Below are 72,089 nucleotides of genomic sequence, written 5' to 3'. Positions count from 1 at the left end.
AACTAACCAGATGTGTTGGCACCCATTCTTAAGGCGTGATCCACTTCATCCTCTTGAAAAAAAAAAAAAAAAAAAACACAATAATATTTTATAGATTGAGGGTGAAAAAGAAGTGGAAATAAGGGAACTGGGGATAGCAACTCATCCAACAACCACTGGCAACCCATATGATGAGCCCTACAACACTCAAGAAAGCTTTCTATTCAAGGTCAACCACAAAGTCAGGGAGACAGAGAGACAAAAGGAGCAAGGAAAAGACAAAGGTAACTTAGCACAGCAGTCTAGAGAATTATAGCATTTTTCTGATCCCTGGCATGTGAAAAGGGTAGTACAACACCGACAGATAAGAAATTAATTTACCACCCATCATAAAAGCACAGCAGTGGCCGCTTAGATATACATTTATAACCCCTTAATTTCAGAGAACTTCGCAGCAGGAGACAACAGGTCCACTCTGTCAAAGAAAGGGAAGATGGAGGGGATTTGTTTCATTTCTTCTAGGGCACCTGAAGTAAAAGAAGAAAGAGAAAAGAGGCTTTAGGACACTTGAGAAACACAAATGAAAGAAAGTCCAATGACCTTCACTGAAGGTGTGAGGTCCTCCTAAGCCTCAGGCCTTCATAACTCTAGACAGCCCAGGACAAGGCTTCATGAGAAAAGAACCAGGGTAAACTGGTGGATAATTGGGCCTAAGACAAATCCCTTTGCCTCAACTGGTTGTGAATCCCTTTGCTCAAATAATGTTCACTGTTCCTCACTGACTTAAGAACTTTTAGAATTTTATATAAGCACCTTACAAAAAGAAAACAATACTTTTCTAGGGAAAAGTTGGGATTTGTCAGCAAAGGGCATTATTAAGTAAATGGTTCATTCTAGGATGCAAGAGAGTATTCTGAACACCTTGAAAAGAGAAAATGTAACTCACAGAGAAAACAAGATTACTTTCAGAGGGAAAAACTCTTCTTTCCCCACTATCAACCCCCATAGCTTTAAGATGTAATTAGCATATAACATTGTATACATTTAAAATACACAATGACATACATATATGTTGTGAAATGGTTACTACAATAGGGTTACAACTCTATCACCTCACATAATTACCTTGTAGGGGTGTGGGAGGTGGGGGATAAACAACATTTCAGATCTACATACACTCTTAGAAACTTTCAAGCATATGATAAAGTATTGTTAACTATCACCACCATGCTATACATTAGATCCCCCAAACTTACTCATCTTATAACTGGCAGGTTATAGTCTTTGACCCACATCTTCCCATTTCCCCCATTCCCCAGTCCCCAGCAACCATCGTTCTATACTTTGTTTATATGGGTTTGACTTTTTTAGGTGGAATACTGTTCTTAAATTCCATTCCAATTCACAAATTGCTAGCAATGCAGTAGAAACATATGAGAAGAAAAAATAATTTTTAAACATTTTCTAAACACAGTAAGTTTATAATCAAGAAAAAAAAAACCTAAGAGTCCTGTGTATTGTATACAGCTAATGATTAATTTATAGATTTCAATCTATTAAAGATAGTTTAGGGATTATCTCTTAATCTTAATCTTCAATCTTAATAGATCAAAATCTATAAGTATAAATATATGCACAGAATATTTGAAAATGGGGGCATCTGGGTGGCTCAGTGGTTGAGTGTCTGCCTCTGGCTCAGGTTGTGATCCCAGGATCCTGGGATTAAGTCCCCACATCAGACTCCTCACAGAGAGCCTGCTTCTCCCTCTGGCTATGTCTCTGCCTCTCTCTGTGTGTGTCTCTCATGTATAAATAAATAAAATCTTTGAAAAAAATAATATTTGAAAATGGGATTTTCTCCCTAGTTCCAAATATATCTGTTTAATAAATTTTCATAAATTCCTGCTATGTGGTTAGCAGTGTGCTGGGCACAGGGTTGCAAATATGACTGATATACAGTCAAATAAGAGAGAGAGATAGGTGCTTATAATTACAAAATAGTGAGCTCTTTGGGGTGATGGCAAGAACAAGACAGCATGACTGACAAACGGGATGAATAAATTCTCTGGCTGATGGAGAAGGTGCGGTGGAAGGATGGAGTGGTGGTAGAGGGATAGGAGAGGCAGTCAAAAAGTCAATGGTCACTCTTTAGTTATGACCTATAACTGGCTTGATATAGGAGAAGGAACTGTGTAGGTGGGAACTTGGTGCCTGACTGGTTCTTGTTGAACAAATTCCCAAATAATGATTATAGTTATTTCCCCGGTATTCCCTGGCTCTATCTAATTTACTTCCCTAAAACATAAAAGCAACATTAGAATGACTTCTTCCATGGGACTTGCTTGATGATACTTCTGGTGAATTTTCCACTATAATTTTCCCCTTCAAGCTTCTCTAACATAATATTTATCTAAAAGCAACTGCAAAGAAAAGATGTAATCACCTTGACTCAAGGTGTGATACTCTTATTTCCTGGCCTTTTATCTCTTTCCTATAACTTTGGTACCTACCATAAATACAAGTGACACTGAAGCAGACATACATGGAGATAGTTGTGGGACATGCTTTTCTTACAAGGTCTAAACTCAACTTCCTATTTATGGTCTGCAACATGATCCTTACTCTGTTTACTTCCTCTTGTATTTCCCATGACAACAGAGATAGGATACCGGTTTGATTTTAGATTAAGCTACATTAGACCATCTACAATGGGGAGTTCATACTAGAAACAAGGGGAGTCTTCCTGTAGCCAGAATCCCATTCAGTTTAGAGTGAGGCAAGTGTAAAATCAGAGCCACCAGTTAAAAGCCCCAAGCCCACAATTTTCTCCTTTATTCCCATTTTCTATTATGCACTTGGAGGCATGCCCATGCACTGATGAACAATTGTATTCTGCATTTTGCATTCTGCTTTGTTTGTGAAAACCTGGAGAGATCTGTGGACACTGGGATAAATTATGTGAGGTGATGTGACTATTCTTTACTGTTCCGGGTGATGAGAGCTGGAAGCCCATGGACACCGAGAGAAATTATTTTCAGAAAATGAGCAGTAGTGGCTGATCATGTGATGAACTCTGGGCACAGAAATAAATTATGATCTGAAACAGCCTGGACATTCGTTATTCCTGATGGAGCTAGGCCCTCATTTGGGTTTGGAGATTGTTGTGATGTATGTACCTCAAGCACAAAATTCCTCAACCCTTTGTTACAAAATGAACTCATGAGCTGAAGGTAAGGTATGAGCCACGGAACTTCCAAAATTTGAGAGTTTTTTCCTTGCTCTTATTTCCATATTTACTATATATTGAGAAGGGTTTTGAAAGTTAACCCCTTCATCAAGACATTAAGCCATAGGAAACTGTTTTAGACTGGGTTATAGGAATTTGAAAGTCCTTCTTCTAAACTCATGAAGCCACTTAGGCACAAAACTTTCTCACACGGATAATTTGACAGGCTTTTCTGTTAAAGGACATAATAAAAACAATAGAACTTATTTTTCATTGGATAAAGCCATTAAAAATTGAGCATTTCATTCGGGGCCACTGTAGATGGCATAATGAACCAATTAGAAGATGTCCTGTCTTGATTACATGATAAAAGCCTAGGTAATTCTCTGATGTTGATTTTCCATGAATCATGGCTTCCATCACAGAATAAGCTATTTAAAATAGCCAAAATGGAAAGTTTCTGTTTTCTGGCACAGAACAGCATCCTTTTCTTCCTTCCTTTCCTGATTACAACAATCTCAGGGCATAGCACATTTCATTTCTATCAGTTTGGATCCCATTTCTGGCCTCATGCCCATTGCACCCAGTTATGTTCAAGGGCATTCTGGAAAGTGTTAAGTGGCAGGTGTAATCACTTGCACTTTTATACCTCTGAGCATAGTTGAGAAGGGATCGCCAGCATCAATCTTCTGGATCCTTAGCCCCAGGTTGTGGTATGGCAGGATGTGACTGCCTTGCTCAATAAAGGTCACCTAGCTCTGTGTAACTTTGTCAGGAGATTCTGAGATGCCCATTTTGACTCAAGAATTTAGCTTTAGGAAATGAGTTGATTTTGTTTTCTGCTGTTCTGCTAAAGCTGCCATCCTAAGTCTCTGATCATATCTTAAAGCAGTGCCTATTGTTCAACAGAAGGACCACTGTCAGCATCCAACTATTGTGTGTACTAAGGAAAGCAGGACACTCTGCATGTGGAATCTGTGTCACTTGGGAGGCTTGCCTGACTGCTTCCCCTCTGACTCAAACGTGCACCCTATAACATTTTCCTTGGGAGCCAAAAAGAATAGTGAATAATCAAATCCTCTGCTGGGGCTAAATAAGTGGCAAACCTCATAAAGAAAAAGAGGCTATGGACCTTCTACAGAATACCTCACTCAACTGGCTGCTAGCATATTGGGGTATGTGCTTTCTCGAAGCATCTTCCCCTGGTTTATCTGGGAGCAAAGATGACCTGGGGCTGGCTTACCAATCAGTCCTCCTGTGGCCTCACAGAGATCACTGATTGATAATGTTAATATTGAGGTGGTACCCTTGGCATTTTGGCCTTACCAAGCAAGTACTCAACTTGGTGATAGGATTCACTACCTAAGCTTATGGCAGTGAGCTTATTAGGAAGCAGCTAAAATGATAGGGAGAGTGCACAACAGAGTGGGGAAAGAACATTAGAGCTAGCTATACAGGATTTGGACTTGGACTGTAGCATTTACTATCTGGGTAACCTAAGGCAAACCTCATTAATTCTTGATTTCTCCCATCCATCCAATCACTTATGTGACAAGTGCATATTAAGCAACTACTATGTGTGAGGTGCTATACTAGGGACTGGGAAGCAATGAACAAAGTAGCACGGAGCCTGCAGTCTGCTTGGGAGATGACAACAAACAAAATAAATAGCAAAACGAAGTATGTTAGATGGTAAGAATAGTCTTAGAATAAAGTAGCACCTATTTCTGAGAATTGCCATACATATTATATGAAATGATATCTGGTCCTAAATAAGCTCTAATACCGCAAGTGGCATGAATATTAAGAAAGTACTAAAAGGAAACAAATTATTTCTACTTGAAGTCCATCTTCTTCAACAAGTTTATAATCTACTAAATTGGGGGAAGCAACCATCCAAAGGGACTGAACAGATCACACAAAATATAATCCATACATGATCACTACTCTACCCTAGGCCTTCCACAACCTTCCCCTTTTTCCTTCCATGAACCTAAAGATTCAGGTCCTCTCGAGACCTGCCATGCCATACCTAGAACAAGACAAAGATTCCTCTCCTCCAGCACTGACTGCTAGGAAGAATGGAATCTCATCTTACAATATGATGTAAAACAACCTTTGTGACCTTTTTATTTAATCTGTTTTTCCATATTTCTATAGGAAGGCAGTTGTTTAACCATAATTAACAAAAAATAATAAACTTGGGGAACTTACAAAGCCTCCAGCAGCACTGTCCTCAGTCTGTGTTCCTGACCTCAGAGATACTCAGAAACCAAACATCTTCAATCCTATTCTCTTTCCTCAACATGCTGCCCTCTGTCTCCTGCCCTTTTCTGGGTACCTTAGACCTTTATTATTCAAACTGTGGTCTGTGGATCAGGAACACCAGCATCATCTGAGAGCTTGTTAAAAATTCAGAAGCTTAGAAGTTCTAAATAAAAATTGTTTTAACAAAATACTCTGTCATCTGTGAAGAGTGAGAGTTTGATTTCTTGACAATTTGAATGCCTTTTATTTCTTTTTGTTGTCTGATTGCTAAGACTAGGACTTCTAGCACTATGTTGAACAACAGTGGTAAGAGTAGACATTCCTGTCATGTTCCTGACCTTAGGGGGAAAGCTCTCAGTATTTCGCTATTGAGAACCATATTTTCTGTGGACTTTCTATAGATGGCTTTTATGATATTGGGGTGTGTTCCCTCTATTCCTACACTTTGGAGAGTTTTAATCAAGAAAGGGTGCTGTATTTTGTCAAATATTTTCCTCCATCAATTGAGAGGATAATATGGTTCTTGTCCTTTCTTTTATTAATGTGATGTATCACATTGACTGATTTGTGAATGTTGAACCACCGTTGCAGTCCAGAAATAAATCCTAGTTTGTTGTGATGAATAATCTTTTTAATATTTGTATCCTATTAGCTAGTGTCTTGGTGAGTATTTTGGCATCCATGTTCATCAGGGATATTGGTCTGTAATTCTCCTTTTTGACGGGGCCTTTGTCTGGTTTGGGGATCAAGGTAATGTTGGCCTCATAGAATGAGTTTATAAGTTTTCTTTATGTGGAAAATACAAAAGACTCCCCCTTCCAAAATTGCTAGAATTCATTTAGCAATCCAGGAATGTGGCAGGATATGAAATCAATGCACAGAAATCAGTTGCATTTCTATACCCTAACAATGAGACAGAAGGAATAGAAATTAAGGAATCCATCCCATTTACAATTGTACCAAAAACCATAAGATACCTAGGAATAAGCCTAACCAAAGAGGTAAAGGATCTGTACTCTGAAAACTATAGAACACTAATGAAAGAAATTGAGGAAGACCCAAAGAGATGAAAAAACATTCCATGCTCATAAATTAAAAGAATAAATACTGTTAAAATGCCTATGCTACCCAGAACAATATATGCATTCAATGCAATCCCTATCAAAATACCATCAACATTTTTCACGGAGCCAGAACAAATAATCCTAAAATTTGTATGAAAACAGAAAAGACCCCAAGTAGCCAGAGGAATATTTTTTAAAGATTTTATTTATTCATGAGAGACACACAGAGAGAGAGAGAGAGAGAGAGAGAGAGAGACATATTGAGACACAGAGACATAGGCAGAGGGAGAAGCAGGCTCCCTGCAAGGAGCTCTATGTTGGACTTGATCCCAGACTCCAGGATCACACTCAGAGCCAAAGACAGACGCTCAACCATTGAGCCACTCAGATATCCCAAGCCAGAGGAATTTTGAAAAAGAAAGCCAAAGCTGGTAGGTAGCATCACAATGCCTGACTTCAGGCTATATCACAAACCTGTAATCATCAAAACAGCTTGGTACTGGCACAAAAACAAACACACAGATTAATGGAACAGAATAGAGAACTCAGAAAAAGACCTTCAACTCTATGGTCAACTCATCCTTGACAAAGCAGGAAAGAATATCCAATGGAAAAATGACAATCTCTTCAATAAATGATGCTGGGAAAATTGGACAGCCACATGTAGAAGAATGAAACCAGACCACTTTCTTACACCATACACAAAAATAAATTCAAAATGTATTAAAGACCTAAATATGAAACAAAAATCCATCAAAATCATAGAGGACAACACTGGAAGTAACCTCTTTGACCTTGGCCACAGTACTTCTTGTTAGGCATTTCTCCAAAAGCAAGGGAAACAAAAGCAAAAATGAACTACTTGGATTTCATCAAGATAAAGAGCACAGAAAAAAAAAAAAAGATAAAGAGCACAGCAAAGGAAAGAGTCAACAAAATTAAAGGCAGCCTACAGAATGGGAGAAGATATTTGCAAATGACGTATCAGATAAAAGATTAGTATCCAAAATCTATAAAGAACTTATCAAACTCAACATCCAAAAAAACCAAAGAATCCAGTCAAGAAATAGGCAGAAGACATGAACAGATATTTCTCCAAAGAAGACATACACATGGCCAATACACATATGAAAAAAATGTCCACATCACTTGTCATCAGGGAAATACAAAGCAAAACCACAAAGAGACACCACTTTACACCAGGTAGGATGGATAAAATTAACAAGATAGGAAACGACAAATGTTGGTGAAGATGAGGAGAAAGGGGAAGCCTCTTACACTGTTGGTAGGAACACAAACTGGTACAGCCGCTCTGGAAAACAGTTTGGCAGATGACTGAGCCATAAACATGTGGAAGCCAAGGTTGCATGTCACTTCTCATTTGGGTCAGATTATGGTGGTCCAGGTCCTCAGACACACCCTCAAAAGCTATTTCCTGTCTTGCAACCAAAAGTAAGTGAACATGGAAGAACTGAATAGGAAAGTGGACATAGATGAACACAAATGCTCCACAATACTGTTTATGTCCTATCCCGGAGGGCCAGCATATTATCTTCCTCTATGAAAGACCACAGAGTCAGACCATGTTCTCCTTGAAGTCATGGAGTGAATATTCTTTAATCTTGGCAGGACCTGGCACAATGACAAACACATTACGAAATAAGTGATCATTAAGAGGAGAAATAGATTCATTTCTTGCCTAAGCTGGTAAAAGGGTTAACTTTACAATGCTTCAACCTAAGTTTCTTTTTTACTCAAGTTTTTCCCATTATTCCAATAAAGAAAAATGAAGGCCAAATAAGACATTCTCTACCACCTTGGATCTTGAAAGCCTTTTTTCTACTGCTGTTACAGCCCTACTCAATTAACATGAGTATGCTGTATATGTGTCTTAACTCCTGACTATCCCATAAGCTTGTTACAAATAAGGACAAGCCTGATCTTCCTTATATTTCATCAGGTACAGGACAATGTCTAGAACAAAACAGAGACCCAGCAAGTTGTTTCATTGGAAGTTGACTTTGAATCCTGAACCCTCTAACTAGCTTGAACCTAAAGACCAGCTGTGATAAACTTCACTCTATACTACATCTCTTCTCAAGACATTGTCTTCTAGATCATTGATCCCTACTCAAAGATATGAATGGGCTTTAGCAGCATCTGATATCAGAACTGATGCAGAGAGTGAAGCCTACACTCATATGTGGGCTGTCAATCTCTATCTCGTATGCTTAACCTTAACAAGTTATTGATCCTGACTGCCTGGAAATGCACTTGAAAAGGACTAGGTGACATTTCAAAAGAGAGACAAGATACTTTCAAGGCAATTGGAAGCATCAGAGGATTCAGTGTACAGGGGAGGAGCCTACCTCAAAGGAGCAGCCCCCTGAGGATGTGAATTAAGCCCCCTCTGATACCAAGTCCTCCAACAACCTCCAACATCTAAGATATATGTTTCCCTGCCCCATCACCACATGCTACCACCAAGGTGCCGTGGCTTTCTGTAGCAGACCTATAAAATGCATAGTGGTTGTGATTGTCAGGACAAATGCAGAATACTGACTCACGTGGAATCCCAAAGTAAGCACCTAAAATCTCAAGTTTGGAAGATGGTTGCTTTGACCTGATAAATAAAACATAATCCCTTCTAGTTGCAAAGCACTCTGTACTTTTGACAATTTTAGCCTCTCATTTAATCTCAGTGGCACCTACTATAATACCATAAGAAAGACTAGGCTATCATAATTATGCCCAGATGAGAGATGAGGAAATTGGGGTCTAAAAAGATACAATGACTTGGCCAAATTCAGCCAATTAGATAGTGTCTGACTTTCAACTAGAATCAGATTATCCCAGGGATCTTTCCATTTAGTCTCATAGGCTTTAACTACGACTAGGGGAGACGGAGAGGTAAAAGAAGACTTACGAAAGGCAAGATATTCGGGGGATTTTAATTCTGTACAAAACAAGAGATTGAGAGGGTCCATTCATTAGATCGCCTGTGGCTTTAATGCCTGTCTTACAATCAGGCAGACAGAGTCTTACCTTAGAAAAGAGACGAGCTCCCAAGAGCCTGGATTCCCAAAGTCAAACGCTCATGGGCAGATTCAGGATTTTTACCAAGCCTGAACCTTATAAATTTGGGAATTCCTGTTTTAGAAAAGAATACAAAATGACAGACTCGCATGGTGGAGTTGTCTGGCTGGCCAGTCAGTAGTATGCAACTTTTGATCTCGAGATTGTGAGTTCAAGCCCCACACTGTATATAGAGATTACTAAAAAATAAACAACAATAACAAAGAAAAAATGACAAACTCAAAGTTAAGTGAGTGTAAAAGTAAATGTTTAGAATGAGAAATCACAACAAAGTATAAATTTTAAAAAGCTGACAAATACCAACAATTTTTCAAATTTTAAAAAATAACCTAATACTGTTATTAATTGTAATAAATAGAGAAAAATCTCTACATTCTTTTTCCATATATTATTAAATGCATAATCACCTCTTCATATGGCAGTTATAAGTTTCTACAGAGAGAATAGAAAGACAATTTAGTCTTTCTTCTACAGTTGGTGATCATTTCTTATTAATAATTTAGAGAAGTTTCTTTCAGATTCATACTTGTAATTAGCAATATCATGTAAATTTTTAGGATTGTTGGCAAATTCGGGAAAACTGTCAAGTTTCTTTAATATGATCTGAGAGATTTAAAAGATTTTTCCATAGACTAGCTTTTAACTCTGTCCATTTCGAAATTTGTTTATCCTCCACGTACATGGAGTACTAGGCAAAATAGCACATCTTCACATCTTCATGTGATAAGACTTCCAGCCTTACAATTCTGGAGGCTGGTGATGGTACAGAAGGTGGCAAAAATATTCCTGGAAGCCAGTCCTATACCGGGGCAGCTGGCAATAATTAACTATGCAAGGAACCTATTAACATATCCACTAAACACAAACTAAAGGTCTCACCTCAGCCTCTCTTTAGCATTCCAAAATGCCCAGAGACATTCCAGCATTCCCTTTATAAGGGAAGTAAAACAGAGGGGAACTTGGAGTTGAAAAATTCAGCAATCTTAACCAATTATGGTAAAAAAAAAATGTTTTTTAATAAAAATAATTTTAAAAACCTTACTAGCCAAAATGTATAATCATATAATTATATTACTAAAGTGTCTCCCAGGTTCTTAGAACAGGTCTCTGCCAGAGAAGAACTCTGCAAATGTCCCTTTTCCCCTTTGTGTTTTTGCCTATCAATAAGATGAGGCAGCCAATCATTTCTACTCCTCTAAGAGGATATAGAATTGACCTGGATTAGAGAGGACTTCACAGGAACTAAACATGAGTTCCTACAACCTCATCCAGAATGTCTGGCATCTTCCACACCCATCCTCAGCTGGAGATGCAGGATAAAACAGGATCAATTGAATACAGTGTGGGGTATAGAAGGCACTTTGAGCTATCTGAAGAAAGAACAAATTAAACACAAGTCAAACAGAAAAAAATACAAAAAGGTTGTTTTGTAGACTCCCTGGAGTCTGCTATTAAGCCTGCTTCACTCTGGTACTGGAAGGCTGGTCAATTAATCCCAGCGCACCCTGGCATCCTGGTTTCTATGTCCCTCCAGGGTCCAGGCTTTAATGTAGGTCTGGATAATGGCTCTCTCCTCCCTCCAGCCAGGCCAGGCAGCCTCATGGTGCTTTACTCCCAACAAATCTCCTACAGCTCCAGTAACTGCTGCCACTCACTGCTTCTTTAAGGGTCTTAACAAAACTTGCTTAATCCTCCTGGCATGGAATCCAGCTGCAGCAGGGCAGGTTTTATGGAGTGTGTAATCACAGGATTTTGTGCCCATCGTTACACGGCTCCAGCTTCCTTAACACATGTGACACCCTCACTGCCCTGTACACTGCAGGGCTGTCCCTAGCACGGCTCTGCTCTGCTCCTCTCCCCATCACTGTCATGCCAGGTGGACTGAGTTTTGTGTGATTCTGCTCACAGTGCAGAAAGGGGGCGGGGAGGATGGGAACGGTAACAGAAAGGGAAGACAGATGTAGAAGAGACAGAGGCAGAGACAGAGAAAGAAAAAGTTAGAACTGTACCGAGTCCCTAAGGAAATCAGATGGAGATGTTCTTTTAGCTCAGCCAAAGGAAAGAGCGAGCTTGTGTTTTTAAGCCCGCAGGCTGTTGGCAAGGAAAATAAACCTCTTTACAGCCCCTGAATCTGATGGTAGCAAGGAGGAAAGGATAGGAAAGTGAGGATAGGAGAGCGGGGGAGGTGGGAGAGATGACTGGATTTTCCCTAAAGAATCCTAGAAGAATCCTTTGAATGCAGAGTGTTGTTTTACCCAATTATACTCGGCACTGACTGACTTCAGCCATTGACTTTTCCATGCCGGCTGTGGATCAGTGACTCAAACCAGCATTTACATTAATGTAGCAATCAAATGGATGAATCCTGAGTGTAATTTGGGCCTGGAGAGGTGGGAACTTCAGGGCATGCCAGACTCAATGGTTATTATTGTCATAAACATCATCATCATCAACACCACTTTCATCATTGTTGGTTTTTCAGATGAGAAAACCCTTCAAGAATAGGCTTGTGTAATTCCGACTTCCCTCCTCACCTGATATCTTCTACATTAACAGACCCCAGGGCACAGCAGCACAGACATCTTCCATGTGTAGCTCTCTGTGCTATCTCCACTCTTGCAACTTCCTTCCATGTATGGGATTGTGAGGATTCTGGTGTAAAGCCAAATATCATGGAGTTTGTGGGTAGGAAACAAGAGAAAAGGACAAAGAGGGAAAGACCAAGGAAAAAGCAACAAAATTTAAACTTAGAATTGCCTGAAATGCACAAGCACTGTTTATCTAGGTACTCAGAAACCATGTGTAGATCACATGCAAATGAATCCATGGCCCTCTTAACTAATTTGCTACACCTGGATGTGGCTCTTAGGAAAAGCCTAATGGAGACACCTGCTATCGACACTGAAGGAATAGTCCCCCGGTAGTATTTCACCCCTTCTGTTTCTGCTACCAGTGCTAACGAGGGGAAGTAATGAGCTGGCACAAAACAATAACTAAGAGCTGGGGGGAAAAAATAACCGTTGAATTTCATTCAAGCTGTCACTATTTTGTGCTGAGAAATTACCAGAAGGCATCGACCTACCCATCAAACCTCAAAATGCAAAACACACTTTATATCCTATACAAGGGACTTAGGGCAAATTAGAGATAGCAGTATTTTCAGACTCTACCTTCCATGATGGGAGAGAAGGGGCGCTGTTTCTGCTGCCTGGGCTAGGGGATGGAAGTGTCAGCCTTCATCTCCCAGCTAGCTCCCAGCAGTCAGCAGGGGGCCAGGGGAGACAGTTGGACCTAGCTGGCTTCTTGTTTGGAACTTCCTCTGATCTTGGACTGAGCGACAGGTCTGTGATGCTCCCACACTGCAGTAGGAGAAAGAAAATGATGCTCCCTCCTTCATCTGCCTGCCCCACGCTGGAGGGGCTGCTATCAGGGGCTGCTGCACTAACTTCCCAGCTGAGCCCTTTCCTTGAAGTCTCCCACCCACCTGGCTCCTGCAGAGAAGTTGGTCTTTTAGGCTTAGGATGTTTCAGGACCAGACAATCTCAAATTTCCCAAAGATTCAAATGAAGAAGAGGGAGTGGGATGAAAAAGGAGGAAACCATATACAGCAAGGGGGACACTCGATAGGTCCCTGGAAGAGACTTTTGCAATATTAATACATTTTTCCCCCAGCAAATGTGACTTTCTGTATGTGTGGACTATGTAAGATTTGGGGTCCCGGACAGAAAATGGAAAGACATGTTTGAGTGTGCCCAATCACAAGGACACTGTCCTCAAGTCCCTAGACAGGAGTCTTAAGGGAATTCATAGGGGTTCACGTCTCTATTTCTATCTTTATCAGTCAGGGTTCAAAGACAGAACCACCAGAAGAGCTGATAGATACACAGACAGGCTGGCAGACCGACAGACAGATGGAAAGATGGACAGACAGATTTGTTACAAGGACTTGATTTGATGCAATTGTGAAACCTGGCTAAAAGGATTCATCTTTACAGCTGATGCTGGAGCCTGGAGACCACAGGGCAGGCAGTCAGGACAGTGGGGAAAGTAAGAACAAGTAGGAGCTTGGAAGCCACAGGATGGACCAAAAGGCATGTCAGTTTTGCCTCTGACCTCAGTGGTGTGGCTCTCCTGAAGCCAGGCTCCTTTATCATGAGGCCAAACACACACATCTGGCCTCAGAGTCAGGAAGCCTGAGCGATCAAGAAGGTGGAACAAATGCAGGCCAGCAGCTGCTTCGAACTGACAGTGTCCAGGAGCTACAGGAGGGCTGCTAGGTCACTTGCACCCTCCTTCACTTGCATGAATCTCCCCTCTGGCTTACCTTCATCAGACTTACAGGGAAGGGAGTTCTGGGAAACCTAGTTCTACCTGCCCAAGTCCACACACTGCAAAGCCACCACACCATCTAAAGCTTCTCTCTCAGCAATAATTAGGCTCTGGGCTTAGCCTCTGCCAGCAGACTGTGTCTTGTCATAGGCAGGAGCTCTAGGCTTGCAGCATTTGCCCCTGACATGGCTGGAGGAGGGGCACAGAAGCACATCTGAGGGAAAGTTTGTAGAGTCGGCCAAACATGCCTAGGGCTGGTGGTGGAGAGGGAAGCCTGGCTTTACACAGCCTCCACTCCTCTCCTTCCGGAACCCCAGGGCACATGGACCATTGAAGTGACCATGCACTGCCACCTTGCCAGCCTCACTGGCAGATGTTGTTGTCTTCTCCTGGGCTGGGGACTTGTTCATTTTACCATTCAGCTCTGACTGCTGTAGAGGAACGAGTCATCCTTGCTAGAGGATACAGAGAGGAAGGCTTTCTTCATCCTCAAATTTCACTGTGATAGTGGGTTTCATTGCAAGGACTTGCCATCAGCTGGGTTCTACTAGTGCTACTGTGGAAACAAAGGAAAATTGCCTGGGGTTGGATAAAAAGGACCTAGATGTTCTGGCCCCACGTTGGCATGCACAAGGATGCAAAACTCCTCGTTAGTTGAACTAGGGCTTTGCCAGGCCCATGGGCAAGTGGTATGGGACTGTGAGCACACGTATGGCTCATTGAGGATGAATGCATCCAAAAGGTGACAGTGATGGTTGGGGCAGGAGTGGGTGGCTAATTCCTGACACTCCTCTCAGTGAGGCAGGGCTCAGGAATGCCCCTTTTCCTGGACAGCCCCATGGTATGTCAGTCCTAGAGAGGCCTGTTTCAGCACAACAGATACACACCCTGGTGCTGATGCTCAATCTAACTTAGCAGATGGCATTGCAAAGTCACAGCTTCCATTTTCCTTATCCTGACAAGGTTGCAGAAGGGTAGAAATGAAACACTTCTTCTAAGTGAAATAGTGTCTGTTCTGGCACCAGGAAGGCTTCCTTCCAACACGAGAGGGCGGAGGCTTGCATATGCATGTGTGCACCTGTCTGTGTGCCTGTGTGAGCAGGAGGCTGGGGCAGGGATGGTAGAAAGTGTGGTCTCTAAAACCCTTCTCTCTTCTTGTGTCTTTGCAAACTCTAATGCTCAAAAACAAATAGCCTAGGTCACAGAACAGGCACATAGCACAGTCTCAACATGCATCAGGTAAAAGCATATTAAGTGCACAAGTAGTTAACTCAAAATCAGTCTTCATGGTCTAGAACATCGACAGTGTATCTTAATCAGGGGCATCAAGAAAGTCAAACAGAGAAAAAAAAAAGAAAGAAAGAAAGAAAGAAAGAAAGAAAGAAAGAAAGAAAGAAAGAAAGAAAGAAAGAAAGAAAGAAAGAAAGAAAGAAAGTCAAACAGCCAGGACAAAGATGGCCCCAGGCTGGAGGTCTGTTCTCACTGATACAGGACCTTAGATTAGCAAGCCATGCTACACTGCTGTAAATCATAAGCTGCTCTACAAAGTGGTCCAAGAGGATCTAGTCAAGATCATCAGAGATGCCAGAGCTAACAGTCATACTAGGAGAAGCTAAGAAATTGGTGCTGTGGCTGAACTGTCCGTGAGAGGTTCAGAAAGCACTACTAGCTTAGTCCCTACTTCCAGGGAGTGACAGGACAGATCCCCAGCCTCCGTTTCCTCACCCATACTATCAAGATAATGGTATCACTATCCTAGGGGTTTTTTCCCAAATAAATAAGAGATAAGGTATGCATAAACATATACACGTGACAAAAAAAAACCAAAGCTAATATTTGCGATTTTCCGAATATTCATAATAGCTCCCATTTATTATATTTATTAGCTATTTGATCCTTTGCTTCATTTTACACATGAGGAAACTGAACCTGAACCTCAAAAGGTTAAGAATCCTGTCCAAAGTCCTGCAGATAATAAATAGAATGGCTAAGATTCCAACTCAGGCTGTTGACGTCAAAGCCTACCTGTTCATCTTCATTCCATTCTGCCTGCCTTCCGATGCCATGATTGGCCACAGTCAGCTGAAAGCATTTCCCCATGCATACTTCTGGATTCCAGTTTTCTCAGATCTGGGACTTTACAGAAATATGTGATAATTCATATCACAGAGTTGTGGAAACTGCATCTTTGTTGCAGCTAACTGGAGCCTGGATTTCAAAACTTTTGCCTGCCCCAACCTATTCTTTAACCTTCAATTCTGGACCCTTTATGCACCTCTTAGAACAGTAAGTTCTTAATTATCTTCTTGTCTGAGACCTCCTAGACATTCCAGAGACAGAATATAATAACAGTGACCCTTAACTCTTTCTGAAACTCAATTTTGCCTCTTAGGGTAGCTAACATCCTGCTTCTTCCAACATTAGATAAATTCATTCTGGGTCATGCATTCTTTGTGTCTGTCCAGCAAAAACATTATGGCCTCTGTTCCTGAGTTGGTCCCAGTACAAGAAATACTACTCCTTCTTGATAACCCATATGGATTAGTAGATGAGGTATCCACTGAGCACCAAGCTTGAGCCACCATAAAGAAAGCTGATTCCTGTATTGGTCAGAGCAAGAGGAGGGTGTAGCCAAATTTTGGCATCATTAAACTGGTCAACCAGCTGCAAGACATTACCAGTTGCTGTGTTAATCATTAATGAGGCAGATAGTGCCTGTTGCCTGTGTAGTGAACCAAACATTATGACTTGGGTTTTCATTTCATTTAAAATTAACTCACTAAATGAAGAATTGGTCTCCAGCTTGTGAGAGACAGAGTTGTTGGCACAAAGAAGGGACTGGCAGGCCAGAAGCACAAAAGGAACATAAAGTCCTCACTGACATGATCCAACTGTTTGTATGCAGGCAGTGTCTTTTAATTCAATTCGATCTCAGCTCCTCAAATAATTTCTGTGTTCCCAAGCAGAGCCTCCACATGTCACAGGTCCTTCCTGCTGATGGTTCTCAGATTACTTTTACTCTGGCTTTAAAACCAGGCAAGGTGGGAGCACAGTCCTAATCTTTATTTTTGGACTGTATTATCTTATTCAAGAAGAAGATATACTATTTTGAAAACTTTTTATTGTGTTTAAACACAAAAGTAAAAAGCATATAATGAATCCACACACACATTTTCTTTTATTAACTATCACTATTTGCCAATCTTGTTTTATCTATCTCCCTAAATTTGTTTTTTTCCTAGAATATTTTGAAGCAAAACCAAGACATCATGCTATTCTACCTGCAAATTATTTAATATGTATTTCTGACTGATAAGAATATTACTATATATCTATGCCTATATAACCACTATGCAATTATTAAACCTTTAAAAATTGACAAGTGTATTACCATCAAATAATGTGAACATATTCACATTTCCTGGATTGTCTCAAAGTTCTCAGTTTACAATTGGTTTTTCTATTTGGCTTCTAAACAAGGTGCACACATTGCATTTGGTTATTAGGTTTTATAACACTCCTCCCTTACTTTATTCACTGCCATCCTTTTTCCCAGAAGAGTCAGTAAAACTGGGTCATTTGTTCTTCTCTAAAATGTCCTATATCCCAAATTTGGCAGATTGCTTCCTTGTTGTGTCATTGAACTTGTTCCTCTATCCTCCATATTTCTTGTAAACTGGAGGTTAAAGCTAGAAGTTTGATTAGATTCAAGTTCAGGGTTTTTTTTATTTTTTTTCAGGATTTTTATTAAATGAAAAGCATTCACAGATTGGACTGTATACCTATCATTGCATAATTTCATAAGGACATGGTATATGGAGTCTCATTTTTAGCGATGCTGAGATTGAACAATGGGGTCAGTGGATCCCTCCACTATAATATTCTTTGTTAATCTTTCACCTAATAATTATGCATCACTTGATCAATTGATGACCCACTGTTTCATTAGAGGTTGCATTTAACTGAGATTCTGTAAAGACAGACCTGTGTTTGTCAGCTCTTGATTTTCCTGAATATAGTTCCTACAGGAAAGGCAAAATAACTGCCTCTTTCCCATTTTTTTAACCAGTCTTCACAGTAATGAAATTTGCCCTAGAAAGGCTCAAGAGTGACCATTTTTATCATCAGTTTGAAGCTATGAGTTCTTGTGTTTCATGTGTTTTAACTAAATGTAGTTATTATTCTTTTTAATGATCAACTTTCCCAATGTAAGCTCTACAAGTTGACTTCATTGTTCTTTTGACATGACCATTAGCTTTTAAAAAATATTTTTATTGTGGTGAATATATATAACATAAATTTTGCCATTTTAAGCATTTTTACATGTACAGTGATATTAATTACATTTGCAACATTGTGCAATAATCACCACTATTTTAAAAACTTTTCCATTATTCCAAACGGAAACTTTGTACCCAACAAACAATAACTCTTCATCCATACCCCTAGCCTCTAGTAACCAATCTCTATGATTTTGACAATTCCAGATATTTCATATAAGTGGAGTCATACAATATTTGTCTTCTGTGTCTGGTTTAGTTCACTAAACAATGTTTTCAAGATTCATCTGTGTTGTAGCATGTATCCACCTATGTTCACTCATTTTTATGATTGAATAATGTTTCATTGTATGTACAGACTGCATTTGATTATCTATTCATCTGTCAATGGACACTTGAATTGCTTCTATCTTTTGACTATTGTAAATATTGTTGCAATAAACAATGGCATACATGTATCTGTTTAAGTCCTTATTTTTTATTCTTTTGGATATGTATACCTAGGGTGGAAGTGATATGTCATATGGGAATTCTATGTTAAACTTTTTGAGGAACTGCCAAATTGTTTCTCACAGCAGTTGAACTATTTTACCACCAGCAATGTACAATGGTTCTAATTTCTCCACATTCTCACCATTGTGATCAATTAGTCTTCGACAGCTTGCCAATTTTCTGGCACAACACAACGCTCAAAATAATCTTGTACATTTATTGCTCTAAACTTGGAATTAGTATTTCTCCAAGGAGTCCTTGTTTCTTTGAATTTAGAATAGTATTTAGAGAACACAGACTAGGTACTAGGGGTGCTCATAGATGCTGGGTTATTATTACTTCTGAGCCATTTCAATGAACAGAGATATTTACTCTACTGATGGTCTTTTAGTTCTCAGCTCTTTTTCAGCTGGTAAAGGTTCTTTAAGTAAGAATAAAGTCAGGGCAAAGACCACTGCCAGTACAATGTGGCCTCAAGCTAAAGATCAAATTATGAGTGGCTACAAGACTTCTTGTTAACGAGTTCAGAAGGATTTATGTCATTGTCTCAAACACCCTCAACTAAACAAAAACCCTTCTAAGGATCTTTCAGACATCATACCAAAGCACCCTGACTTGAGCTCAAACTGGAAACAGACCTATCTCAAAGAGATTTATAGGTGCCTTTCTAAAATGAATTGAACCACCAGTAAGATTCATAGAATACTTATAAAGTTTTAAAAATAATTTTACAAAAAGCAACACAAGTTTGGACCAAAACGCACAGAAAGAAAACTCCTATGGACATAAAGAAAAAGAAGGCTAAGAAAACTCACTTGAAAAATCAGACCATTTCCTAAGGATACCTCAGAGATCATAACCCAAATCCCAGAAGACAGAGCCAAAAGCTGCAGAAAACCAATCTCAAAGACCAGAATTGTGCATTTAATCATGGAATATCCCATGGTCCCCAGAGAAGAGAGTACTGTGGACATAGCCCAACTGGATTTTATAATTGCTATGGACCACTGTCTGCTATATGCCTTCCATTTTCTTCTTTTTAAATAGGAGTGACTACTACAGTTATTCTATTACTATTTTATTGTTTTATGTCAGGTATAGGGCTGGGGGCAGTAACTTTTTCACCAGATTGAGAAGTACACTTGAGAGCCTTATCTACATCTGGACTTAATGCAGATCATGAGATGCTGGAGTTGAGCCTGATGTCATAATTGGACTTTGGCGACCTTGAAAGGGGGGTTGTGGTGTAGTTTTCACATGGGGAGGAAGTGAATTATTGTGACCAGAGGGAAGAATGGGATCGATGGTCTCCAAGATGCCTACCATCAACATTTCCTCTCCTATACACACATGCTATTCCACATACGAAGTGGGGACATCTAGGCTGAACTTGAGACTTGCTCTGAACAGAATAATGTATCAGAAATTGGGTTCTAGGACCTACAAGTCCAGACCTTCAGAGAAGTTGCAGCTTCCACATCTTCTGTCTTGTAAATCAGGCACCATATATTAAAAACCCAATTACCCTAGGACCTTCATTCTGTGAGAAAGCCAAAGTTAGCAACTTGGAGAGGCCTGACAGAATGAGAGAAATAAGATCAGTCAGCCTCTGACCCTTCTGGAAAGCTATAATGGTGAAAGAACCACAATTTTGAGCACCAAATATATGAGTAAAGAAACTATTTTGGACATTTGAGGCCCAGCAGAAACCACATGGAGTAGAAGAACTGCCCAACTGAGCCCAGCCCACACAGCAGACTAAGAAAAATTTAAGCCTTTATTCTTTAAAGCTGCTTGTGGCACTTTGTCATGCAACAATAGATAACTGAAATGCTGGTTGAATAAATTCTTCTATCTATCTATCTATTTATTCATTTATTTATTTATTTAGTATGTCCACTTTTTTAGAGATTCCTTCGCTCCTTGAAATGCCCCATTTATTTCTGCATGTTGTTCACCTTTGTTTTTAGGTCCTTTAATGTATTTATTATAGTCACTTTAAAATTCTTTGATAATTTCAACATTTTGGCCATCTGAAGGTCTATTTTTATTAATTCTTCTTCTTTTAATTACGTCTTATGTTCTTACTTCTTCCGCTGACCCATAAGTCTTTACTATGCCAGACACTATGTGTAAAAAAAAAAAAAAAAAATGGACTGAAAAGTTAATATTTGTTCCCAGAAAACAGTGCATCCCTTCTTCTGTCAGGCTACTACTTCCATCTGTATTAAACTGGGCTTTGTTCCAGGTTTACTTAAATTCAGTTTACGAATGAATTTAAATATTTTGAGAGCAGGATTAGAACTCTTCTTTTAGTAAAACTTGGGATTTGAACACCAAGGAGACTCTGGAGATTGTTTACACTTTGTATCGCAGTCACCAATTTTAAGAACACTGATCTCTGCTTTGCAGCTTGGCCACCAGCTTTTGGGTCATTGGGGAGTTCTCTTTCCTTTCTAGCCCCACTTCTAACTTTCTGTACTTTTAGGAGATCACTCTGCATTCTGATGTCATTTCCAGTCTTTAGAGGACTGTAGTAGCAGTGATAAAGAACGGAAGTGCCTAGGAGGGATTTTGTTCCACCCATGCTGCTCTTCCTCCAGCTTTCAGGGAGCATCTTTAGTGCATCTGGGGAAGGGCCAGTGAGAGATTTAGTGAGCCTTAGAGAGAATTCCATAAATTCTCTTACTCTTATGACAGTCTTCAGTGGACCATGACTTTGCACTCAGGGAAGGCCCCAAGCATCTAGGTGGAGGATTTGTTCAGTTCCGATGCCCTCCCCCAGTATTCATCAGGACACTTCATCGTACCGGGAGAAGGTTCTCACCTTTCACTTAGGAAAGACCCTATGTTTCTCAGGGAAATTTCTCTCAGCTTTCCTGCCCAGTTCCTACCTTTGAAATTCTTTCTCTGTGTACCTCCTGAAGATTTAAGATAGAGTTGGCAGGCGGTACTGACATATTCTATGACTGGGGATACCATTGCACCAGCACCTATGTGGTCATTAAAATCCATGGACAATCAGCTTGGTTTCTTTTTACCCCTGTCTGTGGTAGATTTCTCCCTTTCCCACTGTCCTCCCAGTGGACATATAACCATGGCTCTCCTTTCCTCTCAAATATAACTCACATAGGTTTCTTTGGATCTTCAGCTCTTACGCATTTTCTTTAATTATGATTTCATATTTTATCCTGTTTGTGGCCAATTAAAAGGAAGCTGCATCAAGAATTGATGATATAAAAAAAAAAGAATTGATGATATATTCAGACTTCCTATTGACTTAATGAGTTTCAGTTCTACAAAACTCAGTTTCTCCATCTGTAAAACAGCTGTCACCTACCCCTCAAAAGACTATAAAGATTGAGTAGTAAACAATGATAAAATAGTTAAAAATGGGGAAGGGCAAAAAATGCCAGTTTCGATTTAGACACAACCCACCTACTTATTTGCTTCATCTTCCTCCCTCACTATACTCTATGGCTCTAACTTCCCTTTAGTAAGTTCCTTGAAAATGTCATGTGCTCTAGCCTCTGAATACACTGTTCTCTTTTCCAGAAACACTCGCTTCCTCTTCCCTCATTTTGTCTTCCTAACTCTTAGTTTATATATTATTTCTTCCAGGAAACCTTCCCTGATTCCTACTCCTCCAATTAAGTACTTCCCCATCAGAACACTTACCATTCTTTATTATAATTGTGTATTATGTGTATACATTCCTCACTGGACTATAAGTTCTCTGAAAGTAGGAATTATGTATGACTTATGAGTTGTTACATCATAGCATATAACAATCTGTATATGTTGGGCACATACTAAGCATTTGTTCATAAATAAATAAATGCTGAATGAATAATTCACTCTGAATAGTGCTATTCTTCCCTTAGAAAATATTTATCGGACACCTATTAGGTACATAGCATGATGTTAGGTGCTCTTAAACAATAATGTATATCGATCTATAACAAACAGCTCCCAGCCTTAAGGAACATAACATCTAGCTGGCAAGAAGACAGAGAAAAGTAACATAGGAATATCTAAATAGCATTTAAATATTCAACAAAAATAAGGTGGTCATATAGAAAAAATAATTTCCATCAGGAAAGATAGGGTTAACTTTTAACAGTACCAGTGTTGTTGATAAAACAGAAGATATAAAATCTGAGAATGAGACTTTATGCTTGGCAGTTAAGAGGTTAACAGTGAACTCTGAGAGAGGAACTTCAGAATTTGGTGATGAGAGAAGCCAGATTGCAGGGCATTGGAGTGATACAGTAGTGAAGAAACCCAGGCCATGGGTGAAGCCCACATATTCATAAGTTTGGCAAGGAGAGAAGAGGGGACCATTCTTTTGGAAGTAATAGATCAAACTTGTTTAAAGGCAGATGGGAAAGATCCCATTGAGAGGAAGAGAGATTTAAAATGCCCAGGAAAAGCAGATAGAACATCATTCTGAAAGAGGAGATAGAAGCCAGCAGTATCTACTGGAGCCAGAAGAGAGCTTCGCAAAGGGTGACTACTCCCCCTCCTCTAAGACAGGAAGGATAAAGGCAGAGACTTTGAGGGAGCAGGTGGAGAAGGAGAAACCACCAGATGGCTTCCATGGTCTCAGAAAAGCACAAACCAGGTCCATTTGCTGAGAGCAAGAGAAGACTGTGAATGTGGGAACCTTAAGTAGAGTGGGGGAGGTCTGGAAGAGCTAACATGCAGTAGTGTCCTTTCTTGGAACATGGTCTATGTCCGATGTCCTTGTATTCAGCAAAAATAGGGCAGATATACAAGGGACACATAACATAAAACCTTCCACTGATTGGGTTTCTCCCAGACAGACTAACAAAGAATACTGACAGGGAAGGCAAAGGCATATCCAAGTGCTTCCTATGGTAGAGTAGTAGAGACACAAAGGAAAATAAAACCCAGAGAAATGTTTCATCAGATCCCAGCATATATGAGAGAAATGCTCAGTACGTAATTAAAAAGGTAAAGACCAAGCTGAACAGTGAAGACTAGAACAGGAACTTTGAAGCAAACTCCTTTCCTCCAGAAAAGGAGATAGGAATTAGAGTTCTAACTACTGAAGTTCAGAGAACTCTGTATTTCACAACATCCTAGGATATTTGGCTATATTTTTATCAAGCCATCCATAACTGCAGCCATTTTCTTCCTAGAACATTTTAAAAGTGCACTGGCCTTTGGAATCAACAAACAAGTAGGTGGCACAGAGAAGTGTGTCACAGCCAGTAAGAGTCAAGGTCAATGTCAGGATCTAACACAAGACAAGTTCACAGTCCTGGAAACCACTGAGGTATTACCAAACAGAACTGGCACAAAGAGAGAGTAAGTCAAAAGCTTTACACTAGAACTGAGACTCATTCTGAAGATTAGTTTTTGAGGAAGAGGTAGAGTAAGCCACTTATTAGAATTTGGGGGAGAGAGATGGTTAGGACTTAAAAACATGACTGATCTTGGGCCTCTAACTAGTTACAAGGATCATATTAAGTTAATATCTCCTACCCAATCAACACGAGTTTGCAAACTCCAAAAGGATTGAGCCAGCAGTGACAATGTATAGGCTCAGGACACGGTGCAGATGGGTTTGGATATAGAATCCAAGATGATCTGGTTGGCCAGAATAAAGCTACATTAAGACTTATGAACTAGGTCTTGAACCACAAAGACAGGGGAGTGAAAATAATCATCATAAGAGTGCACAGAAGTAAAGACTATCGGTCCGATGCAGGTAGACACCAAGGTATTTCTGAAAAGAGAAATGTAAATAAGATAGGATAATTGTGACAACCCACAAGGCATTCTCTGTCCTCGGTTTTTAAGGCCTGTGTTCAGTTTAGGGAATCAAGTAGGTCTCTATAAGGGCATATAGTATAGGAATCAAAAGGACACAAAGAACGCAGCACAAGGAAGCTTCTTAAGTGAGATCACATGGTATATTAGTGAACCCAGGGTCAATTCTGAGAAGCTTTCTGATCTTGTGAAATTGGAATTGGGAAACAACAGTTTGGTGGTGTGACCACAGGTAACAGTTAAAATGTGCAGTGAACAAATGTAGTCTTTTTTGCTGCCAAGCATTCATCCTTGTGAGGAAATATCCTTCCACCTATATATGATTCACAGTGACTTCACTACCACCTTCCATTATAAGCTGAAAGAACCCAGATCCTAGTTCCTTGCACATTTTGCCATCCTAGAAAAGAGGCACTAGGCCCTATGCTCAACCAATCAGATGTAGGACTTCGAATCCAGAACACATAAGACAGGGAGGTGAGAACTGGTGGACACTGCAGTGAGAGTAACAGGATCCTTGGTTCCTTCTAATTTTCTAAGTTTATTCCTGATCTCATCAATTCTCTGAGCCCTTTATATCTTTCCAATCTATGCCCTTTCTGGTTAAAATTAACAGAGGTGGTTTCTATCACTTGCAATCAAAACTCCTTACTGATACACACAGTATGATAGATAGATGGTCAGAAGGATGAAAGCATATCTAGTTGTCAGCAAGGGCACTATTGATGTAACAGACCTTGAAATAGAGAACACAGAAAAAGATGTTACTGGTTGAGGAGTCAAAAGGTAAGAAAATGGTGGATATCAATGGGTTTTGGAGAGAGGGATACCACACATAAGTTAGTGGTGCCTTTGGAAAGAATGAGGGGCTGGTGGACAAACAGAGCTTACTTACTGTCTAACAAAGAAAAGAAAATTACAGAACAATCACCACAAAATGTGATAAATGTCATAGTAAAGCATATGAGCTTTGAAATAAAAATATCGACATTCAGATTCCACCCTTCATGAGCTATATGAATTCTCAGTACCTAAGTTCATTTATTTCTAAAATAGGGTAGTAGTATATACATGGAAAGCAATTCAAATAGTGCAGAAAACCTGGAATATACTCAAAAAATATATTGTTTCTTTTTATAAGGAATACAAGGTGTTCTGTGGAAGCATAAAGCCATTGACCTAACCTAGTCTTAGAACAGGGGCAGAAGTTATTGGTAACAAAGAAAGTGATATTTAAACTAAGACCTGAAAGATGAAACATAACAATAGTAGTAATAATTGCTAACATTTATTGAACTCTTTCCAAGTGTCAGGAATATTAAACTCCTTTATTTGTCACAAGAGCCCTACAAGATAGGCACCAATATTATCCCTGTTTTGTGGATGAAACAACCTGCTGCTCCAGAAAAGTTAAGCACCTACACCAAAATCACTATGTTAACTAGACAATGGGGAAAATAAGGAGTAGGAGAGAGGCAGAGGAATAGCATATTGAAGACTACTCAAAATAAACTTCTGATCAGGAGTCCTATGAAATCCTTCATTGCCAAGACCCTGCCTTCACCCCCACAGATTGGAGATATTTCTCTGACTAAAAAAAAAAAAAAAAAAAAAATCCTCAGTTTTATAACATGTGTTCAGAGGACACCATTCTTTAGATTAAATTTTGTTTTCTACCCTAGTTTTCAAGAGCATGTATTCTTCATAATCAAAGAGTAACTGATGTGGATATTGATCATGACAAAATTAATATATTTTAATTGGATTCATATCAGAGCACCTCTCAAAGCTGGCTTTCAAAATCATGCTCAGTTTCCTCCTGCTTCTGATGGGAAAGAAAAACATGCTCAACGCCCTTCCTTCCGTTCAAAGAGAGGCCACATTTGTCCTGCACACTAATCAAAGAAATGTGCTCCCGTCTTTTCCCGATTTGAGCCCTGACTTCATTACTAAAATGTGGTGTCGGCTGAGGTGGGTGACTGGGGCAGCTGTTCAACATATGCCTAGCAACACTGAACAGCCCATGAGTCCAGGAAGTGAGGGATGCTCTATCCTTCGATGTTGAAGGGGAAATTGTAAGTAAACTTAAAGTAATTACCTAGTTGGAACCTATCCAGGCCATGTTCAATGCAATTGAAAGCTTTTGTCCTTGATGCCAACCTTCTCCAGCTCAGGGAGGTCAGAGAATTTGGAATATTTTCACCATTCTGTGCTGCAGAGACCTGATCTGCTTTGAAGATCTGTCTGAAATTCACTGAGGTCGCTGAGGGGAGGGATTACTGCCTTCCCAGCCAAAGAACATCCTGTCTCCTGAGAGTTAATATCATTTCAAATGCTCTTTGGTTCATGTTAAATATTGCTGCTGTCTCTCTTCCTGTGTGTAGTGGCGTACAGAGTGCCTTCCACAGATATTATCCCATTGAGCAGCACAACGACCATGTGAGGAAGACAGGGCATGTATTCTTACTCCCAATTCAGAGACAAGGAAATGACGGTAGAGTGACTGGGTGAGAATGGAGTCATGGTCTTCTGTGTTTTGTCATCCAGACAGTTAGCATCCATTTCTCTCTACCCAATTTCACCTCAAACAGCACAATGCCCAATTGTGATGGTTAATTTTAGGTGTCAATTTGACTGGGCCAAAACTAACGTTATTCCTCGGTCTGTGAGGTTTCTTCCAGGTGAGATTAGCATTTGAATTGGTGGACTCAGTAAAGCAGACTGCCCTCCCCAAGTTTGGGTGCACACCATCCAATCCATTGAGGGCCTCAATGAACAAAAACTGGAGAAAGGAGGAATTTACCTCTTTCGCTTCCTACTTGCCCATCTGAGCTGAGACACTAGTCTTCTCATGCCCCTTCACTGGGCTTTACACTTAACATCTGCTCTGCCAGTTCTCAGGCTATCAGGCTCGGATTGGATTATGTCACCTGTGCCCCCAAGTCTCCAGCTTGCAGAAAGTACACGGTGGAACTTCCCAGCCTTCATAATTACATGAGCCAACTCCTCATAATAAATCTCTTCCTTTATTTATTTGTTTATTTTGGTTCTGATTCTCTGGAGAATCCTGACTAATACACCAAATGACACTCACTTGGGGACAACTGAGGGGTTTTTTTCAATTGCCTTAAAGGTTTTCAAGAAATAGCCCCCAAAAATATTTTTTCAAAGGAAAAGTCACATAAAGTAATATTTTTAAAGAGATACATTTCAGCTTCTGATTCTTACAGAAACGATAACCTAGTACTTCCTGACTCCTTCAAATTCAACGCTGGAGTAGAGTATATGAAAAAGGTGAGACATGTGACCCTTTGGAGCTAATAAAAGGGCATGTGAATCTCATGGGAGGCTGCAAGATGCTTTGAACTAGTAGGTGGGGAGTATATTGTATTCTGAGACAAAAGGCTGTGAGAGGTAGCAGTAAGAAAGTAGACTGGAGAAAAGCTTTTTGCTGTAGCTCTTAACTTTCTCCCTGATTGTTTTGAGAAAATATCACCAGCCTCTTTCCTGCAAAAGCCCTTTTCCATTCCAAACAATTATCATTGGTGGTAAAGTTAAGCAATGCAAATGCATGCTTTGGGGAGGAGATGCTAAAAGCAGGGGCAGCTGACCAGACACTCTTGAAAGGCCACTGCTGGTATATGTGGCACTATATGCATTAGGGAAAGGCACTCCTGCCTCCACATAGGCAGGGCCTCACACCAGAGTACACAGCTTGGGAATGGAGGTGGACAGCAGCATTTGCTCCCACTTTCCCATGAGTTGGAGCCACCTGCACAATTATGAGCAGCAGCCTTAGCCCTTCACTATCCTGACTCTGACTTACTCTTCCTCCAAACTCCCATGCCTGGAGGAATTACAATCTGCAGAGACTAATTCATCCTAGTGCTGCCTCTCCCTAGTAATTCAATTTAAGGGGGGAACCCTCCCCAGGAAAGTTGCCTGGGGAAGAGACAGTAAAAGGCAATGATAGGAAGTGCTCTGATGGTGCCTGTTGTGCTATGGCCTAGGGCTCAACGCATCCCACATTCTTTAAAATGTGTCAAAATAAAACCAGGAGTTGGTTCTTTGAAAGAATTAATAAGATAGACAAACCATTAGCCAGCCTTATTAAAAAGAGGACAGAGAAGACTCAAATTAATAAAATCATGAATGAGAAAGGAGAAATCACTACCAACACCAAGGAAATACAAACGATTTTAAAAACATATAATGAACAGCTATACGCCAATAAATTAGGCAATCTAGAAGAAATGGATGCATTTATGGAAAGCCACAAATTACCAAAACTGGAACAGGAAGAAATAGAAAACCTGAACAGGCCAATAACCAGGGAGGAAGTTGAAGCAGTCATCAAAAACCTCCCAAGACACAAGAGTCCAGGGCCAGATGGCTTCCCAGGGGAATTCTATCAAACGTTTAAAGAAGAAACCATACCTATTCTACTAAAGCTGTTTGGAAAGATAGAAAGAGATGGAATGCTTCCAAACTCGTTCTATGAGGCCAGCATCACCTTAATTCCAAAACCAGACAAAGACCCCACCAAAAAGGAGAATTACAGACCAATATCCCTGATAAACATGGATGCAAAAATTCTCAACAAGATACTAGCCAATAGGATCCAACAGTACATTAAGAAAATTATTCACCATGACCAAGTAGGATTTATTCCCAGGACACAAGGCTGGTTCAACACTCGTAAAACAATCAGTGTGATTCATCATATCAGCAAGAGAAAAACCAAGAACCATATGATCCTCTCAATAGATACAGAGAACGCATTTGACAAAATACAGCATCCATTCCTGATCAAAACTCTTCAGAGTGTAGGGATAGAGGGAACACTCCTCAACATCTTAAAAGCCATCTACGAAAAACCCACAGCAAATATCATTCTCAATGGGGGAGCACTGGGAGCCTTTTCCCTAAGATCAGGAACAAGACAGGGATGTCCACTCTCACCACTGCTATTCAACACAGTGCTAGAAGTCCTAGCCTCAGCAATCAGACAACAAAAAGACATTAAAGGCATTCAATTGGCAAAGAAGAAGTCAAACTCTCCCTCTTCATCGATGACATGATACTCTATATAGAAAACCCAAAAGACTCCACCCCAAGATTGCTAGAACTCATACAGCAATTTGGCAGTGTGGCAGGATACAAAATCAATGTCCAGAAGTCAGTGGCATTTCTATACACAAACAATGAGACTGAAGAAAGAGAAATTAAGGAGTCAATCCCATTTAAATTGCACCCAAAAGCATAAGATACCTAGGAATAAACCTAACCAAAGAGGTAAAGGATCTATACCCTAAAAACTATAGAACACTTCTGAAAGAAATTGAGGAAGACACAAAGAGATGGAAAAATATTCCATGCTCATGGATTGGCAGAATTAATATTGTGAAAATGTCAATGTTACCCAGGGTAATTTACACGTTTAATGCAATCCCTATCAAAATATTATGGACTTTCTTCAGAGACTTAGAACAAATTATTTAAAGATTTGTGTGGAAAAAAAAAAAGATTTGTGTGGAATCAGAAAAGACCCCGAATAGCCAGGGGAATTTTAAAAAAGAAAACAATAGTGGGGGCATCACAATGCCAGATTTCAGGTTGTACCACAAAGCTGTGGTCATCAAAACAGTGCGGTACTGGCACAAAAACAGACACATAGATCAATGGAACAGAATAGAGAATCCAGAAGTGGACCCTCAACTTTATGGTAAACTAATATTCGATAAAGGAGGAAAGACTATCCACTGGAAGAAAGACAGTCTCTTCAATAAATGGTGCTGGGAAAATTGGACATCCACATGCAGAAGAATGAAACTAGACCACTCTCTTTCACCATACACAAAGATAAACTCAAAATGGATGAAAGATCTAAATGTGAGACAAGATTCCATCAAAATCCTAGAGGAGAACACAGGCAACACCCTTTTTGAACTCAGCCACAGTAACTTCTTGCAAGATACATCCACGAAGGCAAAAGAAACAAAAGCAAAAATGAACTATTGGGACTTCATCAAGATAAGAAGCTTTTGCACAGCAAAGGATACAGTCAACAAAACTCAAAGACAACCTACAGAATGGGAGAAGATATTTGCAAATGACGTATCAGATAAAGGGCTAGTTTCCAAGATCTATAAAGAACTTATTAAACTCAACACCAAAGAAACAAGCAATCCAATCATGAAATGGGCAAAAGACATGAACAGAAATCTCACAGAGGAAGACATAGACATGGCCAACACGCACATGAGAAAATGCTCCACATCACTTGCCATCAGGGAAATACAAATCAAAACCACAATGAGATACCACCTCACACCAGTGAGAATGAGGAAAATTAACAAGGCAGAAAACAACAAATGTTGGAGAGGATGTGGAGAAAGGGGAACACTCTTGCACTGTTGGTGGGAATGTGAACTGGTGCAGCCACTCTGGAAAACTGTGCAGAGGTTCCTCAAAGAGTTAAAAATAGATGTACCCTATGACCCAGCAATGGCACTGCTGGGGATTTACCCCAAAGATACAGATGCAATGAAACGCCGGGACACCTGCACCTTGATGTTTATAGCAGCAATGTCCACAATAGCCAAACTGTGGAAGGAGCCTCGGTGTCCATCAAAAGATGAATGGATAAAGAAGATGTGGTCAATGTATACAATGGAATATTACTCAGCCATTAGAAATGACAAATACCCACCATTTGCTTCAACGTAGATGGAACTGGAGGGTATTACGCTGAGTGAAATAAGTCAATCAGAGAAGGACAAACATTATATGGTCTCATTCATTTGGGGAATATAAATAATAGTGAAAGGGAATAGAAGGGAAGGGAGAAGAAATGGGTAGGAAATATCAGAAAGGGAGACAGAACATGAAGACTCCTAACTCTGGGAAATGAACTAGGGGTGGTGGAAGGGGAGGAGGGTGGGGGTTGGGGGGACTGGGTGATGGGCACTGAGGGGGGCACTTGATGGGATGAGCACTGGGTGTTATTCTGTATGTTGGCAAATTGAACACTTATAAAAAATAAATTTATTATTAAATAAATAAATAAAATGTGTCAAAATAGAGACTAGAGATGATATGTGGCCTTTTCCAACAAACATTACCAGGCAGAGAACCTGATATCCACAGCAAAGCATAAGCTTATAAATTCAAATAACTAGAGTCTAGTAAAGAAAGGCAAAAACAGAACATCTTATACTCTCTGAAGCAGAACCATGTCAAGAAATGGAAAAATGTGGCTTTAGTAAGATAACTATGCTTAAGGAGATGTGGGATGATATTAGTAAAGTAAGAATAAAATATCTTAAAAAGAATCAAGTGAAATACTAGATATAAAAAAATGTCATTGGGAAAAATTACAGTATGAAATTGAGCTAAAGAAAGAATTAGTGGATTGAAGAATCGGAATGAGAAATTCTTCATAAAAGCAATAGGAAAGAATAGACAGAAAATATAATTAGAGAAAAATTTAAAAGCTAAGAAATATGGAGAATAGAAGCAGAAGTACTAACATCCAGATGTTAGGATCCCAGAGGGAAAGGAGTAAAGAAATAGAAAAAGGAAAATACTTTTTAAAATAATGTAGATAAATAGTACCAGATTAATAAATGATAAAACCCTTTAGAATGAAAAGGCTCTTAAAGGACAGATAAGGAAAAATACATACCTATTCATATTGTAATAAAATTTTAAAATATTAAAGCACAGAAAAACACTTAAAGCTTTCAAATGAAAGAGAAAAAAGGTCCCCTGTGAAGTAGCAAGAATCAGGCTAATAGTTTCAAGAACAATGAAAGCAAGAGAATAATACAATTTTTTAAAAAAGATAATGGAGTATAATTTTCAAGCATTGATGGAAAAATAAAATCTGAATGTTATGATAATTCAAATATGAGGGCATAAAAATATTTTCAACTATAAAAGACTCAGGAGGCTTGACATACAAAATTCCCCACTATGAAGAATCTTGCAGGATATATTCAAATAAGAAAAATAGTAGAAATGCTGCAAGAGATAAAGTAAACACAGTTAAATATCCTGATGTTTATGGTTCAAGCTGGTTCTTTGAACAAATAAGCAATAGAAAGAAAACTCTGGTAAAACTAATCAAAAATATATTGGAAATATGCCAATAAATAAAATACAGGGAGAAAACAGCAAACAACTATAAATACAACAACAATTCAAATGATAATATTGTCAATTACATATTAATAACCTTAAGACCTAAAAAAACAGAAAATGTGAAGTGCCAAAATTAGTGCAAGTGAAATAGAGGAATAACCAACTAAGTATACCTAAAAGGTAACATCTAAGCTAAACACATCCCTTCTAAAATAAATTATAATCCCCAAGTTCAGATTGTTATAGAAGTGAATTCTAAAAGATTAGCCAAAATTCTAAGGATTAGTTATATCTCAAACTTTTCAAGAGAAAGGAAAAAGCAAAAAACATCCAGCTAATTTAATGAGGCAACAATAGTCAGTATTTTCCTTAAAACCAAATAAAAGTGGCATCTCAGTCTGTTTAGTGTCTGACTCTTGATTTTGGCTCAGGTCATTATCTTGGGGTCCTGAGATCGAGTTCCATGTCCAGCTCCATGCTTAGCAGGGAGTCTGCTTGAGATTCTCTCTCTCCATCTCCCTCTGACCATCCCTTTCCTTTCCCCTCTCTATAAAATATATAAGTAAATAAAATCTTATAAAAAAATAAAACCAAATAAAAATAATGTAAGAAATTAATCATGTTAAATGTGGATGAAAAAAATCTAAGTAAAATTCTAGTTAAATGATAAAACAAACACATCATAATGATACAGTTAACTGCACGGTGTTAAAGATCTTTTCTTTGAAAGATACATACCTAAAGTCTTTTTCTAAAGATTTTATTTATTTATTCACGAGAGACACACAGAGAGAGGCCAAGACATAAGCCAAGGGAGAAGCAGGCTCCCCACAAGAAGCTCGATGTGGGAATCGATCCCAGACTCCGGGATCATGCCCTGAGCCAAAGGCAGATGCTCAACCATTGAGCCACCCAGGCATCCCAAGCCAGAGGAATTTTGAAAAAGAAAACCAAGGCTGGTAGCGTCACAATGCCTGACTTCAAGCTATATCACAAACCTCTAATCATCAAGACAGCATGGTACTGGCACAAAAACAATTGTGCTCAAATGTTAAGCCACTCAGGTGTCCCACTGAAGCATTTTTTTTAAGAAAATGATACAATGTCTGGAATTTGCTTCAAATGATCCAGTCTGGGGGATGTCAAGAAAGAGCAATAGATGGACTATTAATTGATAATTATTGAACCCAGGTGGTGGAATACAAGAAATGGTTATCTTATTCTCTGTACCTTTTAATTTGCATAAGAAAAAATTTAAAATTGATTATGAATAGTTATTCCAGTACTGAAATAGTGGTTTCAAAAAATCAGAGAAGTCTATAAATGTAATTCACAATAGTAACAGACTTAAGAATAAAAATGAGATTATCTCGATTGGTGCAGAAACAGTATTTGACAAGATTCAACACCTCTGTTTATAATGACATTTTAAAAAATACATTCATATCAAATCAGAAATCTAGTAAACTTCCTTAAGTTTTCGAAGGTCATATCATAAGAACCTATAGCAACATTATATTTAATGGATAATTTTACATGTTTTCCCTGTAAAACTGGGAGCAAGAAAAGGAATTAATCATTAGCAGTACTACTTTTTAATATAGTACTAGAAGTCTTAGCCAACAGTATAAGGAAAGAAATAAAAAAAAGAAAGAAGAGAAATAAAGCATTTCAAGAGAGAGATAAAATGTCATTATTTGCAGACAGATTAAAAAGGGAACTTAACAAGTTTGGAAAGTACAAGATCAATTTATAAAAATCAATAGGATATTAATATCATGAAAATGTCAGTTCTCCCCCAGATTAATCTATAAACTCAATGAAATCTCCTTCAAAATACCATTTGGAATTTGGAACTCCATAAACTCATTTGAAATCTTATATGGAAAATTAAAAATCCACAAATATTTAAGTCAACATTGAAAAAAGTTGTTTAAAAAATTACTAATTTATTTGCAAGAGAGAAGGAGGCAGAGGGGCAGAGGGAAAGCAAGGGGGAGGGGGGTAGAATTTCAAGCAGATTCCCTGATGAGTACAAAGCCTGACTCAGAGCTTGATCTCATAACCCTCAGATTATGACCTAAGCTGAAATCAAGAATCAGTTAAGTGTCTGACTATTGGGACTTCATCAAGATAAAGAAGCTTCTGCACAGTGAAAGAAAACAACAAAACTAAAAGGCAACTTGGGGATCCCTGGGTGGCGCAGCGGTTTGGCGCCTGCCTTTGGCCCAGGGCGCGATCCTGGAGACCCGGGATCGAATCCCACATCGGGCTCCCGGTGCATGGAGCCTGCTTCTCCCTCTGCCTGTGTCTCTGCCTCTCTCTCTCTCTCTCTGTGACTATCATAAATAAATAAAAATTAAAAAAAAATATTAAAAAAAAACTGTCTAAAAGGCAACTTACAGAAGGGGAGGAGATATTTGCAAATGACATATCAGATAAAGGGCTAGTATCCAAAATCTATAAAAAACTTATCAAACTCAATACTCAAAAAACAAATAATCTAGATAAGAAATGGGCAGAAGACATGAATAGACACTTTTCCAAAGAAGACATTCAGATGGCTAACAGATACATGAAAAGGTGCTCCATATCACGCATTATTAGGGAAATACAAATCAAAACCATGATGAGATACCACCTCACATATATCAGAATAGCTAAAATTAACACAAGAAACAACAGATATTGGCAAGGAGAGAAGGGAACCCTCTTGCACTGTTAGTGGGAATGCAAAATGGTGCAGCCACTCTGGAAAACATTATGGAGGTTCCTCAAAAAGTTTAAATGGAACTAGTCTACAACCCAGCAATTGCACTACTAGGTATTTATCCAAAGGATATGAAAATACAGATTTGAAGGGGTACATGTACCCCAATGTTTATAGCAGCGTTATCCACAATAGCTAAAGTATGGAAGGAACCCAAATGACCATCAATTAACAAATTGATAAATATGTGGTGTATATATACAATGGAATAATACGTAGCCATCAAAAAGAATGAAATCTTACCATTTGCAACATGGATAGAGCTAGAGTATATTATACTAAGCAAAGTAAGTTAGTTAGAGAAAGATAAATACCATGCGGTCTCACTCATTGTAGAATTTAAGAAACAAAACAGAAAGAACATCAGGAGGGGGGACTCTCAATGACAGAGAACAAACTGAGGGGTGATAGAGGGAGGTGGGTGGGGGACGGGCTAGATGGGGGATGGGTATGAAGGAGAGCACTTGTTATGATAAGCATTGGGTGTTGTATATAAGTGATGAATCACTAAACTCTACTCCTGAAAACAATATTCTACTCTATATTAACTAACTAGAGTTTAAATTAAACACTTTAAAACCACAAAATACAATGAGATACCACTACACACCTATTAGAATGGCACAGATTTAGAATACTGACAAATGCTGTTGAGGATATGGAACAGGGACTCTCATTCATTACTGGTAGAAATGAAAAATGATACTGCTACTTTGGAAAACAGTTTGGCAGTTTCTTAAAACTACTAAACACAATCTCATCATATAATCCAGCGATTGTACTTCTTGGTATTTACGTAAAGAATCTGAAAACGTATGCCCACACAAGAACCTGCGCACAAATGTTTATAGTAGCTTTATTCATAATTTACTAAGACTTGAAAGCAACCAATATGTCCTTCAGTAGGTAAATGGATAATAAACTGTGGTACATCCAGATAATGGAATATTGTTTGGTAGTAAAAGCTTGTTAGCTATCATGAAAAGACATGGATGAAACTTAAATGCATTTTATTAAATGAAAGAAAGCAATCTGAAAAGGCTATGTACTATATATTTCCAACTGTATGACATTCTGGAAAAGACAAAACTATGGAGATAATAAAAAGATCCATGGTTTCAAGGAGTTGGGTAGGGGGAGGAACAAGCAGAGCATATAGGACTTTCAGGGCAGTGGATGATGTTTCTATGTCATGACACCTGACATATCTATGTCAGACTCATAGAATGTACAACTCTAAGAGCGAACAACTCCAAGAATGAACACTAAGGTAAACTATGAACTTTGGGTGATTTCGGGTGTCAATGTAGGTTCATCCTTGGTAACAAATGTGTCACTCTGGTGAGTGCTATTGATAGTAGGGGAGGCTATGCATGGTTGTGAGGTATATACAGAAAATCTCCATACCTTCCTCCCAATACTGTCATAAACCTAAAACTGCTCTAAAAAAGCTTTCTTAGAAAAAAAACAAAACTAAATATTTCTCTATTCAACAAAGAATCAGAGGCGCCTGGGTGGCTCAGTCAGCTGGATGTCTGCCTTCAACTCAGGTCATGATCCTAGGGTATTATGATCGAGCTCCACCAGGCTCCCTGCTTGGCAGGGAGTCTGCTTCTCCTTCTCCCTCTGCCCCTCCCCAACCCCCTCTGCTCTCTCTTACTCTCTCAAATAAATGGATAAAATCTATTTTTTTAAAAGGGGCATTGAAAAGTTTATAAAGAGATAACAGATTAGTAGAATATATTCCCAATGTCTGAAACCAAAAAAAAAAAAAATCTATCTGGAATATACAAGGCACTCATAACAAACCAGTATTAAAAATATGTATACAGAGACATCAGTTTGCAAATGTGTAAAGCACAGGATCATATAATTCATAAAGAAGAAATCTAAATGGCTATCAAATACATGAAGGCATGCTCAAAATTAGTAGTAATCAGAAAACCATAAATTAAAGCAACAATGGGATGTCACTTTATACCAATTAAAGTGGCAAAAATTAGAAAGCTGCTTAAAGTGTTAGTAAAGGTGTGGGATTCTAAGAACCCTTGAGCACTGTGCAAGGATACTCCCTGAAGTATGGCTTGAGATGGTAAGCAGAGATCATCCAAGTGCCCATCAATGAAAGAGTGGCTAGGCAAACTGTGGTATGTTATCCATTAAGGTGCGAGTACCATCAATATGACACTCTTTGCCTAGATGAATGTACATATATAGTGACATGGATGGATCTAAAAAATACAGTGCTGATATAATACAATTGTGTAAACTGAAAACACATGGATATGAAACAGTAATTTACATTTGAAGATAATATATCCAAACAAGAGAATGCACATTAGACTTTAGAATGGTTGCCTACGAGTACAGAGAAGGAAATGAGGTAGAAAGAAATGAATGAATGAATGAATGAGTTAATAACTAATCTTATAGGGATTAGTGATAATGTATCTTGAACAGAGGGGTATGAATAACTTAACATTACATTAGATTTCATAATGAATAAATAGGAATCCACAAGTACTATGTCTGATGGCATTTTAAAGAGAGATAAACAGTGAAGAGATGAGGCGAGGCAAGGCAAAATCAGCTATGTGCAGCAAACAACCAATCAAAACTGAAAATTCTGGCTTTGGTTTATGGTTCACACCCTTGTTTGGTTTCTGGACCGCTTTCTTCATCAAGACTAGGACCCTGAGAAGCACCTACCCTGCCCACTCCTGCTTATTCTCATCTCTCTAAATCCTTTCTGAGTGTCTAGGAAGATGTACACAGCTTTTTATGAGAGGCTGATGAAGACTGACACAAGCAAATGATGATTCATACTAGGAACATTGAAAAGACCTGCCAGAAGATGTGGTATGTGTGTGTGTGTATATGGACACACACACACAATGGAATATTACTCAGCCATCAGAAAAGACAAATGCCCAACATTTGCTTTGACGTGGATGGAATTGGAGGGTATTATGCTGAATGAAGTAAGTCAATTGATCATATAATTCATAAAGAAGAAATCTAAATGGCTACCAAATACTTGAAGGCATGCTCAAAATTAGTAGTAATCAGAAAACCATCATATTGTTTCACTCATATGGGGAATATAAGAAATAGTGAAAGATGGCAGCCTGGGTGGCTCAGCGGTTTAGACCCACCTTTGGCCCAGGGCATGAACCTGGAGACCCGAGATCGAGTCCCACATCAGGTTCCCTGCATGGAGCCTGCTTCTCCCTCTGCCTGTGTCTCTGCCTCTCTCTGTCTCTGTTTCTCATGAATAAATAAATAAAATCTTTAAAAAATAATAAATAGTGAAAGACATTAAAACAGAAAAGAGGGGAGCTGAGTGGGAAAAATTAGAGAGGGAGATAAATCATGAAATCATGAGAGACTCCTAACTCTGGAAAACAAACACAGGGTTGAGGAAGGGGAGGTGGGTAGGGGGATGGGGTAACTGAGTGACGGGCACTGAGGAGGTCACTTGATGGGATGAGCACTGGGTGTTATACTGTATGTTGGCAAACTGAATTTAAATTAAAAAAATACAAAAAAAAAAATCAAAGACCTGCCATGGTGCCAAAACACTTCCTTAACCCTAAAGTACAAAATAAAGGTTTGGAATTCTAATGTCTACGGTGAAGTAAAAAGGTAAAATCTTTAGTTAATGGTGAAATCTGGGACACTAATGACTGGTGAAATCTCCAAATAGCCTTACCCTAAGGTGTAGAGTCCAACCTTCCCAGGGTTCTTATTCTTCTTTCTCCTGCCCTTCTGTTCTGCTCTCACATATTCAGAAAACCAGGCAGGAAGCAAAAATTATATAACTGGTTTTAGCCTAAGAAGACCTAGTGGACCTGTGCATTTGCCAGGGCGACTTGAAAAGTTATCCTCATTGCTACAATGGCTGAGATCCTGCACTGACCTTTTCCTCCCCATAAAGGAGGCCTTTCCACACCTGCTATTGCAATGCAGATTCACTCTATAATTATGCTCCACATGGTCTCCCTCAACTTCTAACCTATGTAGACTACATCCATGGGTACCCTTATCCTCTGGCTTCCAGTGGAGTTCAGTCAATCAGGAGTAAGGACAGGAGACCAGAACAATGAGGAATTCCCCCCAGTTCTCCTACTGAAGATATCTTATAAATCTATCTGTGTTCCAGTGATCTTGGCTATAGTCAAATGATGCTCCCAGAAGCCCGGGACATCCCAGGACTCCAGGAGCCACTTAGTCTCCCCACTCCCTTAGACTGTGGGGTGGTACTGGAGTCCACTGTTGCTAGCCTCTGGTATACTGCTCACTTTTCCTACATCATACCATGCCATACAATAATTTAAAATTATCCTTTTAGTAAAAACCTCCTAAAATTATTCTAATGTAATCCTGCCACCTATTTCCTACTGCAGCCATGACCTGCTCCATATTTTGCAAAAGGGTTATACACTCTTTTTATCCTAGAAAGAAGTTCATCTTTTTTTGAGGACCATTTTTAAGCCCTCTGTGAACACTCAAGAGTTTCAAATTTTGATGTTGCTTAGAGTTTGTGAATCAAAGTTATAAACCATATTTGTTTGGGGCCCTGGTCTGTATCACCCAAAATCTGCCGAGGGGACCTTTGAAAATGACTGACCAAAGCTTTCCTCAATCTGTTCCCAGAGGTATCATCACCGCCCACCCCTTTTGGGATATTTTGCTGGAGACTACACTCTGTGCTTTTATAGGTTTCATTACAATTGTAACAGTTTTATGTTTCACTGTTAAGAGTTGAATAAAACTTTACTCATAAAAAGTAAATCATTGCAAATCCCTAGACAAATGGAATGGTCTCAGCATCATAATATTAATTTATATGGCATATGTGGCATACATAACTTCCATCTGCAGAGCACCTCAGATTAAAATGACTTAGAGGGTTAAAGAATAGTTGGGGCAGGCTGAGAAGGAGCTAGTCCACAAGACAAATATACCAAATGGATATTGATAAGCTAACACAGGGATCACTTCACCACTCTACTGGGTGCCAGATAACTTGGAGGTGAAACACCACAGCTGTTAACTGCTAGAGCAAAAAGTCTCAATTTAAGAAAGAGAATAAAGAAAAATGGCCTGCCGACAAATACTGCACAAGGGGAGTTTAGAAGGCACAGTACAATGAATATAATTAGAATCACTTGGGAGAGCTGTGGAGTTCCATCTCCTGCAATGTGGCCTTGTTCCCTAACTACACTGTTACTTAGGGCAAGGTATTGGTGTTACTTTTCTATATACTCTCCCTGCTGCACACACAATGCACACACACATATATTCATGGGACAGATACACAGAAGAGGCAGCATTCAAGAGTGCCTACCAACCATTCACACAACAAATGCATCTTATGTTCCTGGCATTCTCTGAGCCCTGAGAAGTAAAGAGGTAAATAAAACAATCCTTGGTCTCATGAAGCTTATATTCCAGCTGTCTATGTTGTTGGGTAGAGTAGGGGAAAGGGATAGCAAATAATAAATATATACATAAGATGTCATGTAGTATGAAAGTGTTAAGGGGGGAAAAATGACCCAACTGAGAGTGATAGAGGGTGCTATTTTAGAAAGTTTGGACAAGGAAGCCAATAGCTAGGAAAGAAAGACAGACAAATAAGATAAGGTCCTCTTATCTGGGAAAGTATTCACATTTTCTAATACAGTAATGCACAGTGTTAGATGACCACAAGTAGACCAGACTTCAGCCTTTCCTAAAATGACTCCTGCTGCCAAAGGCAGCCCAGTACCTACGGTGTCCTGGAGAAAACAATGCATTGCCAGTGCCATCCCCATGAGCCCGATTTTATACACTCTTTTGATCCTGAGATGCAATGACAGATAAAGCTCTGTAGGAAAGGATCAAGAGGAAGGTAAGTGACAGGTACCAAGTGAGTCCCACAGGCTATAAACCTGTCACAAGGAAAATAAGGATGATAGGATTTTATATCTGTAAATCTCTAGCCTCCAAGGAAATCATGGGTCTCTTTCCAGATTGCCTACAGAAGCAATTAAACATCAAGACATCCCTTAGTGGTACAGGGAAACTCTTCTTGGCTTCATTTCATAGATGGTAAAACTGAGGCTCTGAAACATTCTTTAATTACCCTGTCTTAGGTTAACTATGACTAGCAGAGGCAAAACATAGGGTTGGGGCAACTGGAGACATTATTAAAAGGGAAACAAACACCCCAGACTATTGCAGGGAAAATAGGGAACTTCTGCCTGAATTGTATAAAGTGACTACATTTACCTAATAATTGTTTCCCTCTTCCCTTCACTATGCCTATAAGGTCTTGCCAGAGGTCATTGATGAATTTTGAGAGATGGCATGTCACAGTTGAAATAACATATATATACAATGGAATGTTACTCAGCCATTAGAAACAACAAATACCTACCATTTGCTTCGACATGGATGGAACTGGAGGGTATTATGCTGAGTGAAGTAAGTCAATTGGAGAAGGACAAACATTATATGGTCTCATTCATTTGGGGAATATAAAAAATAGTGAAAGGGAATAAAGGGGAAAGGAGAGAAAATAAGTGGGAAAAATTAGAGAGGGTGATATGAGACTCCTAACTCTGGGAAACTAACAAGGGGTAGTAGAAGGGGAGGTGAGTAGGGGGATGGGGTGACTGAGGGACGGGCACTGAGGGGGGGTACTTGATGGGATGAGCACTGGGCATTATACTATATGTTAGCAAATTGAACTCCAATAAATATATATATATTACATATATACATATATATATAAATCAAAACTGTGACTAAATTGAAAAAAAAAAAAGAACATAGGCCATTCAAATGTTTTATAAAAACAAAGGAACAAAAACAAGCCACACCTTTACCTGAGGCAAAAACCAAACATCCTGTGTATGAGAGTCAAGCTGACTTGCCTTGAATGTTGACCCAGTGGCTCATTGGCAAGTCCTCAGCTGTTCTGAATCTCAGTGTCCTACTCTGAAAAACAGAGTATAATAATATACTCTAGATATAACATAGATAGCTCCTAACATTGGTTTTCAAAATTATGGCACATAGGAAGATTACCAAGGCAAACTGCAGTAGTGCTTGCCAATATGCAGTTCTTTTTCTTCCTGGGCACGTGTAAGATCATGAAATTAGCCACCTTGAAGTTTGTAAAACCACATGACAAGTGATTCAGGACAAGGCAGCAAAAAGTCTCAGTGACATTCTCCAGCTTCCATCTTTCCCCTTGCTGGAGAGTTTGGGGGCCATGTATTTCAATGGGAGGGCCAAAATTACTGAAGCAGGATGGATGGGTGGATGGATGGGTAAGTGGATGGATGGTGAGAGCTTCCTGGATAGTTGCAGGAAATCACAATGGATTTTGCAGAAGCAAAATATAAACTCTTGTTGTTAAACCACTGTGATATTGGGGTTGTTTGTTACTGAAGCATGGTTTAATCCAACATGATTTATACATATGTAATCTCCACCATTGTCCTTTCTTGTATAGCAAGGAATAGCTATAACCTCAGATCCTGCAGGACGTGAGTAGTAGGAGAAAATCAAGCACTGGTCTACTGGCCTTTTGAACTTTTAATGTGAGGCTAAGGGCTGAACATGAAGATGTGGGAATGGGAAAATAAGCCATGGTCTACCGCCAGAATTTAGAATGCTCAGTTCATGTTCAGGCATCACTGTATAAACCTGACTAGCCTGTCTCTGGAAGGGAGCTTACCCTAATCCATGAAACTCTCCCCAGATCATCCAGTCCTCTGTGCATTTTTTCCCCAGGAGCCACTAAAGCCCAGAACAAATCCCCTTATGTGAAGATTTTACAGTAGCCCTTCCCCTGCCTCTGAGTAATAGGAGTTGTCTGTTATCTCTAGCTAGAAAATTAAAGTTTTACTTGGCCACAGCCAAAAGGTAATACAATTCTATAACCTTGTGGTTTCATCTGTTTATTACTTACTGTTTGGGGAGAAGACAATAAATAAAATATCTGCGCATGTAATATCCCCTTTTCCCTCCAGGGACTCATATAGGTTCCAAATTTCTAAATAACCTCAGTGTGAAGTACTGTTTGTAAACAGTCCACCAGCTTCTTTATGGCTCTCTCATTAACCTTTTCAACCTTCCAGTTCCTGTTTCTTGGGTCTGATAATTTCTATTCAATAATCTTAGTACAAACTATTGCATAGACTAAAATAACAGAATGGGCACGTCCTTACACATACTCAAATAGTGTGCCAGTCCCTGTGTAATTACGGGACTATAAAACATCAAGGGGGGGGGGCATAAGATAAAGAGGAGGCTATATATGGATGATAACATAAGTCACAGAAAAACTGATCTTGGGCAGCTGGTTCCCCACCCACAACCATCTACATTCACTCCCTCCCAGTTATCTTCAGCAGAAAATGCAGGAGCCAACAACCATGCTAAGAACTACCACCAAAAAAGCAAGGCAATGAGATCCTTACAACCTTGCGAGCTTCTGATCTTCAGAGTTTTCAGATGCCCTGGAAAGAGGATCCTGAGTATAAGGGGGTGGGGGGCACAGACATAGTTGTTTACTTGTTAGTAAGTGTAGCCTGCTACCTATCATCCCCACCTCTCCTCACCTGCTGCCCTGGCTTTGGCTTGATGACACATCACTTCTATAATATGAAACAGAAGGACACTGGGCCTCAGGCATTTTCATTTCTTAAAGATGCTTGCTGACTGGTTAAGATTCCAGGATAACAGTTACCCTAATGTGGTTTTTTCCAATGTCATCTGCCCAGTCTTGGGATGAGAAGGATCATCTGGTCCTTCCGCCTTCTCACTGCTTCCATCAAAACCAGAAGAGGATTCCATAACCTCAAGTCTTTTACAACTTGATAAAACACCATAATAATTCATTTGTTCTCCTAGGTAATTTTAAGCCTCTTATCTTTAATTGTAGAATTAAGGATTTTATCTGCCATGAAAGGAATTTATCGCATCAACTAAGCCATGTGCAGGGTAGAGGCGGAGGGGAGCTTCCTAGGGCTCCTACAAATCATGCTAAGTCCTGGGGGATCCAGAGCCGACACCACTTCAGGAACATGAGAGGCTGAAGTCAAAGGAGACAGGTGAGTCAGGGTGATTGTTCTGCTTTCTTGCTCACTTGGCTGTTCTCAGGTGCACTGCTTCTTAAGAAGCTCTCTTCTACAATGGTTAAGGGGAAAAAAGTCCTGGAATTGCTGGTTTCTGGCACTGCAGCCCTTGGTCCTGGAAACAGAGGATGAGCTCCCTCCCCTTCCTTGGTCTTCTAGGATCCTCTCTCATCCTAATACCGTGAGTCTACACAGCCCAGTCCTTCTGTCCCTCCATCTCCCCTCCCCAGGGCCACATTCACTGAGTTATTTGTGCCCCTTCACCAAATGTCCCCCAATGCTGCCACTTTCCCTCTAGAAAGATTATCCACTCCCTCAAAGCACAGAGTCCTTTGCCTTGAGGTCTTTAACAAAGGGATATCTGGAAGTGTGGGAGGAGTGAAAGAGCTGGAAACTTCCCATTAGTCAACAAGTATCAGCTCCAGAGGTAGTAGAGCCTAAGTGGTCACAGAGGAAGCTTCAGTCATGGGAGAGGTAGAGCCAACAGAGACAGGCGAACCTGATCCAGGCTATTTACCACTTTCCCTTCATACGAAAGTGTGTCTATGAGAGAGAGAGAGGATGTTGAGGGAAAATTGACATCTTTGACAATAATTATAGTTACCAAGAAACTTTAAAAGTGAGAAAAAGAACTGAAACTTTGGCTAGCTAAAAGTAATACTAATTACAGCCTTTATGCAAATTAACTCTAATTATCATGCAACACAATAATAATATGTCTATTGCTATAAAATGTCAGATTAACTTTCTTGTAAATTTTCCATAACAATTCTTGAGCTTACCTCATGTGCAAAAATTGTGCAAGTAAAAACTATAAATTAGCAGGACTACCCTGTCTTTTCAAGTCCTGTGCCCACATATCTACATGCTTGTTTTATCTTTTTCCTTAATAATTTTTAAATAGTCTTTATGCACTTAGGAGAGAATTTGTCTACTACATGTGCTGCAAATACTTTCTCCAGTTTGGAACTTGTCTTTTAATTTTGATGGTGTATTAGACTCCACAGAAGAAATTGGTCTGAGTGGGTCCTTCATAATCATCACTTCATGTGCTCACTTTCCATGAAGCATACTCTCCTGCTCACAATTTTTTCAAAATATAGAAAAAGTACCCATTATATCCATTTGCTGAAGCCTGAAATTCCTTTGAACAAGAAATAATCTTTCATTCCACAATTAGAGATAAAAGGTTTACAAATGCACAGAACCTTAGAGATAACACATTAATGTGTTTTCAGGTAAATGTGTGTGATTATAACATTCTTGCCTGTTTATGGGATGGGGTTTCACTTAGAAAGCAGTAGAGAATTTGGTGCAAGAATGGGTGAGGGAGAGAGGCCACCAAGAGCAGTTCAGAGTCCAAGACTGACCACTTCCTAGAATCTTCTCTGACCTCCATGTAGAGTTAGATACCTCTTGCCTGTGGTCCCACAACACCCATGTATACCTCTGTTGTATCCCACCATTCTCACAGCAATATAATTGCTGTTCACTTCTATCTTGCCCCCTTTTCTATAAGGTGCTTGGAGGGCAAGGACTATACCAACTAGTTGGCCATCATATCCACAGCACCACGCCCTCTTACATTTTCAATAAATATTCACTGAATGCATGAGTAAAGGAATACATCAATAAATCAATGTTATTGTTTCCTTGAGAGTTTATGTGACTGGGTCACTATTTGTATCAAAGAAAGATAGGAAAGAACTGGATATTAAAAGAGAAATTTGAGTCCCTACAGGATAACCACCACCTTTCCAGGATGTAGCCCCAAAAGGCCCCAGAAATAAACTCTACTCAAAGATCATGCCCTCCCTCTGAATTCAGATTCCAATATATCAAGATGAATGGGAATGATGCCTCCCTCCCCTCATTCCCCAAGAGAAACAGAGCTTCCCCTAATCATCTGAGATCCTCTAGTGCCTCTGCTAAATCCCAAGTAAGGGACAACTGGATTTTTAAGAGCTGCCCAGAAGAGAAGTCCTCACCCAGCAGGGCACCTTGTCTAAGCCAGAGCTCCTTTAGCATTCTCCTGAGTATTTTATTATTAATCAGACTTGAACCTCTTTACCTTCTTGGAATTTGCTGAGCTTTTGATACTCCATTAGCTGACCTCAGATAACACCACATCCTGCTCTCTGTACCCATGACTATCTGCAATGAATCTCAGAGTCCTATCTAGAGAGCACAGGCTGTCCCCAACACACAGTCAGGGCTGACCTCTCCTCTGGCCGTCCTGGCAAGTTTAGCCTGACCCACCCTGGCTTCTGCTTCATTCTGGTCCCTTGTAGATAGGCACTTCCCCATCCCCTGCCCCACCCTCTGTGAATACATTCAGCCCTGACCATACACCCTTGCCTGCCCATGCCTGAACCCACCCTGGACAATGTCAGCTCTTTCTGGCAAGGTCTGTGCATGTGCATCACATATTAGGGGGTTGTTTGCTGTGCTAGTTTCTTCTTGCATCCAATGCTGAGCATCCCCACCTATTTACCTCTGTTTTCAAACTCCTGTTGCCCAAGTGATATAACCTGGGCTTCTAGATTCTTATGGTCCTAGCATTGGCTCAGATTCCTCCTCCTGATTACTCAGTGATCATTCTTCTGGGAACCATCCAGGCTGCCTCAGAGCTCAGGACTAATCCCTGCTCTGTTGCTGAGGACTACAGGCACCTTCAGAAGGTACCTCAGCACCCTCCCCACTGCACACTCTGTTCTTCGGTTCCAGTGGGCACCCTCCCAGTACTGCTCACCTAGCTCATCATTGTCCAGCCCCATGAAGGGGACAGAACTACAACCACCACTTGTGCCACATAAAATAAAATCAGACCTCTTTTGAGAAGATCATTGGCAAACCAGCAGAGTGTGCAGGTTCCCATCCTGGGGAGAAGAACCTATCTCAAAATGTTTTAAAACAAATTTACTAGGCAAGGGGGACTGAGGAAATTCTAGTTGACCATAGGACCACAAGAGCTTTAGAACTGAAGAGATCAGTTGCTGGTATTAATGGGTCTTTCTAATGAGGTCTCAGATGGTTGGCCCAGCTTCTACCTATACTACCAAGAGCCTCTAGGCCATCCAGATATGTCTTCCCACAGGCTCCTTCATGCCTGGCTTACCATGAGCCCCCACCCTCAACCTGAGTCCCCAGTCTTGCCCACATAAGCCTGTTCTCAGCTCTCACACAAACCTCCATCACCTGCTTCCTCCCTGGGCCCCAGCAAGATGAAAGGTTCATCTTAGAGAAAATACACTGATGTTTCATGAAAAAATATGTGATGACAGTCTTTTCCTATGTTTGTGAGAAAGAGTTTTATCTAGAAAGTGGTAGAAAGTTCCATGCCAGCATGAGTAAGGGAATGAAACCACCAAGAAGAGCCCTTGGGGGGCTCTAGACTTCTCATTGCAGGGACCCTGTCCCAGTTTATGTCACTTCCTCAATCTCCTGCCCACTTCCCACCAAAATCCATCCATTCTTCTAGGACTCTGCTAATAGAAATGTAGAGCCATAGAATTTTAGGTGTATATGATATAACCATAACACAGGAACATACAAATCTCTATCCCAGTGCAGGAAAACCAGAGGACACTTCTTATAAGAGGTGGGATTTTTGGTCTTGGGTCCCCTCCTTTATTGACAGGTTCCATTTCTGCTTCATAATATCCTGTCCCCTATCCTTCTAAATCAGCTGTTTGATCCTAGGCAACTGTCTAAATTTCTTTATGCCTTTGTTTTCTCATTCAGCAAAATGGGATATTATATCTTTTTCAAAGGATTGACCGGAAGATTGGAGATAATCCTATGTGAATCACTTCTCATGGAACCTGGGACACTCCATAAATGTTACCTCTTACTATTTCTTTCTTTAAGCTTTTGTATCTCTTAGTTATTCTTTAAGAAAACCAACCCAAACCAATTTCTCTGTTAAACAGTATTTAAGGGCAATGTATCTTGCCAGGTAATTTAACTTTCCCAGGTAATATAACTACACTGAGCCTGCAAGTATGTTTTCATCCAATGAGAAATATACCTGGAGAATCTCAAGCTTCCTGGCAGATGGAGAAGGAAGTACTTTAGGGGAAGTGGGATTCATAGATCCCCAATATTAAGCAAAGTAGGTAGAAGATACCTGAGAATTATGTGGGCTTGTTGTCCAAATTCCTAAAAGCCTCGAATGAAAAAGGACAAGCGAGAGTTATTTTCACACTTCTATTAGAAAAGGAGGTTATGACATATTTTATTTATCCTGCTCATGCCATATAGTCTCTTTCCTTTTAATTTTGCTTAAGAGTTAAAGCATGACATGACTAATTTAATTTAAATACCTAAACTCCCAGGCTATTTAACAACTATGGCAATGTTTATTTTTATACTTTTATAGATTTTTTTCTATGTCCAAATCAATTCCACTATTCTGCTAAACACTGACATCAGCTTTGGCAGACATTTATTACGAAGGTGTTTCTAGCTTTTCCAAAGGCTGATATTTTTCCGAGTTTATTTAAATTCTATACAAACACCAAAAATTCTCCTAAGGCAAGCTCCTCATCCTGAACTGCCTTCCAGTTTTGATTAGCAGGTCTATTTCCTAATGGAAAGCCAAAGGTGTAACATGTTTCCTTCACTGCTTTTTATCAAATACTCCTTTGGAGGAGTGTTCATTGCCTGTTAATTGTCTGAGTTTATTTCCTTCATCGGTCTTATTAAAGCAGAGTTGGCTGAGGGGGCGACAGGGAATGTGGCTGTACCTCAGCAGCCTTCAAAGTCATCTTTAATCTTATAATCGCCTTCATCCTTCAGCCAGCCTCTCTTTTCCCTTGCCTCCGTTTTTTTCCTGGTTATTCAGAAAAGCCTTTCTCATTCTCATTTGCTCACATTAATTCACCCTGCTCTTTGGCTGCCCTAACTTGTGCTGCATATTCTCATTTGATTCCCTCCTGTTCTTTTCCTTTCCAAGTCAGATTTTTCTTTGCTCATAGGTTTTTAAGCCACCCTTTGTAAATCCACTTTGCAAAGAGCAAGCAATCTCCAATCTTCTTTTCCAGAGCAATTGTAATCCACTATGCTTTAATTATAGTGTCTATTCAGTGTTCAAAATTCCATCCAGTTATAGATTTTAATACGTCTTCCCTCTGCACCATATTTATTAGATTGATTAATTCCCCAAATGTGCTTTTTTGAAGTTTAATACCCTTGGTCTTTGAAGCCAGTGCTTACTTAAAGAATTCAAGAAGATCATGGGTAACAAGGCAGCTGCCTTGGGTTTAACTACGTAATTCAGCTGTTGCTATTCCCATTAGTTAGTCCTAGCGTTATTCCACTCGAAGCCTGAGTTGCCAGCATCTTAATCAAAACACTATACTGTCCCTGTCCTGGGACACACTGTGACAGATGTGGTTTTGCCTATAATCCATGGAGGACCTGCACCCAGGAAGTTTCATGGAAAGATAAACAAATCAAGTAAGGACTGGCTTGTTTCCTATGGTTGTTCACCCTCATGTTAGAGGATTGATAATAAGAGCAACTCACATTTATCTGGACCTTCATTTTCATAGAAGTGAAATGAAGAATGAGGGCTAGATGATTTTTAAGACACCTTCTAGCCCTTGTAAATGCCATGCTTCTATGATTCCAATTTATTCTTCCAAATTGTGAAGTTCTATTTCCAGTAATATTAATCTGAACTACGAAACACTTTGTCATTTAAAAATAAATATTTTGGGATGCCTGCGCAGCTCAGTGGTTGAACATCTGCCTTCAGCTCAGGGCCTGATCCCAGGATCGATTCCCACATTGGGCTCCCTGCGGGGAACTTGCTTCTCCCTCTGCCTGTGTCTCTGCCTCTCTCTGTGTGTCTCTCATGAATAAATAAAAATCCTTTTAAAAAATAAATAAGAATATTTTTGATATGTTGAGTAGTTAAATCTATCTTATCTTTTTTAAGAACTTTATTAAGGTAAAATTCACATACAATAATATGCACATATTTAAAGTGTGTGATTTGATAAGCTTTGCCATATGTATATACTTGTTAAATCATCATCACAATCAAGATAACATTAATATCCATCACCCCTACTTTGGGATTAGTTGAGTATCCCTTATGATTCCATATTACCCACCTTGTCAAATTTTTAGCTAGAATTCTTTGTAGTTTTATTTCAGTAGTAGCTCTAAAGTTTATATAACATATACACCTTTAACCTATCACAATCTACCCTCAAGTGATATTGTACCACTTCATATATAGTTCAAGAATTCAGCAATCAAAATTTCATTTCTTCTCTCTTAACCTTTGTGACACTGTTGTCATACATTTTCAATTATTTATTTTATTAAAGCAAAGTTGACACAAGATTTCACATTAACTGCAGTTAAACAACATAGTGATTCAACAACTCTATACACTATGCCATGCCCACCAAAGGTGTAGCTACCATCTGTCGCCATACAATGGCTATTATAATGATACCACTAACCATATATTTTGCTTCTATGTATTATAAACTCCAATGATCATGTTCTTTCAAAGAAATTAAAGTAATTGTTTAAAGGCTTACATTCACCTACATAGTTGCCATGTTCTATGCTCTTTATTCCTTTGTATAGATTCACAGCTCCATTGTGTCATTTTTCTTCTGTCTAAAGGACATTTTTATTCTACAGTAAGAATATGTTGATAACAAGTTTTTTCAGTTTTGTACATCTGAAAAACATGCTTTTTAATATTTTAACATTAGCTGTTGAAACATATTTTCACTGGGTACAAAATTCTAAGTTAACAGTTATTCTTCTCTCAGTACTTTAAATGTTGACCCACTCTCTTCTATTGTTTCTGATGAGTAATCTGTGTCATCCTTAACTTTGTTCCTCTATACATAATGTATCCCTTTTTCTCTGGCTGCTTTTAGGACTTTTCCCTTTAACACTGACTATTACAGAGTTGATTATTATGTGCTCCAGTGGTTTTCTTCACATTACTTGGGCAATCATGAGCCTTGAAATTATAGATCTACATACAGTTTTTATCAAATCTGGACAATGTTTGGTCACTATGCCTTCATATTTTTTTTTTTTTTTTTTGCTTCTCTCCTCTCCTCTCTTTAAGGGCCCCGATTACATGTATCTCAGGCCACTGGAAGTATATACCACAGTTAACTGAGGCTCTTTTCATTATCTTCCCCAGGCTTTTATATCTGTGTTTCATTTTGGATAGTTTCTACTGTGTTTTCATGTTCAATTATCTTTTCTCCTGCATTGTCTAATCTGCTATTAATCCTACCTAGTGTATTTTTCATCTCAGAAATTAAAGTTTTTATCTCTAGAATTTTTAAATATATTTCCTACAATATGATCTTTCATATGCTCCATCTTCCCTCTAGCTTCTTGAGCATATGAAATGTCTTTGTCTAATAATTTTGTCATCTATGTCATTTCTGGGTTGGTAGTGATGGATTTTTCTCCTGATTATGGATCATCTATTTTCTTCTTTACTTGCCTGATAATTTTTTATTGGATGCCAGACATTGTGCATTTTATCTTGTTGGGTGCTGGATATTTTCGTACTTCTATTAATAATCTTGAGTTTTGTTCTGCTTCACCATTAATTTACTTGGAAGCAGTTTGATCCTTTTTGGCCATTCTTTTAAACTTTGCTAGGCAGGACCAGAGTGGTGCTTTGTCTAGAACTAATTTCAACCTACTGCTGGAGCAGAACCCCTCTAATTACTCTACCCCATGTCTCACGATTTAGGATTTTTTTCCACTCTGGTAGGAATAGAATATATTCCCAGTCTTGTTTGAGTTTTGAGACTGTCCCTTCCAATCCTCTCAAGTTATTCCATTCCCAGCTTCAAAGAGTTTCCTTATAAGCACGTGTTGATCAGTACCCAGCTGCAGACTCAAGGAAGTCTGCTCTCTATGCAGCTCTCTCCTGAGAGTATCTGCCCTGCAAAGTCCAGGTACACTGGCCTCCCTAGACTATCAACTCTCCCTGCTTAAATCAAGGAGATGCCGAAGGTTTTTCTGCATTTCCCCTCCCTATGCCATGGCCTGGAAAGTCTCTCTTGGTAACATAGGAATAATCAGAGGACTCACATCATTTGTTTTCTCTCTCCCAGGGATCACTATCCCTGTTCTTTGATGCCTAACATCTTACTTATAAACCATTGTTTCATGCTACTGTCCAACTGCTTAGCTGTTTCATGTGAGTAGGTAAATCTAGGCTCTGTTACTCCATCTTGGCCAGAAGCAGAAGTGATCCACCTGAACTGAAACTGTTACTGAACCTCATTTGAGGACCATCCCCCTAAGTATTTCATGACTATTTGCCATAGACTGTCCTTTTGTCTTCTAGTACCACGGCGTCAAGTCATTCTGAACAACCTTTCTTAGTCTGCACCTAAATATATTACTGTTTCACTAATTTTTTTCTTCATGTTATAAACAGTTTCATGAAAACACCATGAATGCTTACTGCTTTTCTTTTTACCTTGGCTTCCACTATCTGTGACTCACATTATTACAGAAGTCTTAGTAGAGGCAAATCATTGGTGCTGGCTTAGTTTGTTTCAAGAACCAGAAACAAAGGTTAAAACATTTTGGTGGCCTCATTCTAAGTCCATTTTACATGTTTCTTTTTTGTTTTTTGGGTTTTTTTTTAATATTTACACATTTGGTGATGACTTCCAAAAATAAGGGAAGGTCTTCTCCTGGGGGGATAAAATGATCTTTGTACATAAGAAAGAAACTCCTCTTCCAATTATTTACCATTTCCAAAGAATAAACTGGCTCTATTTCCCAACAATGCTCCAAATGGATTGTAATTTTTTCTACAAAATCAGTTCTTTCTTTTTTTTAAAGATTTTATTTATTCATTCATGAGAGACACAGAGAGAGGCAGAGACACAGGCAGAGGGAGAAGCAGGCTCCATGCAGGGAGCCCAACATGGGACTTGATCCCTGGTCTCCAGGATCAGGCCCTGGGCTAAAGGCGGCACTAAACTGCTGAGCCACCCAGGCTGCCCCAGTTCTTCTTTCTTTAGTCCCCTCCTGTTAATTACATATTTTCCTATTCCACATAATATTTAATGGGTGAATTTAATACAGACACATTTACACACCCCAATCTAGTGCTCTGTTTGTGCCAGTACAGACTATTTCTCAACCCATTTTTCATGTACTATAAAAAACAAAAACAAAAATGAATGCTACAAAGTAAATAAATGACACCAGAATTGAGGTCCTGGGAGAACCCATTCAATTGAAAGCCTGTTTGTTAATAGACAGTAAAGTGCCTTGTGCCCTAGGAAAGAAAGGCGCTATAAAAACTTATAATATTGTCGCCACAGTTAGACCAGTTCTACAGCACACAAAAGAGCCAGAGATATTTCCTTTAATCTAGTTCCTATGATTTCACCATGTCACCTTGATTTTTATATCAGGTGACAGAATAAAAAGTTTTCTGTCCCCACTCCTGTCTTCCCAGTGGGCCTATGCTCCATGCTGATGTGCACTGTTTTCTGTTCTCCTGGCAGCAGGGCAGCATTCAAACACTATGGATAAGATTGGCAGCCTATCAGGAGCCTGAGGGTGCAGGCTCATCATCCAGGAACAGAGGGAACCAAGCTGCAGGCTTGTTCTGAGGCTCAGCACATGCTCCCTGTGTGTGGTCAGGGAAACTAGGATCAGTGAGACCCTTTCTGAGCTCAGTTTCCTACAGTCCTAGAATGGTCACTCTGGTCCACTGAAAGCCCATTTCTCCCTGACCCTCCTTCTCAGAATTACCAGACAAGCAAACAAAGAATTGTTGGACCACGCATTTTTTCAAAAGCCATTTTCTGCCTGCAAGGTTAGACCTCACAAACTAATAGAGCCAATCATATGAAACAGGCCTTCTAGATGATATTTTCAGGAGTAAGTGACCAATGTAGCCTCCTTTCTAACTCTGGAAAAGGGCACATGGTATTGGAGAAATGCCAATGATCTTCTGGAATGAAATAACCTTATCTGGTTCTTTACTAACAAGCTTCCTCAAAAAAACATAAACTTACAGTTGGGTAACTCTTTATATTGCTTATTTAAAAATACATACCAGGCCCCTCTTCTGAACCAGGCACAGTGCTAGGAGGTGGACATGTGGAAATGACCAAGGCAGACATGGCCCCGGCCATCAAGGGGCTCACTATTTGTTGAAGAGATCAGACGAGACAAAAGCACTTACAACAATGACAAGAGAAGCCCAGGATGTAAACACATGTAAGAGGGGCACTGCATGCAGGCTTTGAAAACTCAGGAAAAACATCCCTGTGGAAGTCATTCCTATGTTGAAATCTTCTAGATGACAGAAAACTTAGGCTAAAAGAAATGGAGTGGGAGAGACAGAACAGTGTTCCAGGTGGACGAACCATCATAAAATAAGATCTTTGTGAATGGTTTCTCAAGACTGGAGTCCAGTGTGGGCTTGGCGGGAGGGAGGCAGGATATTATGAGAGAGGGGGCCTAAGGTGGCAGCAGGTGCCCAATCCAAGGCTTTGGGAATTTAACATGCAAGGTGTTTGAATTTTAACCTGGTGGCAGCTGTGTACCACTAAAGGCTTTAAGCAAGGTCCAATAAGATGAGACTCACATTGTAGAAAGATCACTCAGGCTGGGAGAGTATGGGGCACAGGGAGCAAGGCAAAGATGAGGAAAATAATTAGGAAACTACTGTCACCTAAACAAAGAATGACTCTAATCCGAATCAAGTTAGTGGCAGTGGCATTTAAGAAAAAGTAGATAAATTCAGAAATCCATATGAGGTAGACTCAACAAAAATACACGAGAAGTGGGAGTCAAACAAGATGCTTCTATGAAGGGAATGGTGGTACCATCTGATGAGAGAAAACATAAGAGGAGACAGAGGTCCATAGTGCACACTAAGTTTCTCTTTTATCAGTTGACTCAAGTGCCTGTGGGAAGTGAGGGAGATGGAGAAGTCAGATGGTCATCAGGCACCCTGTACCCAACCCTCACTTGTGAGACAAGGGTTGACAGGCAGGATACTGAGAAGCAGAGAGGCTGAGGCATGACATGAAAAGAGGATGTTCCTCAAGGACTCACAGCAAATTCATGGCTGTGTCCCCAGGTTTTGGTCCAAACCTCCAACCTTCTGACGTGGCATCCTTATCAAAGGGAATTTCTGATTTTACATTAAATGCCAAGTAGTGGTTTGGGGTAGTAGATACAGAGGCCCCAGAGCTAGAGACATATTATAAATAAGTCAAAATAGATGAATAAATCTGAGGATACTGAAGCTAACTTGCTATCTTCAGGCTTGATATGTGCCAAAGGCCTTGCTTAGAACAATGGGGACAGCTGAAGGCTGAGCCCATATGCCCTGAAGGCTGTATTTGACCAATAGCCCCTTCCCCCTATCTCTTGCTCCTCCTTATGAGGACATGGAGCATCCTGGTCCTGCTATCAGTGCTCTCATTCTCAGATGTGATTCTTCTCTTCGGACCCTTCTCCTATTTCTCCTGCCATCTGTATGCCACACAGGTTAGAAGAGATCCACTTTCTCAACAACCCGAAAATGTGCTGTGCTTCCTTCAAGCCCCCGCCCCAGTCCTGGCCCTGAGCTGCAAACAGATCCCTAGGCCACCATAACCACCCTCTATCCTCTAAACCTGTAAATGAATAATTGGGCTCTGATGTTGCTGGGGAACTCTCACTGTACACAGGCACATCAGACTACAGAATCAATGCTCTTTCCCATAGAGCTGGAAATGTAAATAAAGAGAGAAAAATGACTGTGGCATGAAATGCTCCACAGGGCTCCTAAGGACCTAATTATGAATGGATATTAAATATTTAATCTCATCTTTAACCCTGGAGGCTGAGGTCCAGAGTGGGCCTGACTTACTTCACTGGCCAAACTCCACAGGATTTTCCCACATTAATTTCTCTCCCACGGATAGTTTAGCCTCACCCTCAAAATGCACCCCACTTTCTCTCCACTTATGAAACAGACTTGCTCCTACCCCCACCCTCACCTTCCTGCAGCTCCCCCTTCCTCCCAGTGAATCTTTCTTAGCCTAAAAATCAGTAGTTTTATGTTAGCCCCATTTTTACTTAATAGTAACAATGATGACAACAACAGCTGGCATCTAGTGGATGCCTACCATGGAACAGGCCCCAGTGGATGCTTTAGAAACCTTATGTACATTCTCTCATGTAATCTGCAGAAAACCCTAGGAGGCAAGTTTTATCATTCTATTCATAGATAGAAAACTGCAGCTCAGCCAGAATAACTGGCCCAAATTAGATCATGTATAATTGGCAGAGCTGGGATTCAAACCCAGGTCTGACTTCACAGTCCATGCACAACTACCATATGATAAAAATAATAATACTAAAAACTCACTCTAGAACTCAATAAATTCCTAACATTTCTTTTAATCATCAATGATCTTGGCTTAACCTCAGTTCTTCCCAAGATCCTATAAGGAGATGTGCACTGCAAGGTAAACTAGGCCATTTCCAAAGTACAGAGAAGAGGGGGAAAGTATGTCTAGTACCTTGTAGGTACCAGAGGCCTTGAAGCATTCTACCCCACTGAATCTTTACAACCACTGTAAAGATTTACAACCACTGTAAATTATAGGTATAATTACATCAGTTTTTCCAGTGAGGAATCTTAGATAACTTCTACCTCGCATCATAGACCAGATGAGCTATGGCAGAGTTGATCTGTATCACTGTCACTGCCAAGCCCAAGAGTGTTCTAATCCCAATTACCATCACACACAGAAAGCAGAGACACTTTCCTCTTCATTAATTTCTATAGGATGGCGGGCATGACAGTCAGCAGTGCCTTTTGTCCTTCTGCAGTGGTGCCACTGAAACCTTGATTTCTGACTTTGTCCTTCATTTGCATCTATTCTAAGAGGCACGTTTCACAAGGGCCTGCAATGATGTCTCTCCAAAAATAAAGGTAAATCTCAGAGTGTCACTTCCACTGTGGCCCAGTAAACACCATTCTCCTGTCATATTAACCTTCCCAGAAATAATAAACTCTGGAAAAACATTCAGAAAGAAAATTTTAAGAATAATCTAAAGACTCTGAAGAGTGAAAAACCAAACAGGTAGATTCTGGAAGGGTGTCAAGACTTTGAAGAAGGCAATTTGCATGGAGTAAGTTTCCCATTCTTACAAGTTTAAGAAAGAAATAGAATTTTATAGGGTGCTTTAAACTAAAGTAGTCAAAACAGAAAACCATAGTCTTTCTGGCCTGAAGAACCACAAGACAGATTTTGGCATATTTATAGTCACTGGAAAGAGAAAATCACAGAAATAAAAGAAAGTTAGAGAGATGGTCGCCCAAATTCTGTGCAAACTCTAACCTGCCCAAACCTCTGACTCACTCTTTAACTACCCTGCCCAAACCTCTGGCTCACTCTTTAGCTACTACCAGATGGACTCAAAAGAAGTTCAGCTAAGGATAAAAGAACTACATTTGGCTATTGGCCAACAGACAGGATGTGCAGTTTAAATCCAATCAAATTAACTACCTGATAAAACAAAATGTCAATCTTCTTCTAAGATATATAACTGAATCTGGAGTGTCCACAATAAAATCAACAGTATTGAGAATAAATTCAAAAATATTTGACATTTTAAATAGGTCAGACAGGGAAAAACAAATGCAATATGATTTCAATTATGTATTGAATCTAAAAACCAAAACACACAAACAGAAAGCAGAAACAGACCCATAAATACAGGGAACAAACTAATGGTTACCTGAGGGGAATGGGTGGAGGATGGACAAAATTCCTGTGAATAAGTCACAGGAATAAAAGGCAAAGTATAAGAAATACAGTAAATGATATTCTAATAGTGATGTATGAAGACTGATAGTAGCTATACTTGTGATGAGCATAGTATAACACACAGAGTTATCAAATCACTATGTTGTACACCTAAAACTAATGTTAACACTGTGTGTCAACTATATTTCAATAAAAGAAAATATCTGACATTCTAAGAACCATGAAAATTCAAAGGACCAAGAAAAAAAGCTATCAACAGAGATTAACAATAAGTCGACCCAGAGACTAGAATTATCAGGGAAGCATTTTAAAGCAGCTATTAAAACTCTGCTCAATAGTATGAAGTAAAATATGCTCACAATGAAGAAAAGATATGAAATCTCAGCAGATGAACTATTTTTTTAAAACTGGAAGTTCAGGGATTCCTGGGTGGCGCAGCGGTTTAGCGCCTGCCTTTGGCCCAGGGCACGATCCTGGAGACCCGGGATCGAATCCCACGTGGGGCTCCCGGTGCATGGAGCCTGCTTCTCCCTCTGCCTATGTCTCTGCCTCTCTCTCTCTCTCTCTCTCTCTCTCTCTCTCTGTGACTATCATAAATTAAATAAATAAATAAATAATTAAATAAAACTGAAGTTCAGAAATGAAAAAATACAGATTCTACAATTTAAAACTCATGGGATAGGCCTAACAGCAGAATGAGATGATGGAAGAAAGAGTCAGAGAGCCTGAAGATAGATCAACACAATTTATTCAATCTGAATATTGGGGGGGGGGGGAATTATTTTAAAATGGACAGGAACCTCAATGTTAGGGAACAGTATCAAAACATCTAATATATGCATAACTAGAGGGCCAAAATAGGAGAGACAATGGAGCAGAAAAAACATTTGAAGAAATAATGCCCAAAAGTTTCCCAAATTTGTTGATAAACAAACTCAAGAATCTCAGGAATGTAAATAAGATAACTCTGTAGAAAACTATGCACATCATAATCAAATTACAAAAGAGAAAATCTTGCAAGCAGAGGAGAACATATTACATACAGAAGAACAAAATATAACAATTACCATAGCCTTCTTTTTAGAAACTTTGCAAACCAAAAGATAATAGAACAGTATCTTTAAAGTGCTGTGAGAACATAGATTAATGGAACAGAATAGAGAATCCAGAAGTGGACCCTCAACTTTATGGTAAACTAATATTCGATAAAGGAGGAAAGACTATCCACTGGAAGAAAGACAGTCTCTTCAATAAATGGTGCTGGGAAAATTGGACATCCACATGCAGAAGAATGAAACTAGACCACTCTCTTTCACCATACACAAAGATAAACTCAAAATGGATGAAAGATCTTAATGTGAGACAAGATTCCATCAAAGTCCTAGAGGAGAACACAGGCAACACCCTTTTTGAACTCAGCCACAGTAACTTCTTGCAAGATACATCCATGAAGGCAAGAGAAACAAAAGCAAAAATGAACTATTGGGACTTCATCAAGATAAGAAGCTTTTGCACAGCAAAAGAAACTGTCAACAAAACTAAAAGACAACCTACAGAATGGGAGAAGATATTTGCAAATGATGTATCAGATAAAGGGCTAGTTTCCAAGATCTATAAAGAACTTATTAAACTCAACACCAAAGAAACAAGCAATCCAATCATGAAATGGGCAAAAGACATGAACAGAAATCTCACAGAGGAAGACATAGACATGGCCAACACGCACATGAGAAAATGCTCCACATCACTTGCCATCAGGGAAATACAAATCAAAACCACAATGAGATACCACCTCACACCAGTGAGAATGGGGAAAATTAACAAGGCAGAAAACAACAAATGTTGGAGAGGATGTGGAGAAAAGGGAACCCTCTTACACTGTTAGTGGGAATGTGAACTGGTGCAGCCACTCTGGAAAACTGTGCGGAGGTTCCTCAAAGAGTTAAAAATAGATGTACCCTATGACCCAGCAATGGCACTGCTGGGGATTTACCCCAAAGATACAGATGCAATGAAACGCCGGGACACCTGCACCTTGATGTTTATAGCAGCAATGTCCACAATAGCCAAACTGTGGAAGGAGCCTCGGTGTCCATCAAAAGATGAATGGATAAAGAAGATGTGGTCAATGTATACAATGGAATATTACTCAGCCATTAGAAATGACAAATACCCACCATTTGCTTCAACGTAGATGGAACTGGAGGGTATTACGCTGGGTGAAATAAGTCAGTCGGATAAGAACAAACATTATATGGTCTCATTCATTTGGGGAATATAAATAATAGTGAAAGGGAATAGAAGGGAAGGGAGAAGAAATGGGTAGGAAATATCAGAAAGGGAGACAGAACATGAAGACTCCTAACTCTGGGAAATGAACTAGGGGTGGTGGAGGGGGAGGAGGGCGGGGGGTGGGGGTGACTGGGTGATGGGCACTGAGGGGGGCACTTGATGGGATGAGCACTGGGTGTTATTCTGTATGTTGGCAAATTGAACACCAATAAAAAATAAATTAAAACAAAAAATAAATAAAGTGCTGAGAAAAACTGTTAATCCAGAATTCTGTATACAGCAAAATAACTCTTCAAAAATGAGGCAAAATTAAGGCAATTTCAGGTATTTTCTAAAAATGACAATTCATTTTTGCAATATATTAAGTGTTAAAGGAAGCTCTTTGGGATAAAATAAAATGATACCAGATTGAAACTCATATCCTTAGGAGGGATTAAGAATACTAGAAATAAGAAATATATGAGTAAATATAAAGTGCCCTTTTTTCTTTAATTTCTATAAAATACATATGACCAAAGGAAAATTATAATATAGGTCACCTGGGCGGCTCAGTGGTTGAGTGTCTGCCTTTGGCTCAGGTCGTGATCCTGGGGTCCTGGGATCAAGTCCTGCATCAGGCTCCCCACAGGAAACCTGCTTTCTCCCTCTGCCTATGTCTCTGCCTCTCTGTGTCTCATGAATAAATAAATAAAATATTTAAAGTAAAGAAAAATTCTATAGGGTTATATAATTATATCATATAGTCTTATAGGGTTTATATAGATTTAATACATATGGCAGTTACAGCGTAAATGCCTTATTGGGGTTGAAGGAGGTAAATGAATCTAAACAGTTGCAAATTTTCTACATGAATCAGTACAATATTAACTCTTAGCTGATTATGAAAAGAATCTATACTGTAGTCCTTAGAATAACCAGTAAAAATGCAAAAAAAATAGTTTAAAAGATAAATTAATGTGGTATTCTAAAATGTATTTGATCCAAAAGAAAGCAGGAAAGGAGAAACAGAGAAACAAAATGAAAGTATATAAAGAGAAAAGAAAAGACAAACCAAAATCCAAACATATCAATAATCACATTAAATGTTAATGAACTAAACACTCCAATACAAGTCAGAGATTCTAAAGAAAAAATAAAGCAAGACCCAACCATATGGTGCCTGTAAGAGATTCCACTTTAAATAAAAACAGGGAAACCCTCTTACACTGTTGTTGGAAATGCAAACTGGTGCAGCCACTCTGGGAAATAGTACGGCAGTTCCTCAAAAAGTTAAAAATAGAACTACCCTATGACCCAGCAATTGCCCTACAAGATATTTACCCAAAGGATACAAAAAAAAACCCAAATTTTGTAAAGGGGCACATGCACTCCAATGTTTATAGCAGCATTATAAACATTAGTTAAATTATGGAAAGAGCCCAAATGTCCATCAACTTATGAATGGATAAAAAGAAGTGGTGTGTGTGTGTGTGTGTGTGTAATGGAATATTACTCAGCCTTAAAAAAGAATGAAATCTTGCCATCTGCAAAAATGTAGATGGAGCTAGTGAATTATGCTTAATGAAATAAGCTAGAGAAAGACAAATACCATATGATTTCACTCATTTATGGAATTTAAAAAACAAAACAGATGAACATAGTGGGGAATAAAAGAGAGAGAGAGGTAAACCATAAAATAGATTCTTAACTATAGAGGGCAAACCGAGTTGCTGGAGGGAGGCAGGTAGGGGGATGGGCTAAACAGGTGATGGGTAGTAAGGAGAGCACTTGTGAGGAGCACTGGGTACTGTATGTAGCTGATGAATCACTAAATTCTACTCCTGAAACCAATATTACACTATGTGTTAACTAACTAGAATTTAGATAAAACTTTGAAACAAAAAAAAAAAAAAAAAAGGAAGAAAGAAAGAGGTTGAGAGAAAAGTGTGTGGAAATATATATACTAAGCAAATAGCAAAACATAAGAAGGCTAGAGTGGCTATTTTAATAACAGATAAAACAGACTTCAAGATAAAAAGTATCATTAAAGATAAAGGACATTTTAATGTGATAAATGGTTCAATTCATCAAGAGGATATAATAATCATCAGTGTGGCATTTACCTACATGTAGCAGAGCTACAAAGCACGTAAACCAAAGATTTACAGAATTAAAAGAGAAAAACACAATTCTACAATGGTAGAATATTTTAACACTCATCTCCCAACAACTAATAGAACTCTTTAGACAACAACAAAAATCAGTAGTGACATAGGTGAGCTAAATCATACTTTTCAAATACCTTGACCTACAACTGAAGAATACACCCAGGGATCCCTTTTATTTTAATTTTTTACATATGTATGTATTAATATATAGATTTAAAGAACTGGCTTATGCAATTTTGAGAGCTGATAAGTCCAATATCTGTAGGGTAGGCCAACAGGTAGAAACTCAAGCAAGGGATCCCTGGGTGGCACAGCAGTTTAGCTCCTGCCTTTGGCCCAGGGCACGATCCTGGAGACCCGGGATCGAATCCCACGTTGGGCTCCCGGTGCATGGAGCCTGCTTCTCCCTCTGCCTGTGTCTCTGCCCCTCTCTCTCTCTCTGTGTGACTATCATAAATAATTAAAAAAAAAAAAAAAGAGAAAGAAAAGAAACTCAAGCAAGAGTTTGCTTCGGTCTTGAAGCAAAATTTCTTCTTCCCCAGAAAACCTGTCTTTACTATTAAAGCCTTCAATTGATTAGATACAGCCTATCCATGTTATCAAAGGCAATTTCCTTTACTTAAGCTGGAATTAATCACACCTACAAAATACCTTTGAGGAGCATCTAGGTATGTGTTTAATTAAATAACTAGATACCATGGTCTAGCTAGGTTAACACATAAAGTTAACCATCACAACCTCTAAATCCAAGAACACTAACTGATACTTAGAAGCTTCCAATAATCATTTGTTGAGTGGATGTTGAATACATAATTATGGGATCATGGGGCCAAAATCTGAAGGTAGAACATAACTTTAGAGAATAATCCAGAATTCTTCATCTTCTGGAGCATCCATATCAAAGGCTGGGGTGCAGTCTGAGAAATGTTTTTATTTATAAGCATACCAAGGCCTCCACATGGGGATGTGCAAATTATTCAATGTACCACTCAATTCCTCTGCCCCACTAGCATCCACGTGTGATTCTGATGCAAGTAATCCACAGACCACAGTCTGAAAACTCTGAAGTTATTGACTCATCAAATATAATAATACTCTCTGCAGCATTCCAAATAGTAGTCCTCTAGCACCTTGAAGGAGTGCATGCTCACTACGCACTCAAGCAGCCTATTTTGTCTTGAGTCAGCTGAATGTTAAAAAGTTCTTCATTATATGGGGTTTTAACAGGACTTTCTGAAATATCTGACCATTGATACCAGTTCTCCTATGTGCAACTCCATATTTCAGGGCCTATGGCTGTGTCACAGACAACTGATAGGGTAGCTTAGCTTCAGACGGTGGTTTAGAAGACTTGATCCCTGGGGTGTCTGGTCGGTTAAGCATCTGACTCTTGGTTTCTGCTTAGGTTGTGATCTTGGGGTTGTGGGACTGAGCCCCATGTCAAGCTCCATGCTGGATGTAGAGTCTACTTGAGATTCTCTCTCTCCCCCTCTGTCCCTCTTTCAACTCACATGCATGTCCTCTCTAAAATAAAATAAAATATTTTTAAAAATGATGACAGGGATCCCTGGGTGGCGCAGCGGTTTGGCGCCTGCCTTTGGCCCAGGGCGCGATCCTGGAGACCCGGGATCGAATCCCACGTCGGGCACCCGGTGCATGGAGCCTGCTTCTCCTTCTGCCTATGTCTCTGCCTCTCTCTCTCTCTCTGTGTGTGACTATCATAAATAAATAAAAATTAAAAAAAAATGATGACAACTTGGTCCACATGATGGCTTCTGCTCACCTGTGTAAGGACCTAATATAAGCTAGATATATTGATGAGTGTGCTAACATGTGGAATTTCCTGGTGAGAGCCCCCAAAGGCACTGATTAGCTAGGAGAGCATCAGGAATACCTTATAGGGCTACAGTGGTACAGTGAGCCATGGAAACCTGCTTCAAGAAGGTAGGTTGCAGTGGCAAATACCTGGTTCTGTTTATTAGTAGACTCTGAATCTAAGAAAAATGCTAAATGATAAGTCCAGGGTAAGGAACTAGAATAAAACAGCTTAAGATGACAGGATAAGCACTGGTTGTTATACTATATGTTGGCAAATAGAACTCCAATAAAAAATACATATAAAAAAAAAACAAATTAATGATCAACACCAAACTAAAGACCAAGAAATCTCAGAGAACAGCAGGAAGAATAAACATCAAAAGTACTAGATAGAGATATCATATTCAAATTTGGGAAAAGCAAACACAAAGAGAATGACTTGAAAGGAGGTGACAAAGTTGAAGAGAGTTGGAGACACAATTTTATATATGAACAAGAATAAGGATCACACAAAATTTCTCGTTAAAAACCATGAAAGCAAGAAGAAAGGGGAGTATAATACTTAAAGTATTGAAGCAAACAGACTAACAACCAAGAATTCAATATCCAGCAAGGTATTTCTTTTTTTAAATTTGTGTGTATCAATTTGGGTCATTTTTGTTGACTTACCATCTAATTCATTGATTTCTTTGCCTCAGTTAGCTTGAGTCTACCTAAAGAATTACCAAAAGCATTCTTCATCTTTATTACTCTCTTTTTTAGGTCCACCATTTCAATAAGACTATTCTATATAGTTTCTATCTTTCTGCTGAAAATTTCCATCTATTCATATTGTCTGTCTTTTCCACTAGGGCATTTAGTATAATTAATCATGGCGATTTTGAAATTTTTATTTTATAATCATAATATTAGCTTCATCTCTGAAGCTGGTTTTGTTAATTGCTTTGAAACTTGTTCATTTCCCCCAGTTTTTTTAGTGTCTTATTTTTAATTGAGTACTAAATATCATGTGTAGAGCAATACAGACTGATGTAAATGTAAAAAAAAAAAAAAAAAAAAGATGACTGGAAACAGCAAAATAAATTTGGAGATAGACAATGCTGAGGCTTTTCTACCTTAGCTGATGCAAGCTGGTATACACTCTAAGCCATTCATTAGCTAGAACATGAGATCTGAGGGTGAATAGAAGTTTACTGAGTGCTCTAGGTACAGGAAAAGGCGCATGCAAAGGCTTAGAGGCAACAAAGACTTGGCACAGACGAGACTTGGAAAGGACACCAGTGTAGTGGGAGCATGGGTGAAGGGAGGCTGTGCTTTGAGATGAGGCTACAGAGGTAGACGAGACTGCTGTCACAGTAAATATTAGAATAGGAAGCCCCTGAAGGATAAAAAGCAGAAAGCTGAATAATTCATGTTTGAAGAGATTACTCCAGCTATATTTGAAGAATAGAATGGAAAGGGGCAAGACTGAAGGAGGTTACTTAGTATTTGCCCAAATGAGAAATACTAATGGTAAGAACTAGGGTATTTGGGGGAAGAATCCAGTAAAGGCAGAGAAACTCAAAATACACTGAGTTATAATTCAGTGTATTCCATGAGAAGAGAGACTGCGTCTGTTTTGTGTAGCAGTGTAACTTCCCTAACATGGTGTCTGCCACAGAAATATAGTACAGTCAATCCTCATTATTCACAGATTCCATATTTGTGAATTTGCCTACTCACTAAACTTTATCCCAAAATTAGTATTTGTGGCCTTTTTGCCATCACTCACAGATATGTACACATGCAGACAGGAAAGAACTTATAATTGCCTAACAAACAAGTTCCTAGCTGAGGTCCAAGAAGGCAACACTTCCTTGTTTCAGCTCTCATGCCTCATAAATAGGTGTCCTTTTCACTGGATACTTAGTGCCACATTCTTTGCATTTTTGTGCTTTCTGTTGGTGCTTCTACTGTTTCAAAGGGTCCCTAAGTGCTAAAGAGTTTTCTAGTGTTCCTTAGTGCCAAATGGCCATAATGGGCCTTGCAGAGAAAATATCTGTTCAATAAAGTTTGTTCAGAAATGAGTAATAACTCTGCCAACTCTGAGTTCAATGTTAACGAGTCAACAATATATATTAAAGGTTTCTTCTAACAGAAACACACATAAAATTTATTGAGCAGCTGACAAAAATGTAGTGACAGAGGCTCACAAGAACCTAACTCCATGTTTTCCCTAGGAACAATGGTGTAGTATTCCCTAAATCTGTGTTCTCACAACTTTACAGAACATAACTCACTCAAATAAAGAATATTGACTATAAATGCTAATTGAACAAATGAATGCAAGAGATGTGACAGCACTTACTCGTGAAATGAGGGCTGCAGGCCTGAACAACGGCATTGAGGCTGGTGTCTTTATCGGAAACAGGATATTCTGGGAAAGGAAGGGGTAAGGGGGGGCGGGAATGAACAATTCCATTTTAACATGTGTCTTGAGACATCTTGGACGTGATGACATCCAAGTAAAGATGTCAAGCAGCCAGGTGGATCTATGAGTCTGAATCTCAGAGGAGATTTCTGGATGGAAGACATGAACATACAGGCCACCAGCATATAGATGGCATGGAGAGCTACAGGGATAGAGGAGATCAAGTAGGAAGGAAATATAGCACATGAGAGGGCCCAGAGCTAAGCTGCAGTTGGAGAGGCCAGACTGAAGTGAGGAGCCCGCAGGGAAAAGGACAACCAGGAAATGTGTGGAGTCATGGAAGCCAAGAGGGGGCTGTACTGAGAAGATATGTGGCCAGCCCTGGAGATGGTGGCTAGGGACCCATGAATATAGACTAAAGAGTTGCCCTGGGACAGCACAAGGCCACTGTCAATGAACTTAAGCCACCTGCAGGGCAAAGGAGCAGACTGAAGAATGAACAAAAAAGAGGAGAGAAAATCAACATGATTCGCCAACTTGTAGAAGTTTGGCTCTGAAGGGAAGCAGAGAATTGAGGCATTGGCTGATGTGAATACGGGTCAAGACAGGATTTTATTTTGACTGGATTTTAACGTGGAAAATATTACATGTGTGAACAGGTAGGAACAACGCAGTAAGAAAGGGAATAATCCATGATGCTAAGAGAAGAGAAAATCGTAGACCTTGTGGAGGTAAGACATAATGGGATCCAGGGCACATCTGTAGGAACTAGCCTTTGTCAAGGGGAGTGATCACCACCCTTGCCGTGTGTGTGTGTGTGCACACCTCTGCAAGTGATATCCTAAGTTAGTGTAAGACTCTCCTGTATTCCTATTATCTTACTGATTTTCACCAAAGTTCCAACAGGTATGGTGCCTCCAGTCTCCCTAGGTTTGCATCTTTCTTTTTACCCCATGTTTCAACCTTCACAGCTTTACACTTGATTTTCTATTACCTGTCTGGGGTTCTTCTAAGTCTCTTTTCTGACTCTCATTTCTTCCTAGAGATTTATCTTCTGTTCCCTTCTCCCAACTTCTAAAGATTTGAGTCATGCCTTTCTTTCCTACCAGAGGCACCGCCTGAAGGCAGAGAACTCACCTGGAATAGCTCTATCCCTCCTGTTTCACTGCCACCTAATGGGCAAAGTCTTCTGAGCATCCATTGCCCAACAACCAAAAAAAAGGGCTCAGTGTAAAGGCTGCGATTTCCTTAGAAACTTTATTTCTGACAGTTCTATTTATCTATTCTCATCAGTGTTCAGAATTCATTTGAAGCATGACTGCACTAATAACTGTTAAGTTTCACATACCCCAAGAATATCCAACTCAGCCAATCTATTACAGCACATGACATTCATGGACCTACTATCCCTTCTGCCAACTGCTTTAAACTTGCCATCTCATTATTCCCCATAACACCTGTAAGGTAGGTTTCATCATTCCCAGTTTATGGATTAGGAAACTGAGGCTTAGTGATCACACAGCTAATAAATCAGGGAGTCAGGATCTGAACTCATGTCATCCTCTAAAGTCTAAAACCTTCCTACTTTAGCCAGGTTGCCAAGTGGACAGGCAGTGGTCTCTTGGCATATCTTTTTGGCCATTTTATTTTTTGTATGCCCCAGGTCCCTAAATCTACAGAGATTGCCATGAAGAAAAATACCAATTCAAATCAACTTGGGTACATCTAGCTCAATCCCTGACCTATGAAACAGCTGCCTGTAGCCCCCTGGAAGGCCATGGTTGTGGTTTCTCTTTGTGAGAAACCACTATACACTGTGATTTTAACCACCCTCTTCAATGTAAGTAATGGAAATAAGATGTGGGTGGAATTATTTCAAGTCCCTGGCAATTTCTTTGGCACATTGTGAAAAATGGTGTTATAGAAGAGGCCTAGTCTATGTAAAAGTGAATAATAAATAATGAGCTTCAAAGACACAGCATGACAGGAAAGGGGCTATCCTAAGCTGGAACACACCTTGCTCATACATGCACATAGGTGGTAGGGAGGGATGTCTCCCTGCATTAGGTGTTATAAGAAGACCATTATTACCCAAGCCACACCAACAGAAGATAGTTTATGCAAAAGGGAGAAGCAGAGGAAAGATTTGGAGTGAGAAATGAACCCTGAGAATGAACTGAGGGTGCTCAGGAGGCCCCCCTGGCTTGCGGCAGTGTGAGCCTAGAACTGGGCCAGATGAAGCAGCAGTGGAAGGAAAGGATGAGGTGGGCAGAGAAGCCACAGATGGACTGTGTAAACCTCACAGGATCACAAAAGGATGTTTAGGGCTTTCTTTGAAACATTATAAAGGAAGTACAGAGGCAGAATATGAAGTGATTGATAACAATTAAAGATTAGAGCCAATCTTATTCCACTTGATATCCTTTTTTTAACCACGAGTACAGAGTTAGGTTACTACAGATCAATTTACACTTTTTTTCTATTTTAATAAAGAGGGCTCTGATTTTTTTTTAAAGATGTGATTTGATTATGTGCTAATCTCTGCCCAATTAATAGTGTTACTCAGACTGTCTCCAAAGCGCATCAAAACAACCAGTTAAAAAGAAAAGATTAAGTAAAACCCATTTTTGGCATTAGGTAGGTGTGTTGGGGGCATACCTGGGGACACCTGATTTCACAACCTCTTCGTGACTTTCAAACTACCTTACGTGCATAGGCACAGGCCCAAGACAATGACAGCCAGATTTTCAAACCTAGTTTCTCACAGACCCTTCGGCCCCTACAGAGGTAGAAGATTTGGTGGTGAGGTTTGTCTAATTAAGGGCAAAATGTGGGAGTAAAAACCCCCATCACAACCCAATTGCTTCATCACCCCTTCAAACAAGTTTTCTGAACAAAGAGTTTTTAAATGTGCAGCTGCACAAGACAGAGAAGGTGACATGGGCAACATAACACACAACCATGTGTGCATGCACTGCACATGCCCACACACACAGCATACACATGTATGCATGCACACAGAGCCCACAGCACTGAGGGTACATCTAAGCTAATGCTGTATTTGGTGAAGAAGAGAATCAATCTAACCTCAGGAAATGAAAAGTTTAAAATAAATGTCTTTATACAATTGTTACCTGAAATCACCTGCTCCAAAGCAAGATCATTACCATAATTACTGTTAATATTAATAACAAAAAACTAGTATTTGCATAACACTTTACATAAATTATTGGGCTTTGAGGATATTTTGATAACATTTCAACAAATAGCCAAATTATAAAGAACAAAAAAGAAAAAAAAAAAAACAGTGTATCAGGGATTCCCAGGTTTTCTATCACTGAAGACCCCTTTTTTCTTTTCCCTACAAGGTTTCTTATTTTTGTTTTTGTCTGACAATCTTTACTAAAGAATATTCTATTTCCCTATCTTTATTCATCAAAGAACAGTGTTCAATAATCCACCTTATCTCACAGAGTTAATATAATTCCATGTGAGTTACACCCTGATGCCTTGTTATCAGTAAGTCAATTTTAGTTTGCCTTGTTAACATACTGAAGAGAACGTTAAGGTCTCCATCACCCTCCTAATGGACTTCTAAGGGTCCTACAGCTCTGCGCAGAGGCAATGACTGAAATTTCAGATGATTATTTCCTACTCCATTCTTTTAAAAGTAAATATGTGCATAAAGAGGAAGGGTTTAAAAGAAAAGTGAGAAACCTCTGCTGTGTACACCCACATCATTGCTGTGGGTGTACATACACCACACACACATGCACACAAAGGCAAAGAACTAACCACTGCCAATACTAGTCTCACCAAAACTACATCTGGCCTGGCAAAGCTGTTCCTAGCACTCTCCACCAGCTCTGAGGTCAATCTGCCTGACTTCCTATCCTGGCCGTCATTTCTTAAGTAAATGCATGTGAAAGTTTCTAAACTTCTCCAGCCCTCAGCTTCCTCATCTGGAACATAGGTTTATAACAGGCATACCTGTTAGGACTCTGTGGTACCTCTATCAATAATGACATAAGAAAAGCTTAACATGGCATCTGGTACATGGCAAGGTAGTAGTATATCTTAGCTATAATTATCATTCTAAGTACACACTTTCAGGACCAGTGGCTGGCTCCCACGCTATTTCAGTGTCATGAAAAGAAAAATCTGGTCATTCATGAAGTCCATTTTCTGTTGAGCCTCTTGTTCTCAACATTGTTAGAACAACTGGGCACCTCTGCTTTGATTAAACCTGAAACAGCAGGCACAGAAGTTAGGGATGAAAATCCTGAAGGCGAATTGCCTCTGTTCAAAGAATTTCTCTAGCTCCTACTGGCTAGGAAGAGCTGGATGTAACATGGAGTGTATTTCTAAAAGGGACAGAAACTAGAGTATATTAGTACTGGAGTATATACCTGAGGTTTATCTCCAAGCCTCATGTTTCCCTGTCTGTAAAACAGAGATCATAATTATCTCCTGAGGCACTGGAAATTTAATGAGATGGCAGAGGCCCCCCCCCCCTCAAAAAATTAACTATCATGATTACTACACATTAACACATGAAAGTATGTTTGCTGGGGCAGGCACCTGGGTGGCTCAGTGGGTTAAACATCCGCTGCCTTCAGCTCAGGTCATGATGCCAGGGTCCTGGAATCGAGCCCCACATTGGGCTCCCTCCTCAGTTGCCTGTTCTCTCCCTCTGCCCCTCCCCCTGCTTGTGCTCTAATAAATAAATAAAATCATTAAAAATAAATAAATAAAGAGAAAGTATATTTGCCGAATCTAGTCCCTGGTGCAAAATAGAAGACTTCTGAAATCCAAATACATCCTCATTTACTAAGGCAAAGCACTTAGATAAACCGATAATTAGCCTTGGAAATGGAAGGCTAAAAAGAAATATCACTAGTAAATTTGCACATTTTTCTTTTCCCCTTGTACACATTAACTGTGGCTTGATCTTGAACTATGTCAATATACATCAGCTAGTTCAACAGTTTTAAGTGATCTACTTATTTTGCTGGTGCCTTCAGTTAAAGGA

This window comes from Canis lupus, chromosome 7 (genome assembly GCF_003254725.2).
Source record: "Canis lupus dingo isolate Sandy chromosome 7, ASM325472v2, whole genome shotgun sequence".
In the NCBI taxonomy this organism is placed as follows: domain Eukaryota; kingdom Metazoa; phylum Chordata; class Mammalia; order Carnivora; family Canidae; genus Canis; species Canis lupus.
This window is presented reverse-complemented; position numbering follows the sequence as displayed.